We start from the raw sequence: 72,089 nt of genomic DNA on the forward strand, positions 1-72,089 counted from the left end.
ACGACTGTCCACCTTATATGTTACTGAAAGGCTTAAAATTACACATAGACAGACGACTGTCACCTTATATTCTGATGATAGACGACTGCCACTCATGGAATAGACAACTGTCACCTTTTTGCTTATAATTTTTACCGTTATATTAAATGGACAGATGACTATCAGGACTTCACAATCATCTACCTCGCGGCATTTTTCTGTTTTCCAACGGATATAATTTTTGAAATTCAAATATTTGGAAACTCAAATAAGTTTAATATATGGAAACAAGTCTGAGTATCCATTGAGGAACAAGCAAGAAGATTTTATACATCTATAAATACCCCTAAAGACACATTGATTTAATCACCAAGATCATTAAGAACTCACAATCTGCTGTCATACTCTCTCTCATTCTGAATTTCTAAAAGTGCTTCATATTGCTATTATCCTTGCTCGAAATTAAGAAGAAGTTTTTGCTGAATCTCACTGTGTTTGATCATTGAGTTGCTGGTTCTTTCACTGAAAGATATCCACGGTGATAAGTTTCTAAGAGCTTCATTCTGAAATTTATATTCTGAATTTACTGAAGTGCATAAGTGTTTTAAGTTTGTACTAATCAGCTCTTTGAGGAGCAAATTCTTGTACGTACTGTTTTTCTATCTTTGTAACAGGGCTTGTTAACGATTTGAGTATTGAATCATTGGACCAAACAAGGGGAGATTGTTTGGAGAATGCGGGCTCTAGCCTTACCTAAGGAGTGCTTGTAATTGTTTTTGTTTTGGCTGATAAAGGAACTGTAATAGTGACTCCTTTGGCGGTTTGGCCAAGGGCGAGGACGTAGGCTATGTTGAAGTCGAACCTCATAAAAATCCTTGCGTTCTTCTTTCTTTCCTCTACTCTTTATTTTTCAAGGATATAATCTACGTGATTACTTTAAATTTCAATTCTGAATGTCTAGTTGTTAAATAAATCAGAAGGTAATTTGTTTGGATAAATTAGCATTGATTGCAGAAACCGAAAGGGACTACGTTGGTTAATTATCCTTTACCTATTAATCTGAAAGTTTATTTAAAAACTGAAGTGGGAAGAAGAATAATTGTGATACAGGGCTTATACTGAGTGCAGCAAATTTTCACATATATTGTTACATAAATTGAGAGTTTGATCTTGTTGTGATTGATTGTGATTATTTCTAAGATTTACAACTTAAAAGAACTAATTCTAAATGAACAATTTTTTAAAACCAATTCACCCCCTCCCCCCTTCTCTTGGGAAGTTATTCCTAATTTCAATAACTTGAGGCATGATTGTAGGAGAAGCTTGCTTATGGGGGAAGTCTTCTTTCCTAGAGTAATTCAAAACATATCCTCTAGACGTCTAGGTAATCGTCTCTCCCTTATTGGCCTTGCCATCTATGTGTTGTCTTGTCTATCATTATGAATTTCTTCATGAAAGTCTTTGGTTATCTCATGTTCAGTGACTAATTTTGCGCTTTTCAATATATTTCTTCTCCTTCTAAATTACCTTTGGTTTCTTGATCTTCTTCATCATTAGAAGATTCTTAGTCAATTCCAACGCTCCTATAAGGTATTCCAATTAGACTTTGAGTGCTGGTGACTTCTTCATGTTTTCCATTTTGAAATGGAAACAAATTCTCATAAAATGTCACATCTCTTAACTCCCATATTCTCTTTGTTTTTAGCTCAAGGACCTTATACCCCTTTTTGCCTAAAGTGTATCCCAAAAATACACATCGCCTCAACCTTGATGCAAACTTGTCAAAGGGCTTCAACTTATTGAATACATAGCATAGGCATTTGAAGACGCACAAATTCTTGTATGATTACTTATTTTAAATAAAACTTCATACGAGGACTTGCCCCCTAATCTTGGGGTTGGGAAAAGATTGATTAAATGGACTGCCATCATGATACATTCTCCCTAATTTCATATGGAAATAGTAGACTGAAATCATAAAGCGTGGGCTATCTCAAGCAAATGCTTATGTTTCCTCTCCACAACACCATTTTGTTGCAGTGTATATAGACAAGAGGTCTAGTGAAGCATCCTATGATATGTCGCAAACTTCTTAAAATTTCCTACCAAAAACTCTGAGGTGTTGTTGGATCTAACTTTCTTGATTTGCGCACCAAAATGAGTCTTGATCCGTTTAGCGAAATTTTAAGACAAATCTGGAGCTACCACCTAGGATTTCATCATGTATATCTAAGTGCTCCTCGAACAACCATAAAAATTTGTGAGGAAATACGATGACCAATCATGTGCCTTAACACCATAAGGTCCCCATGTATCAAGGTGGACTAAAACAAAAATATCGTCATATTTACTATTTTTTATAGGGAAAATACTTTGACATTGTCTTGTTTAGTGACACCCATCAAATAGTCTTGGCTCTATTATCAAACAAAATTAAACTATCGAAAATAGACTTTATTCTTGAAATTGGTATATGCCCCAATTTCATTACAATATCTTTGTCCTTACAGCTGTTATAGTAGCATTAACTCGAACACTTCCTCCTTGATCAAAGTAGCAAAGGCCCCCCTTTAAGCTTGCCTACTCCAATCACCCTCTTGGTGATAAGGTCCTTATACAACACAACCATTAGGGAGGAAAGTAGTACAACAATTTAGATCCCTTATTAGCTTACCGATAGAAACAAAATTATAATTGAAATATGGCGAATATAAAACATTTTTTAGAGCAATATAGTAGCCCATATTGGCCTTCCCAGTCAATTTTACTTCTACACCTCCTCCCTTAGGCAATGACTTTCTGATGGGTTTTTCCAACCTCACATTTTTTCTTTACGTAGTGCGCATCTAACACTATGTGGTTAGATGTGCCACTACCCAAAACCACTCTATAGATTTTTCTCTCATTTTATCTACATCACGAATGAAGTTTACAATTGGTGCATATTACTTCTCCTTTGTTAGTAGAGCCATCAATTGATCATATTTCTCCTAACATAAGTTTGTTGAGCACACGTTATGTTGACTAGTTTGTCCCCAATTTGGTTCCTTCTCTAGAATTGATGCATAGGTTGTAGATTTCCCTTTCTTCTTGCCTTGCCAATTTGTTGGGTAACCAATGATTTCAAAGCAATTATCCTCGGTGTGACAAATTTTCTTACTAGTCTCACCTTGACTTTTTGTTTTGATCTTTTCTTTTATAACCATTGGTATTCACTCTAAATGCTACTAGTTATGTAATAGGTTTCCTAATTGTCATGTCCTTTGAGGTTAATGGGTAATAGATCTTTACATAGTATATTGAACTTGACAACTCCATAAGCATTGTTCAAACCCATGACAAATTGGTGGAGCCTTTCCTCCTCTTATTTTGTTGCTATACCACAGGTGCATTTAGTATATCATGTCTTATGTCACTTCTAAAAACCACTCAATTGTTCCCATAAACCCTTTATTTTAGCATAATACATTAAGATAGTCATATCTCCATGGCGTAAATTTTATATTTCACGCTAAATCTCTTGAATCCTAGGGCCACTTCCTTGTGAGAATCGTTTCTTAAGCTCTTTCCATATGCCTTGTGCTCTGTCATGGTAAACTATGCTACTGTGCAACTCTTTATTCAAGGAGTTTAAGACCCAAGACATTACCATCGAATTGCAAGTGATCAGAGCTTCTTCTTCTAGATCACCTTCTGGGGGTTTTGGAAGTCTTCTATCCACGTACACCATCTTATTCTTAGACATCAAGGCATTGGTTAGTTTGCTCTTCTCTAACTTCTGTAGTTTGTCAAAATCAAGATTTTGGCAAGTTCTGTCCAGAAGTTCCCTATTAGGTGAGGAGTCGAAGGTGATTGCCCATAAGTCAAAAGAAACCAACAAACGACAATGGAAGCACCCTAGTCTCTCACAAGAATTCTATTCCAAGTATCACTTCGAAAATATTAACCAAGTTATAGTGAAATTCACATGTCCTGCCCACTAAACAAGCTTCATTCACTTGATTGATTGTCTACATTGGACCATGGAGTTGATGCTTTCATGCATTTATAGTCCTTATCTAACTTCAAGTTGAGTCACTACGCTTCACATAGTAAGGCAAAGTTGTGTGTGGCTTGGTATCCACCATAGAACAAGTGCTCTTTTCATTAGCTTGTATATCCACAAACATTAACCCTTTAGCATGGCAACCTTGGGTTCTTTTGTCTATCTTTCTAATGCATTGAGTAATCTCATTGCACCCATCCTCTATGCAATGGATGCTTGTAAAGCATTGGATGTTGGCTTGATAGGGCAATCAGTTACTTAGTGAGGGCCTCAATATAAGAACCATGCACTCTTACCTTACCACCACTATGTTGAAAGCTCAAGCCAAGGATGCTTTCATTGAAGTTGATGCCCTAGTGTTGATTCCCCCACTTGGCTCTTCTTGAAAGATTTTTCATCCTTTTCGCCCAATGAGCCACTCTCCTTAGGCATAGAGGAATTCTCTCTAACATAAGTAGTTAAGTGCTCCATGACAACCTATGTCAAATAGGTCTTAAACTATTTGCTAATGAAATTTAACCCTTACCCATTGTTTCAAACCTTGAAGGAAATAGAACAATTTTCTCTAGAATGTCCCAAATATCCAATATTAAAGCAAAAGCACACAAACACGAAAAAAAAAAAAAAAAGGAATTGAGATGGTAGAGCAATCACATTATCTTTACCACATTGACCATTTAACAAGGACCCTATAACGACTTGCATATCTTATCACATAATAAAACATACTTAATAACAAAGTCAACCCGAACTCGTGGATAACGGGGACACATCTGACATTCACAGCGGAAACCTAAGTAGCAATAAATATAAATCACATTCTCATAACCATAAAATACATAACACTAGAGTCAACTACATCTCAAAATACTGTGTTTATATATAATCTCTCAAATATACAAAAATATATACATATCTAGGAACCCACAACACAAATTTCCTGTTCCTAGATCAAAATTACCCTCCTAACTAGGTAGTATCAACCTATCTTAACAGCGGCCACGGTCCGCTGGTCTCTCTGAGTTTCCTCAAAATTGTTTAAATTTGAGGGGTGAGACATTTCTCAATAAAGGAAAATAAACTAAATACAGCTATGTGGCAACATGAATATTTAGTGCTATAAAACATACAGTACATCTCATATGTTGGAAAACATTCATCATAACATACTGAATAATCATATACTTTCATAATTTCTAATAAGTCATACTAATCATGAAATGTCTGATATAACTGATAATACTGTAATTTACTCAGAATGTATAACTAGTTGATATCATGTATTACCCCTCATGACGGGTCGTGCATCCCGAAGGCTGGACCCAACAATGGCTGGCCGACCACTGCAGAGTCAAAAATGTTTGTAAGTACAAGGGTCCGCCATACCCTGGTCCGGACTGCCAAGTGGAAGTCTACAACTCTGCACTAAAAGCCACATCGACTATTCATCTCCCACCTCCTCTACTTGTAGGGGTGGTTAGCACAAGTCTAAACATAATAATCTGATCTGTATAACTATGGTACCGTGCTCCTAAACCTGAAACTGAACTAAACTGAACTATCATTCAGGTTCAGATAACATATAAGACATGATAATATATTTGTCTAATATAAATAGATTGATAGCATTTTCTGTAATAACATACATACATACATGCATACATACATACATACGACCTTGCGCCGATTTCTTTCATATTTGTGGCCTTGTGTCGAACATCTCATAAATACGGCTTTGCGCCAAAATCATACATATAACACGGCCTTGCGCCGACTATCAATCACGACTTTGCGTCAAATATTTCATACATATCATTTTGAATAAATAATTCATTTATCATATATTTTAAAATCATAATATACTGTATTATTTCATAATCTCTGAAAAACATATTTTATTCATAAAATTGTCATATCATAATACTTTCTACGTAAAATAATATTCATACCACACAATATTGTATAAAACCATACATTCTATTCTAAAATCTTATTTTCTGGCATTTCATACTTTTATATACATTTCAACATAATAGCAGTATTTTTCCAAATATGCATTTTCTCAATAATATACAAAAAATAATACATGCTTTCCTAAACATAATTCTTTTAATTAATAATAATTTTCGTGGAAAGATAACTGTTTTAGTTTATTCCCTTACCTGATTTCTGAGACGAAACTCCCTAAAATTCACTGGTCCTGCACTCACAGGGTTTCCCGTTCAACACCTGAAAAACGACAACTATTAAAACTAAACTTCAGTATTTTTCCGTGAATAACATTTCTTATAACTATGGAAAGACCAAATTCTGAATAAATAATCTTACCTTGAATCAGAGATGAATTTCAAACTAGCCCCACTGATAATCCTCTCCGGTAGGTTTGTAGAGAACTTTCCCAAGAGCGTCGTGGTGACTTCAGATCATCGAACCGGCAAGAATCCGGCCCGAAATCTTAGAAAGAAGGGAGGAAGGACGAAATGAGGAGAGAGAGACAGGAGTTCACTCGAAATTTTCGACCAAAATGAGAGTTAGGCCTATTTATACACTAGCTTTCGTTGACGAGCCATGCAACCTCGTGGATGAGGTCAAGAAGGTAATTCGTCGACCAACATTACTCTTCGTTGACGAAATTCAGAACTGCGATATATATTCCCTCGGTATCTTCTTGTTGACGAAGCACACCCTCATCGACAAGCCCAAAATGTAATGTCATCGACGAACGCAAAGCGTTCGTCAACAAAGTCTACTGCCACCCTCTTTTCTATTTTCATTTTCCTCTCTCTTTATTATTTAAATACCATTATTGTTCGGGTCATTACATTCCCCCCTCCTTATAAAATTTCGTCCTTGAAATTTACTATTCATATAACTCATCATCCTTTAAGAAAAGTGGTCTACTTATTTTATTACTTACCCTCACTTATGACGGAGGAATACCGTGGTTACATTCCAAGTCCTGAGAGATTACATAAGTAAAATAAAAATTCCTCCAAAACTAAAATATTACTTATTAACTAAATTATTACATGTACCTGCAAAAGAAACATTATACAATCACTTACATTTTCTTGATCAAGACTGGACCTCTTGGAACAACTGCGGGTATTTCTATCTAATCTATTCCTCGAACTCCCAAGAAGCCTCTTCTATTACATGATTCCTCCATAGAACATTTACCAAATGAATCTTCTTATTACGTAGTTCCTGTTCTCTTCTATCCAGAATTTGCACTGGTACCTCCTCATATACTAATGAATCATTGATCTCTAATTCACCATAACTGATAATATGAAAAAGGTCTAAGAAGTATTTCCTCAACATGAAATACGTTGTGTATCCTGAATAACGCAGGTGGTAAAGCTAACCTGTAGGCAACCGGCCCTACTTTCTCTAGAATCTCAAATGGACCGCTAAACCTATAGCTAAGTTTACGCTTCCTTCCAAATCTCATAACCTCTTTTAACGGAGCTATCTTCAAAAATACATGATTACCAATATCAAATTCTAATTTCCTGCGATGATTATTGGCATAACTCTTCTGTCGGCTCTAAACTGCACTAATTCTATCTCTAATGAGCCAAACCTTATCATATGCTTACTGTACTAATTCTGGTCTCACAACTCGCCGCTCATCCATCTCGTCCCAATATAAAGGAGAACGGCATCTCCTATTGTATAGAGCCTCAAATGATGTCATACCAATGCTAGCCTAATAACTGTTATTATACGTAAACTCCACTAGCGGCATGAACTGAGTCCAACTACCCCCAAAATCTCATACGCACGCCCGGAGCATATCTTCCAATATATGTATCATCCTCTTAGTCTGCCCGTCTGACAAAGGATGAAATGTCGTGTTAAAAGATAACTGAAACCCCAAAGCCTCCTGCAAGCTTTTCCAGAAACGTGACGCGAAACGCGAATCTCGATCTGACACAATAGACACTGGCACCCCGTGAGAACGAACTATCTTCTGAATGTAAATCTCCGCCAAACGGTTGAGGGAGTAGCTGATCTTGATAGGAAAGAAATAGGCGGTCTTCATCAATCAATCTACAATCGCCTAAATCGCATTCTGGTCATGCGATATCGACGGCAGCCATGAGACAAAATCCATAGATATATGATCTCACTTCCACTCTAGAATAAATAGAGGCTGTAATTGACCTGTTGGCCTCTAGTGCTCAACTTTTACCTGCTGACACGTCAGATACTGCGCTACATACTCGATAATTTCCTCCTTCATACCACTCCACCAGTAAAACTCTCGTAGACCCCTGTACATTTTCATACTGCCGGGATGAACTATGTATAAAGATCTGTGAGACTCCTCTAAAATGATCTTCCTGGTGTCAGCATCAGCAGGAACACACAATTTAGAACGAAACCACAAAGCTCCGTCATATGTAACACAAAATTCCTCTCCCTGACTAGTCTGCACTCTGTCCATCACCTCTACTAATTCTGGATCTTCCTTTTGAGTGACTTTAATCCTTTCCTGCATAGTAGATTGCACTACTAAACTGGTGATACACACTAGAAGATCACTCTCTACTAACTCTATGCCGAGACTCTCTAGATCCATCATGATCAGAGACTAGATCTCTATAGCTGCTACCATTGGTCTCACAAACATCATGCTCAACGCATCAACTACCACATTTGCTTTTCCTGAGTGATAACTGATGGTACAATCAAAATCTTTAATAAGTTCCAACCACCTTTTCTGCCTCATGTTCAATTCTTTCTAAGTGAAGAAATACTTCAAACTCTTATGGTTAGAGAAAATTTCACATCGCTCATCATACAGATGATGCCTCAAAATCTTCAATGTGTGTATCACTGTAGCCAATTCAAGATCATGGATAGAGTAATTTTTTCATATTCTTTCAACTGCCTAAAAGCATACGCTACCACTCTACCATACTACATTAATACACAGTCAAGTCCTTTTAAGGACACATCACTGTAAATGACATAACCCTTACCCCCTGACGAGATGATCAGTACTAGTGTTGTGACTAGTCTCTATTTCAATTCCTGAAAACTCTGCTTACAGCTATCGTCTCATTCAAATATGTCATTCTTCCTAGTCAGTCGTGTCAGAAGCCTTGATAAAGCTGAGAACCCCTTAACAAAACGACGGTAGTAACCAGCTAACCCCAAGAAAATCCTAATCTCTTAGATGTTCCTCGATCTAACTCAATTCACTACCGCATCAATCTTACTAGGATCCACAAAAATTCCGTCTCCTAAGATAACATGCCCCAAAAACACAATTTCTCGAGCCAAAAGTCACATTTACTTAACTTGACCTACAACTTCTTCACCATGAGCATCTACAAAACCTACTTCAAATGTATCTCATGCTCCTCATAGCTTCTTGAATAGACTAGTACATCATCAATAAAAATAATAACAAACTGATCTAAATATGGTTGAAAATCTTATTAATCAAATTCATAAATATAGTAGGAGCGTTCGTCAAACCAAACGGCATAACAAGGAACTCGTAATATCCATATCTAGTCCTGAAAGCCGTCTTTAATACATCGCTTTTACATTTACCTGATGTTAGCCTGATTTGAGGTTGATCTTAGAATACACCTGTGTACCCTGGAGCTGCTCAAATAAATCATCTATACGGGATAGAGGATACTTGTTCTTGATTGTTACTTTATTAATCTCCTTGTAATCTATGCACATTCTTATAGACCCGTCCTTCTTCTTCACAAATAGTATTGGAGCTCCCCACAGAGATACACTAGGTCGTATGAAACCATTATCAAGTAAATTTTACAATTGATCTTTCAATTCTACCAACCCTACTAGCGTCATTCGATACAGTGCTTTAAAAATCGACGTTATACCTGGAAGTAGATCAATAGGAAAATCTACCTCACGATCAGGTGGCAGACTTGGTAATTCATCTAGAAACATATCTGTAAATTCTTTCACTACTAGCTTGTTAATAGGTTCAATTCATTCTCTGACATTTCTTTCACGGAAGCTACAAATCCCTGAAAACCACTCAGGAGCAGTCTCCTCACTTGAACAGTTGAGACCATCTGAGGTAGAGATTACAGTCGTGACCCTGTAAATCTGAATTCTGATTTCCCTGAAAATATGAATATCACTTCTCTCCCACAGCGATCTATACTGGCAAAATTAGCTACTAGTCAATCCATATCGAATATGACATCAAACTCATGCATATCTAACACTATTAAATCAACAGATAAAATTCACCCCTGAACATCAACTGGACAGCCACGAGGTACCCTACTACACCTCATTGTTGACCTAGTCGGTATAGTCACTAACAGTTCAACATTTAATGTTTGTGTGTCTGCCCCACATAATTTAACACATCCCGAAGACACGAACGAGTGTGTGACACCTGAATCAAATAATGCAATGACTTTAAATAAAAACATACTAACCATACCTATCACCACATCATCGGCTACCTCAACATCACCTGGTGTCAGAGCAAAAATCCTAACTTGAGCCATATTTCTCTGTTGGCATCCACGTGGCACCTAATAGCCTCCTTGAGCAGGTCTAGGAGTAGGAGCAGCATCAATCTGAGTTTGACAATCTCTCATCACACGTCTTGGCTCCCCACACTGGTAGCAAATACCTCACTCGACACGACACTCCCCCGGGTGTCTCTTCCCACAAGTCGGGCAAACTGGAAGTAACTGCATACCCTGAAAATCACGATTTCCTATCTCCTGCCTCCGGTCTCTGTAGTAGCCACCTCTCTTTCATGAATCACGACCAACTCCCTGTTGGGAACCAGAAGGTGTGGACCTCTTCTTATGTCTTTGCTCCTCAGCCTCTAATCGCTCTCCAACCTATGCTATAGTGGCCCTATCTACCAGCTCAGCAAAATCATGCAACTTCAGTATCGACACCTGCTTATATATTTATCTCCTCATACCTCTTTCAAACCGTCGTACCTTTTCGCCTCATCTGTAATAGTGTACAGGGCGAAGCGAGATAGTTCAATGAATCTCGCCGTATACTGCTACACTGTCTGCTGTCCCTACTTCAGATTCAGAAACTCCTCTATCTTAACTTCTCTGTATGAGAATGGAAAATACATATCGAAAAATATTTCCTTAAATCGCTCCCATGTGATCTCAAAGGTACTGTCATCTGCTGCTCTAAGAGTTTCACTGTCGTCCACCATCTCTCGGCCTCTCCAGTCAATCTATAAGTAACAAACAGCACCCTCTGCTCCTCCGTACACTGCAGCACTGCAAACACTTTCTCAATCTCCTGCACCTAGTTTTCAGCGACTGCAGAATCAGTTCCTCCTGAAAAAATCAGAGGATTCATCTTAATGAATTTCTCAATCGAGCTGTCGTGGCCTACCGACGGACCACCATGTTCTCTAAAACTCCCAGCGATATCAACCATAACTTGTTATGCCACGCTGCGCAATATGGCATCTGAATCACCACCTGTAGTGCCTGAGGGTCCAGCTCCCTCATTTCCACTAGCATGGGCACTACTGCCACCAGGGTCCATCTTGAAAAATAAATAACTTAACTTAGAATCACTTCACTATACATTCCATCCAACCAGTATAATATATTTCTAATTAATTCATCTCTCCTAATCTTAATTTAAGGTTTAATCTTACAACCTAGATACCCAACCCGATGATAGTTTAACATGACTTTCTTCAAATCGTCATCCTAGAAAAATCACACAAACCACTACGAAAGTCATACATCTACACTATAAAATTAGATCTCAAATTCATTTATCATATACTCTAGTATTATCATTACTACTGCATTCTAGAGTCTACAGAACCTAACATCTCAGGCTTTGATACCAAACTGTAACGACCTGCATATCTTATCACATAATAAAACATATTTAATAACAAAGTCAACCCGAACCTGTGGGTAACGGGGACACATCTGATATTCATAGCGGAAACCTAAGTAGCAGTAAATATAAATCACATTCTCATAACCATAAAATACATAACACCTGAGTCAACTACATTTCAAAATACTGTATTTATATACAATCTCTCAAATATACAAAAATATATACATATCTAGGAACTCACAACACAAATTTCCTGTTCTTAATCAAAACTTACCCTCCTAAGGAGGTAGTATCAACCTATCTCAACGGTGGCCACGGTTCGTCGGTCTCTCTGGGTCTCTTAAAATTGTTTAAGTTTGAGGGGCGAGACACTTCTCTGTAAGGGAAAATAAACTAAATACAGTAGTATGACAACATGAATATTTAGTGCTATAATACATATACAATACATTTCATATGCTGAAAAACATTCATCATAACATACTGAATAATCATATACTTTCATAATTTCTAATAATTCATACTGATCATGAAATGTCTGATATATAACTGATAATACTGTAATTTACCCAAGATATATAACTAACTGATGTCATGTAGTACCCCCTACGACGGGTTGTGCAACCCGAACACGGGACCCGACAATGGCTGGTCGACCACTGCGGAGTCAAAAATGTCTGTAAGTACGATGGGTTCGCTACACCCTAGTCCGAACTGTCAGGTGGATGTTTACAACTCTACACTGAAAGTTACATCGACTATTCATCTCCCACCCCGTCTACTTGCAGGGGCGGTTAGCATAAGTCTGAACATAATAATCTGATCTATATAACTATGGTACCATGCTCCTGAAACTGAACTGAACAATCATCCAGATTCTAATAACATATAATACATGATAATATACTTATCTAACATAAATAGATTGATAGCATTTTCTGTAATAACATACATATATACATACATACATACGGCCTTACGCCGATTTCTTTCATATCTGCGGCCTTGCGCCAAACATCTCATAAATACAGCCTTGCGCCGAAATCATATATATAACACGACATTGCGCCGGCTATCAATCACGGCTTTACGCCGAATATTTCATACATATTATTCTGAATAAATAATTCACTTATCATGTATTTTAAAATCATAATGTACTGTATTATTTCATAATCTTTTTAAAACATATTTTATTCATAAAATTGTCATATCATAATACTTTTCACGTAAAATAATATTCATGCCACACAATACTGTATAAAACCATACATTCTACTCTAAAATCTTATTTTCTGACATTTCATACTTATATATACATTTCAACATAATAGCAATATTTTCTCAAATATGCATTTTTTTAATAATATACAAAAATAATACATGCTTTCCTAAACATAATTCTTCTAATTAATAATAATTTTCATGGAAAGGTAACTATTTTAGTTTATTCTCTTACCTGATTTCTGAGAAGAAACCCCCTAAAATTCACTGGTCCTGCACTCGCAGGATTTCCCGTTCAACACCCTGAAAACGACAACTCTTAGAACTATACTTCAATATTTTTCCGTGAATAACATTTCTTACAACTATAGAAAAAGCAAATTCTGAATAAATAGACTTATCTTGAATCATGGATGAATTTCAAACTAACCCAACTGACGATCCTCTCTGGTAGGTTTGTAGAAAACTTTCCCAGGAACGTCGTGGTTACTTCAGATCATCGAACCGACGAGAATCTGACCTAAGATCTTAGAGAGAAGAGAGGAGGGACAAAATGAGAAAAGAGAGAGAGAGAGGTGTTCTCGCGAAATTTTCGGCCAAAAATGAGAGTTAGGCTTATTTATACACTGACCTTCATCGACGAGGTCAATAAGGTAATTCGTCGACGAATGTTACTCCTTGTCAACGAAATTCAGAGTTGCGATATATATTCCCTCGGTATCTTCTCGCCAACGAAGCAAACCCTTGTCGATGAGCCAAAAATGCAACATCATCGACGAACGCGAAGCATTTGTTGACAAAGTTTGCTACCGCCCTCTTTTTCTATTTCTATTTTCCTCTCTCTTTATTATTTAAATACCAATATTCTTCGAGTCATTACAGACCTACTAACTCTAAATTATTCAATATATGGTTTTATAGACCTTTAGTGGCTTGGAATAGGAAAGGGAAAGATACCCGTATCCTAACACACGTCTCCCCTTTTGTCATCATCAACCAATACTGGATTGAATAAGGCAAAACTTGACTAGTAAAGAGGTAAATTTAAATTTTTATATAGAAATTAATTACGAAAATGGAGATAATTACAATGTGAAATGCGCAATCTTTTCATTCCTTTTTTCCATTTTTTATTTTTAATTTTTTTGAATGTTCAATTTTTTTCCCCATCTCTTTAGATGTTTGAATTGGCTCTGCTAGCCCATGCTCCTTTCACTAAGGAATGATTCAAAGAAACAAGGTTGTATATGTGTGTTTGAAATAGGGAGAAAATAACAAAACATTGTTTTTATATTTTACATTTTTTAATTAACAAGGCCAAATTGCAATGATTCTATCACGCCCTGAACCCGGAAATGGGACCCGAGGTTGAAAATATAATCTAACATGTCCCTGTATCATACAAATCATCACAGATACAGTACAAAGGATGAGGGTCCAACCCCGTGGGGTTCTTAGGCACCTAAACACATCCAATCATAATCATATACGCAGCGGAAAAAGTCATTTTATATCAACATATGCAGTACCATACCAAAGTCTATACAAGAGCAGAACATGGCTCTAACAAAACGTACAAACTGGATGCCCAAATACAACTCAAAATGGCAACCCAACAAAACTACAGTCCTAGCACTTACCCAAGTGCTAACGCAATACACCGGCCACTACACTCCCTACACCAGGATGCTAGTTCCGATTACCCGAAGATTCTGTAAAAATGTACGTACAGTAAGGGTGAGACACCTCTCGGTATGGAAGAACACATGTTATATCGGTGTGTGGCATTTGAGTGTTATCATGATACAACATACACGCAGTTAAATGCATTCCAATACTAATTTACACAGTGCATACACGCACACATACGGCGGCCATTTATGCGCAGCCCAATCACAATACATACACATGATCAGTAATCCTCAGAGTCGTCAAACTCTTCGGCCCGAAGCCGGCCCGCGACATACGTCGTTGGATCGTAGCCAACCCGCAAACGCGGCGCCACCGGCACATGGCTAGTCCCCGACTCCTATAGCATCGTACCGGCGCTAAACTGGTGGATCCACATCCTTCAGTCTGATCTGTCGGAATAGGCTCACGCCCTCGGATATAGAGCCGGACATTCTTGCCTACATGGCAGGCAATAACACCCCCTCGGATATAGAGCCGGACACTCTCAGTACCTGGAACAATTTCAGAACCGCGTTCCTACTAGCATTTCAACATATCACACACACATGCATGCTCATATAACCAAACAAACCACACTCATTTGGTTATCTAAATTATGGTTTTCCAAACAAATACAGTTTAAACAAGTCAAGGCACAGTCATCTCAATCACGCAGTATAAATCACACATATACTCGATTTTCAACAAAACTCGGGATTCAACCCGTCGCCCCTTTTTTTCCAAAACTATAATAATGAAAAACTCATAATTTTTCTCGTTAGATCCCTCCAAATGAGTAGTCAAAACACACACAGGACCGTGAACCACAGTTTCACCGAGTCTGATTTCAAAAATAACCAATACAAATATAGTTCCCCTCACCTTAACACCGTAAGCAAATCTCGAACTCTAAGGTCCTTAAACAGCGAACCGAATTCCAAAACCTACAAATCACAGTATAGAATATGTTCGCAAGACAGTTACCTACAAATCTACCGGATCAAAATTGAAAACCGAACCTTACCTCAATTTTACGCCGAAACTCGAAAATCTCCGAAACGAGATTCTGATCTGTAGAAGTTGCAGAGAATCCTTCCACGATCCTCTTGGTAGCTTCCGTTTTCCGATTCCGTCAACGATCGGAGAAAAATTCTAGAGAGGAGTAGGGAGAGATTTAGAGAGAGAGAGAGATATTTGAGATTTCTTAATGAGGAAGCAAAGGAAATTTCCTTTTATAGCCCTTTGACCCGATAATTTTCAATTTTGCCTCTCTCTTAATATTTAAACCCATTTTTCATATTTTGGGTTCTTACAATCTCCCTTCCTTACAAAAATTTCGTCCTCGAAATTTGTCATCTCTCATTCCCAGATTCATACATACAATCAAATACATAGACAAAACTCAAGAGCGAACTGGCGATCATCACAGAGCAGTCACATCATACACATACACAGACACAACTCAAGAACGAACTGGCGATCGCCACAGCGCAGTCCCATCATACACATATACATAGACATAACTCAAGAGCGAACTAGCGATCACCACAGCGCAGTCTCATCATACACATGCACATACATACCCTCACTTATAGCGGAGGAATACCATGGTTACATATACAACAGTCTCAAGAGTTCACAATACTCACACTCCCGACAACTAACCACCTATCCCAACCCACAGTAGGATCATGTATAAGTGCTCAAAATAACTGTGGATACTTCCGGCGTATTTCCGTTTCCAGTTCCCAAGAAGCTTCCTCAACCTCGTGGTTTTGCCACAATACCTTCACAAATGATATCTTTCTGGTACGAAACTTCTGAACTTTACGGTCCAGAACCTGAACAGGTATCTTCTCATACGCTAAAGTATCCCCAATTTTCAACTCATCATAACTAATCACATGTGAAGGATCAAACACGTACCTCCTCAACATGGAGACGTAAAACACATCATGAACTCTCGAAAGTGCTGGAGGTAATGTAACTCTGTAGACTACCGAACCCACTCGCTCAAGTACCTCGAATGGTCTAATATACCTCGGGCTCAGCTTGCCCTTTCTCCCAAATCTCATCACCCCTTTCATCGAAGCAATACGTAGATATACCTTATCTCCCACTTCGAACTCCAACTTATGGCGGCGAACATCTGCATAACTCTTCTACCGACTCTGAGCTGATCTAATTCTCTCTCGGATCAAACCCACCTTTTAAGACGTCTGCTACACAAGTTCATGTCCTAATACCTGACGTTCACCAACTCCATCCCAACATAAGGGAGATCAACACCTCCGACCATACAAAGCCTCGAACGATGTCATCCCGATACTAGACTGGAAGCTATTATTATAAGCGAACTCTACAAGTGGTATAAACTCTATCTAGTTACCACCGAAGTCTAACACACAAGCTCGCAACATATCTTCCAATATCTGTATCGTCATCTCCGACTGTCCATCAGTCTGGGGGCGAAACACTGTACTGAAAGTAGCTTCGTCTCCAATGCCTCCTGCAAACTCGTCCAGAATCGAGAAGTAAACCTCGGATCTCGATCTGACACAATGGACACCGGTACCCCGTGCATTCTCACAAGTTCATGCACATACAAATCTGCCAGTCTACTCAAAGGATAGCTAACCTTCATCGGTATAAAATGAGCAGATTTCGTTAATCTATCAACGATCACCCAGATAGCATTATACCCGTGAAGCGTTGGCGGCAATCCAGTCATAAAATTCATGAAAATATGCTCCCATTTCCACACCGGAATAGGCAAAGGCTGCAACGGCCCTACCGGCCTCTGATGTTCAGCTTTCACCTGCTGACACGTCAAACACTGTTCCACAAACTGAGCAATCTACCTCTTTATACTAGACCACCAGAAGGTTTGGCGTAAGTCTCGATACATCTTTGTACTACCAGAATGTACCGTATACATAGAACGTTGCGCCTCTAGAATCATCCTTTTGATCTCATCATCATTCGGAACACATAGTCTTGTCCCAAACCTCAACACACCTCCATCGGAGATGTTAAACTCTGTAACTAGTCCCTGCTGTACATTTTCCTTAACCTCTGCTAACTCTGCATCACTAGCCTGTGTGGTTTTTATACGCTCAAACAAAGTCGGTTAGACCACCAAAGCAGCAAGATAATCACCAATCACCAATTCTATACCTAAGCTTTCCAAATCCTGTCTGATGTAACACTGAGTTACAATAGCAGATAGAACCGTAGGCCCCGACTTCCGACTCAACGCATCAGCCACCACATTAGCCTTCCCTAGGTGATAACTAATCGTGCAATCGTAGTATTTAATCAACTCTAGTCACCGCCTCTACGTCATGTTCAACTCCTTCTGTATGAAGAAATACCTGAGACTCTTATAGTCTGTGAAGATCTCACACTGCACCCCATACAGATAATGTCGTCAGATCTTCAGTGCATACACAACAGCAGTCAATTCCAGATCATGCGTAGGATAATTCTTCTCATATTTCTTCAGTTGCCGAGAAGCATACGCCACAACCTTACTCTGCTGTATAAGCACACATCCTAAGCCCTTCAGAGACGCGTCGCTATAAATCACAAATCCACCATTCCCCGAAGGAATGGTCGACACTGGAGCAGTAACCAGCCGGTGCTTCAATTCCTAAAAGTACTGCTCGCAATCATTGGTCCACTCAAACTAGACTCCCTTCCTGGTAAATCGACTCAAAGGTTCAGACAGTTTAGAGAAACCCTCTACGAACCGACGATAGTATCCCGCCAATCCTAGAAAACTCTGAACCTCCTGCACATTCTTCGGCCTTTCCCAGTCGACCACAGCTTTAATCTTACTAGGATCAACTGATATTCCATCCCTAGTAACCACATGACTTAAGAACGCAATCTAACTCAACCAGAATTCACATTTCTTCAACTTAGCATACAGCTTCTTCTCTCGCAGAATCTGTAACACTAACCTCAAATGTTCCACGTGTTCTTCCGTACTCCTCGAGTATACTAGAATGTCATCAATGAATACCACCACGAACCGATCTAGGTACTAATGGAAAACTCTGTTCATCAAATCCATGAACACCGCCGGAGCATTCGTCAACCCAAAAGGCATGACTAAAAACTCGTAGTGGTCATATCTGGTTCGGAAAGCCGTCTTCGCTACAGCCTCCGCTCTAACCCTCACCTGATGATATCCTGACCGCAAATCAATCTTCGAAAAGACCCGCGTCCCCTGAAACTGGTCAAAGAGATCATCTATACAAGGTAAAGGATAACGATTTTTCAGTTACCTTGTTAATCTCACGATAATCAATGCACATCCGCATCGACCCGTCCTTCTTCTTCACAAACAGTACTAGAGCTCCCCAGGGCGAAATACTAGGTCGAATGAATGCCCTATCCAGTAATTCCTACAGCTGCTCCTTCAACTCCCGAAGTTCTGCTGGAACCATCCGGTACGGAGCTTTAGAGATTGGTGCCTTACCAGACATCAACTCTATCGCAAACTCCACCTCACGATCCGGAGGTAAACCGGGTAAATCATCTAGGAACACATCCAGGAATTCACTGACTACCCAAATATCCTCGAGTCTCAACTCATCCCACGGTGGTTCCTCCACACAAGCTAAGTACCCCTGACATTCATCCAAGAGTAGCCTCCTCGCCTGTAGTGCCGACAGAATCTGTGGCGCTGAACGCACACACGATCCCATGAACTCGTACTCCTGCTTCCCAGGAGGTCTAAAAACTACCACCTTTCTACGACAGTCAATCATGGCATAACTGGAGAACAACCAATCCATCCCCAAAATGATATCGAACCCCGACATGTCGTATACCATAAGATTCACCGATAATAGCTTTCCCTAAATTTCCACTAGGCAGTCTATCAACATATTCCTACAGAAAGATACACTCCCAGATGGCGTAGTAACAGCTAATACCTCATTCATGTCTCGAGTCTTAATCTCACACCGTCCCACAAAATTTACAGATACAAAAGAATGGGTTGCACCTGAATCAAACAAAACAGAAGCTTTATTCGAAAGCAATAATAAGGTACTTGTCACCATGTTACCTGCATGCTCAGCGTCCACTGGAGTAAGAGAGTATACTCTGGCCGGAGCTGTATTCGTTTTAACGGTTCCTCGAGGCATCTGATTACTTCCTCAGTCCCCACTAATTGCAGGCACATCTCGCCTCGGTGCTCGACAATCATGAGACATGTGGCCTGACTGACCACAGTTGTAGCAACTACCCCCAAATGACCGGCACTCTTCCTCGTGCCACCTGTGACATCTGGTACAACAACCACCGGTCTGGCTCATCTGAGAGTCCTAGCGCTCGTTATTCTGACGGTAACCCGAGCCCTTACTCCTTTTCTTCCACGATCCCTGACGAGATCCTATCTGAGAACCAGAAGGTACCGTCCTCTTCCTCGATTCCTGATCCACCTCGTCCTCTCGAATACCAGTCTCGATCACCGTGGCTTTATCCACCAACACCAAGAACTCGCGGATCTGAAGCATACCCACTAGTCTACTGATATCCTTCCTCAAACCCTTCTCGAACCTCCGAGTCTTCTCATACTCGCTCGAGATCATACATGGTGCAAAGCGGGACAGCTCTGTATCGAGCTGCATACCCCTGCACCGTCAAACTCCCCTGAGTCAGCGTAAAAACTCATCTGCCTTTACATCTCGTACGAAAGTCGGGAAGTATCTATCAAAGAACACCACCTTGAATCGGCTTCATGTCATCTCCTCAAGACCAGCTCTCTGCTTCTCCAACAAATTCACCGCAGTCCACCATCGACCCGCTTCCCCAGACAGCTGGAAGGTAGCATAAAAAACTCGCTGCCTATTCGTGCAATGCAGGACCTCCAAGATCCTCTTAGTCTTTTCCATCCAGTCCTCTGCTGTCGTCGGGTTAGGTCCTCCAGAGAACGTCAAAGGATGCATGCGTGTGAATCTCTCAATGGTGCACCCCACAGCAGTAAGAGAGCGCTCGCATCTCCTCACACTTCGCCCGATCTCCCATAACACCTGCCTCGTCAAACCTCGAGGCACAGAAGGAGATTCATCACTCGCAGTCTCCTCGGAGCCACTTCCCAGGTCATTATCCTTGGGGTCCATTCTATAACACAATAGGAATCAATCAGTATCTCTACAACACATACAGTTAACACAATAATCTACACTAATCGTGTTAACTACTTTCTATCAGGTCTAGGTCTGTCCTATCACACCGACATGAAAGTCATCAATGATCTGCCCTACTTTTACTGGAATCGTCATCCCAGGAAAAAAACACGGAATACCGTCAACAATTCCTGATCTAGCAACCGAACAACCCTCAACCAACTCTACCCATATCCACATCCTATACTCTGGTATGAACTCATAATTAAACCTAACCAAGTCTACAAGATTTAGTAACCTAGTTAGCTCTAATACCAAGTTGTCACGTCCCGAACTTGGAAATGGTACCCCAAGTGTGAAAATATAATCTAACATGTCCCTGTATCATACAAATCATCACAGATACAGTACAAAAGATGAGGGTCCGACCCCATGGGGTTCCCAGACACCCTAAACACATCCAATCATAATCATATACGCAGCGGAAAAAGTCATTCTATATCAACATATGTAGTACCATACTAGAGTCTATATAAGAGCAAAACATGACTCTAACAAAACGTACAAACTGGGTGCCTAAATACAACTCAAAATGGCAACCCAACAAAACTACAGTCCTAACACTTACCCAAGCGCTAACGCAGTATACCGACCACTACGCTAGTTCCGGTTACCCGAAGGACCTATAAAAATGTACGTACAGTAAGGATGAGACATCTCACAGTAGGGGTGAGACACCTCTCAGTAAAGAAGAACACATGTTATATCGGTGTGTGGCATTTGAGTGTTATCATGATACAATATACACGCAATTAAATGCATTCTAGTACTAATTTACACAGTGCATACACGCACATATACGGAGGCCATTTATATGTAACCCCGTCACAATACATACACATGATCAGTAATCCTCAGTGTCGTCACACTCTTCGACCCGAAGCCGGCCTGCGACATACGGCGTTAGCCTGTAGCCAACCCGCGAACACGGCTCCATCGGCACATGGCTAGTCCCCGACTCCCATGGCATCGTACCGGCGCTAAACTGGTGGATCCACATCCTTCGGCCTGATCTTCCAGAATAGGCTCACGCCCTCGGATATAGAGTCAGACACTCTTACCTACATGGCAGGCAATAACACGCCCTCGGATATAGAGCCGGACACTCTTAGTACCTCGAACAATTTTGCAATCGCGTTCCTACTAGCATTTCAACATATCACACACACATGCATGCTCATATAACCAAACAAACCACACTCATTTGGTTATCTAAATCATGGTTTTCCAAACAGATACAGTTTAAACAAGTCAAGGCACGGTCATCCCAATCACGCAGTATAATCATACATATACTCGGTTTTTAACAAAACCCGGGATTTAGCCCGTCGCCCCCTTTTTCCCAAAATTGTAATAATGAAAATCTCATAGTTTTTCCCGTTAGATCCCCCCAAATGAGTAGCCAAAACACACACAAGACCGTGGACCACAGTTCCACCGAACCCGATTTCAAAAATAACCAATATAAACATAATTCCCCTTACCTTAACTCCGTAAGAAAATCTCAAACTTCAAGGTCCCTAAACAGTAAACCGAGTTCCAAAACCTACAAATCACAGTACAGAATATGTTCACAAGACAGTTACCTACAAATCTACCGGATCAGAATTGAAAATTGAGCCTTACCTCGATTTTACGCCGAAACCCGAAAATCTCCGAAACGAGATTCCGATCCATAGAAGTTGTAGAGAATCCTTCCACGATTCTCTTGGTAGCTTCTGTTTTCCAATTCCGTCAACAATCAGCGAAGAATTCTAGAGAGAAGAAGTAAGGAGAGGTTTAGAGAGAGAGAGAGAGAGAGAGAGAGAGAGAGAGAGAGAGAGATATTTGAGATTTCTTAATAAGAAAGCAAAGGAAATTTCCTTTTATAGCCCTTTGACCCGGCAATTTTCAAGTTTGCCCCTCTCTTAATATTTAAACCCATTTTTCATATTTTGGGTTCTTACAGTTTCAATCACTCTTTTTGTGTTTCTTACAATTGCCAAAATGTTATGGTTTTCACACTTTCATTTTAAAGACCAAGGGGAATAAAGAAACATACTAAAAAGACCAAAAGTATATGTCGTAACATGACAAAGGACTACTGCACATTGGAGTCTTGAACCACCTAGACTCGAATGGTGTTCTCGAAATGATATATATATAAGAAATGTATCAATTATAAATCAACGAAGAACTATCATGTTCTCATCCTTGGGTGGAGTTAGATCACCCAACTAATTATTAGTTAACTAGTCTTATGTATCAAATACAAATCAACAAAGAACTAACATGTTCTCATCCTTGGTGGAGTTGCATCACCCAACTAATTAACAGTTAACTAGCCTTTTATGCACACCTAGGGCCAATAATAATAATAATAATAATAATCATCATCATCTACACATTTGTTCTACAAACTATACCATATTAACTTCATAATGCTTCAAACATCAATCAAAAATGGACTTTGACACTATTATTCATTTTAGGTTACCTTTCTTTCATATATTGATCTGCCTATAATTGTATCACAGTCAAATACATAGTGCTTCTCTTACCTCAAGAATCTCAAAAGGAAACTATACTCCACTTTCAAGCTCTATCATTACATTGATTAAATTAGGATTTTTCAAGATGAAATAACATGCAATACATGACCCAATGCATGAATAATGCAAAGAAATTCATCAATAAAATAAAAGAACAAAATCCACCAAACACATATATTAAGAGAAATAACTAGCAAAAAAGGGAATAGAAACCTTTTGTTCTTGATTGTTCCCAACTTCATTCTATTGTGTTTTACCAAATTAAACCCTAGAAAGCCACCCAGAAAAGACAATGGAAAACTTCTAGACGTTTTATGTAGTTTCTCTTAACTATTTTTTATTTAGGTATTTTTATGATGAAATTGAAATAAAAATGATTAAAATAATAATAACAGCACTTATAATAATCAACCAAAACTATAAATAATAATAGTAAACAAGAAAGATAAATTTTTCTATCATTTTTTAAAGATTTTTTAAAAGATAATAATAATAATAATAATAATAATAATAATAATAATAAAAAAACAAAAATCACTCAATAAATAGCAAAAATAGTTATTTATATTTTTAGATTTTTAGGATTGTTATTAATTTAAAACTAATTAAAAACATAAAAACGGAAATAGCCTTAATTAATAATCATAACTAGAAATCAAGTTAACCCCAACCCCAATCTTGGCCCAACACATGCAAGGAGCGGGAAGGTCAGACTTGAGCCCTTCCTCTTCTTCAAACTCATTGACGTCCCACACAAACCCTAGCCACCACCTTGGCCAATGCTCTCGCCATCACTGCCTGCCAGAGTTGACCACTCGACGTCACCAATCGTCTATCATTGGCAACCTAGTGACCACGTGGGCCACTGCTACAATGCCACTAGAGTTGCTGTGGTGACATCTGCCCACCACTAGGCTCCCCCACCCTCCCCAAAAAATAAAAATAAAAAAAAAATCTATCTTAAAAGGTTTTGAAATCCAGTTGTGTGGTTGTTGCTCCAATGTTTTAGGCTCCAGACATCATTCCTTGTTTCTCACTACTTGGTCTAAAAAACTGTCTTTCTAAGACATGCTGTCTCACTACTTTCTCTGTAATAACTGGAAAAATAAATTAATTAATTAAAACTATTAATCAATTGATTAGTTAAATATTATTAAATTAATGTATTAAATAAATAAATAAAATAGTATGAAAAAAAAGTTTATATATATATATATATATATCTTTCTTCCAGATTTTTTTTACTATTATTTATTTATTTAATTAATTAATTAATTAATAATTACTCTAAACTTTATATATATAAGATTTAATAATATAATAATATATATTAAATATAATAGGATGGATTGGATTTCAATTTGAAATCCAATTCCATCTTTTTCAGCCGCCTCTCTGCATCTCTCTCAATCTCCCACTCTCCGTCACTCTCCTTCGTCTCCGTCTCTCTTTTTCCTTATTTCTTAGCGGATATTCAATCGATCGAAAAATCGAAGCTACCGCTGGATTTCTACCTCCGCCACCAACATTTCTACTTGAACAGATTTATTGTGAGAGCGGCGTAGGCACCACTCTTGGGAAAATATATATTTCCTCTAAATCCTTAATTTCTCCTTAAATCTGCCGTTAAATCAACAATCAGACACCACCACGAGGTACTAGTCGTAATCGTCATCATTTTGGCGTGAGTAACTTTTCGATTTGGATTTTCTAAATCCCACTTCAAAGCGAAAGTAAGATTTGAGAAATTATGTGAATTGGTTATATTTGAGAGTATAATTATTTATTTTGAATTTATGACCCTATGAAATATTAAAATAGTATTTTATTTAGAATTGATTTAATGAAACTAGGATTTCAATTTCAGGATCCGGATGAGCGTCGCAGGCATCTTTTTGGGGTCCCTGTTGGCGTAATTCAAGAAATCAAGTAAGAGAAAAAATATATATTAAATCATAACTTTTATAAATTTAATGAAAAATAAATTGTATTATATATACATGTATATGTTTCAGTATGAGTTTAAAATACCAACCGTTTAAATCATACTTTTTTGAATTTAGAACTATTTATTAGATACATATATGCGAAAATAAACTGATGAAAGTGGAAAATATTTTCAAGATAATTATGTAAGAAATAAAAGGTATTTTCAGTATAAAAATGTTAAATGTTGGTTGACTTATTTTACAGGCAATGTATGAATTTTATTACTAAATTATGTGGCATGAGTAAATGCAAGTTCTGTGCAAATATATGTTAAATGTATGAGATGCAGGCTAAGTAAGTAAAGCATTAAGAATAAAATATGATATGCAGCATGCTGCTTGTATATGTCAATGCAATCATGTAAATATATGACAGTTAAAAAATGTTGGATAAAACAGTTGAAAGATGTTAGGTAAAACAGTTGAAAGATGCTGAGTAAAACAACTGAAAGATGCTGAGTATCTAATGAAATGAAATGAAAATGGAAATGAATAAAACGAAAATAAAATATTAAATGTGAACAATGTAAAATGGAAAAACATCACTTAAAGTGAAATGAAATGAAATGTTAAAGTTATGAACATGAACATAGGTGAATAGTTGAATAATGACAGAAAGAATAATATAATATAATATAATATTAGAAGTATCTATGCTCGTAAAACATGTTACGATTGGGTGGGACGTACTCTTCGCTTGAAAGATTGCTGAGAAAGACGAGTGCATGAGTAACTTCAAATGTAGCAATAGTTGTATAACGTATTAAAGTAGAGGGAACCTACTTGTATGGACGGGTAGATTTCTTTATCCTTAGGGCCTTCGCTGGTAAACCTTTATTTGAACTGTGTGAGTACGAGATCTTTCTAATACTTAAGGGCTTACTGAGTAAGGTGAGTGTCCTGGTATGCTTTAGTTGTGACATTCGGGTTGTCAAATGTATCAAAGCATAGGGGTGCTACTTGTATGGACGAGTAATCACTCCTATCCTTGGATAATCTTGTGGATTAAATCTTTTGTATGTGATTGATCAAGTTTAGAGAATAATTTCAAAAATGATGTTAACGATTTTCAAATGTTAATTATTATGTTGTTATATAAACTCATGTTAGCCACACACTATTTTAATATATTATTTTTTCCCTTACTGAGATGTGTCTCATCCGAATATGAGTTTATCTTTTTCAAGATTTCCTCAAGATCAAGCTTAGAGAGTTCGAGGTTTTATAACATTTTTTAGAAAATAAAAAGAAAAAAGAGTATATTCTTATGTTAATTTTGAGATGTATAAATTTATGTTTTATGTTCTATATTTTAAGTTTTCTGAAATATGGATGGTTGAGACTACTGGTACTTAGAGATTATGTTTTGGAGACATGTATATATGTGATTACAAGTGGTGAATAGCTAATTTGAATTATGGATAGTAATAGTAAACTCTGATATTATATTTGTGGAAATTATATTTATGTTTTCCACTATGTACATGATATTAGTATGTGGATTATCAAAAAAATAAACGGATTAGTAGTACTCCGGGCTAACGTAGGGGATCGGGGCGTTACATTCTCTCTCTAGAACAAGTTCCCTACTTATCCTTAAGCAAATGTCACTGGGGCTTTAGAATGATGAGGATGATGAGAAAGAAGAAGAAACACCATGGAAAATCAAGTAGCCAAGTGTGTGTTTTTCTTTTTTAATATAAACTCATAGAAATAAATTAGTCCTAAAGAGGAAGATGAAAAGATGCCAACTGCTTACTGCCAGAACCACTGTGAATCCAATCTTATTAAAACCAAAAGGAAGAGATGAAAAGATCATACCTTGAGTCTTTTCTCCCAAGCTCAATCAAGAATATCCCAATAAAAATCCAGAGGGACCTCCTCCAGAGTGCTATGCTCAAAGCTTAAGCCTCCTCTCCTAGAGCTTTTCCAATGTGTAGTCTCCTCCTACATTTCACCCCCTCCCTTCCATGGACCTTGGACGCTAGGGCCTTTTGTCCTAATAACCATCTTTCCCAAAAATTCCCTTAAGATGCAAGGAGTTTCCTTACTTGTCCAAAAGAGACATTTGCCCATAACCCTCACCCTGTTCCCAACAAGAAAACCCTAGTTAGATTTGAGATAACCTCCTATTCCAATAAAGGGTTCTTAATAAGCGAAATCAAAACTCAAAATAAACCCAAAACCAAAATATGGTTGCAAGAGTCTAAGAGGACCCTCAATTTGCTACTCTTAATTTACTTTTCAGCCATTATTTGCTTAATTAATTAGGAATTGCCTAAATGTTGATCAAATTGGCCAACAGCCAAAATTGGATGCCAATAGTATAAACAAAATCAAGAGAATGGAAAACCTCAAACAAGAATAAGGCTTAATGGAAATTTTTCTAAGAGGAAAACCACCATCAAAAACTAAAAGTTTGTGGTGACTCTTGTCATTTTTAGGACCCCAAAATTCAAAAGTAACAAAAAAAGTTAAGCATAGAGGTAATACAAAATTCTAAGCAAATAAATAAATAAAAGAAGAGACAAATTGAAGTTTTATGTTATACCAAAAATCTAATAAAACATAAAAAAAAAATAGGGGGGAAGGAAAGAAAAATGAAGACCCTAAATGAAAGGAAAGGGAATTTTTCAAGCAAACATACCACAAGAGTGCAAAACAAGCTTGGTGGAAGGAACAAACTTGTGAATTCTAAAGGGGACCCAATAAAAAAGTCTGAAAGGAAGGTTTCTTACTGTCCAAAGTTGACCCAGAGAAAATGAAGTGTTAACAATATCCCTCTCTGCAATATCTTTAATAAAAAAGATTCAACAAGATTAGGAGTACAAAATGGTGCAGGTACGTTAACTATATACACTTGAAAGGGCGAGGAAGGAAAGTCAACAAGGGCAAAAAAGAAAAAGGGCAAATGACTACATACCACCTTGCATTAAATAAAGGAAAAGGGGCCTAGGATGATCACCTGCCATGTCTATACGAAATGAAAGAAATTTAAAAAAAAGAAAAGAAAAGTATAGGGCATAGATGATGACGTACCGTCTCTACACAGATAAAAAGTTATGGGCATAGTGACTTGATTATTGCCTGCATTCAACCCAGAAAGAAAAAGAACATAATGGCTAGGAAAACACTCAACATCTCAGCATCGAAAGAAAATATAAAAGGGGATGCAATGGCCAGGTGGACTATTTACTATCTTTGCCTGCTAATGTAATACAATGAGTGGCATAATGCTAAAAGAAATGACAATGTAACTCCAATAACTCGTATCGATAATTCCCTATAATCTACAAATTGCATACTGGTTAGGATAACTCCCTATAATCTACAAAATGCTATATGTTCAATGTAGTATCAAACAAAATGACACAATGACTACAACAACTGCCGACTATTTGCATGTTATGTGATCGTAGATACCTTATTTTACCCTGCTGAAATATGTGAAAAATTGCAATTTTTGAGCTCGTCTTGTGAAGAATATGTTAGATCATTGACATATTAAGGTATTTATGCATTGTTAATGATAACTCACATATTTTTTTATGTTATGATCATTCAAAATTTTTGTAATTTTTGCAAGAAAGTTGTTTACAGCAAATGAGATTATTCTTAAATGGGTGTTAACAAGCTGTGGCATAGCATGAGTTGACTTATGTCAAGCCAATCTATGCGCACAAGTAGGGTGATCACTCATGAGAATACCAGAGTAAACTCATAGACAGACATTACTAAAATTGATATTCTATCCAATCATGTTCCTATCATTCTGCATGGTAATTTTAGAGTATTCTTCTTACGCTTAATTCATACAGGGTTATTATACATGGGTACACATTTATGTATGATTTTTGAGCTTTAAAAATATTATCTATATATATTTAATCGTGAAAATTATACAGTGCCAAACTCAGAGTAGCAGCACACTACTGCCCTTGGCTGGCAATTTTATTTTTAAATTAACAAGCTGTTTGAAAATTCTTGAAGCCAAACTTTACATTGCTATTGCCTAATATTCTAGATTGAACGCATGTTTCTTAAATCAAGAGAACATAAATTTATTAACTTTTTTAACAGTTCTACATTGACGAAAAAATAAAAATCAGACAGAAAAGTTGGATTCTCTTTCATGTCTAATCGCTAAATCCAGACAACTCCATTATATAACAATTTTTTTTTTGACCAGTGACAAATGCAGTAATGAGAGAGAGAGAGAGAGAGAGAGAGAGAGAGAGAGCATATTCCCAATAGGAAGTTTAAGCCTAATGGCAATGAATTCAGAAATTATGTTGTATCCCACATTGCTTAGGCTGATAGGCTTAAATTGGTGAAGAGTCCTAGCTTCTAGGAATTTTGGAATCAGAATTATGAGGGTGTAATAAAATTCCCTTAACCCAAAATGGGCATTTTTTAGCAATTAACTAACATACCTGGAGTCCTGGATCCAAGGATTAAAGAGGATCCATGCAATTGAGGACTTCCAAACTTTTCTAGAGAAGGGATACAGCAGACAGACGGTTGTTCTCTTCAGTGGAGATGCGTAAGGGAAGGGTTCCAATTGGCATGAAATTTCTTCTTCTGAGGTGGAAGAATTTTGCATTTGCATCTGCTTCCAAGATCCATTTGATTCTACATCTTTTTGTTTCCACGGTCGGCCCCTCCCTGCAAACTTATTCATCAAGGTCAATTTCCAACCGAGCTTCAAGGACCAGTGCCTCATTTGTCGTCCAGGCTTGTTATAGTAGCAGTCTAATTCATGATTTATTTTGTAAAGAACACTTTCCTAAGTGTTCATTATTCCATTTCATCAGGGCAGCTTGGTTTGCCTGCACTTCCTGTAAAAGATGTTGGCTCTAGACCCCCTGCAAAGTGTCTTTCTAAGCCTCATGCACAGCCTCGAGGGCTCAAAGGATCTCAGGTCCACATCATTTGAAATTTAAAAGGTGTTGGGAAACCATTAAGAATCTACTGCCGTCCCCAGTCGTGTTAAGTAGAAGATGGCCGTGGTGGAATTCAATGGCGAGGAGATACAACATAGGTAGCTTGGGGAATCAAGGATCTCCATGCAAGATAGACAACAAGAAGACCTTTTGTCATGGCAGCACTCTAGAAGAAGCCCACTAATCATGGGGCATCTTGTAGCATCACTGGAAAACACTGGGCCATTAGAAGTACTTTTTTAGTTTTATGAATAGCTAATATTGTACTTTATCAGAATGAAAAAGCCAACATTGCACTAGATAATGATTTATTCTTCTGTGAGATTTTAAGTATACAGTTTCTGTCTGTACAAAAAAAAAAAATTTTATGATGTTTTTATTCTTTTTGTTTCACTTGTTCCCCAATCATCATTATCATTCATACAAAATCCTCAGCAACCAAAAAGATAGATGTTTGCGCATGCATACCTGTACACAGAAAAATTTAAACACATATAATGCACAAAGAGCTTGAACATGCATGGAGCGGTTGGTTATTTGGAGTAACATTTTTCTGTAGGGCTTCTTGTGATCTAAACTTTAAGGTACGAGGGCTGCCATACAAGTCAATAACCACAACAGTATCAGCTTCTTTGTTGCCAAGTTCCCAGGAGTTGGAAATTTGATTGGAGCAGCAAACAACGCCACCTAATTCGACAAATTAGACTGTCAGAATCCACTCCCATCATTTTGCTTTATCCACTAAATGAAATAAATGAACATTACAAAAAAATACATTCCACATTTTACCAGTCAACTGTAGCCCTTCCCCAAACAATTGAGACAGCGTTGTACCCTGTAATCCGTGAAAACCATCAGATGAATATACAAATACTCTCTCTCTCCAACCCCACCCTAAGAGAAAAAAAATATAGAAAAATGAAAAGTTGATCTGCATGAAAGTCAAGTAGTGCATTGCAATCCTCCCTAGGTGAGACCACAGGAGCTTCTACTTGAGGGAACTAATACAATGAGGGGACTAGACAAACATGCCCGTGCCCTGCATAGTGCATATGGATCCTCACCTTGAGGAATCAGCCAGCAAAGTGCTCCCACAAGTAAGTGAACCATACCATGTAGGACAATAAGTCAGACCATGGGTAGACCCTTGTTGGAGACTAATTCAGAAGAATTGTGTCAAGGGATTGTTGGATTTAGTTAATAGTTTACTGTATTTAGTTTAACAAGTATAGGACTATGTGTATTTGGGCACTTGTTTGTAATATTTGTGTGTTTTAGGAGTTTTTCTGTAGTTTCATGTATCTTTGGGGGTATATGTGTAACTTATTGTATTATAGGCTTTCTTATAAATAGTGTGTGAGAGCCATGTAAGAGGTGGTCTTTTATGGGTTTGAATTCAAGTAAACAAGTGATTCTCCCCTTGTATCTCCTTTCTTTTCTTCCTTCTTCCTTTTTCTTCTCTCGTATAATTCTCTCAAGTCTTTCTATGTTTCTAATTTTTTTTTTTATAGCAAAAGAAATTCATTAGATAGCAAAAAGTTGTACAATCAGAAGAAGAGACATCTCCTTATCAAAGTCTGGAAACCCCGAGGAAAACAAAAAAGGAAAACCAAAAAATGTAAAAAACAGCCAAAAAATCAGCACATCCTAAGAAGTCAACAGAGCAAGCCAATCCCGCTTAATATCTGAGAAACTTATCCCCTTGAAAAAACCATTGCCCCCACACCACAGAGAAGCCAGAAAATGAATGTTCTCCCACACCAACAAAAATGCTAATTTCTTCCCTAAAAAATATATGCGAGTTACGTTCCTTTCATAAGCCCCAAAATACTGCAAATAAAGCACTAATCCATAGCATTTTTCCTCCTTCATCCTCCCAAACCCAACAAAAGATATTGTCAAAAACTCCTCCACTGTCCCTGGACAAACCCAACTTTCTCAAAATAACTGAATAACTAGTTCCAAACATTCCATGAAAAATTACAATGCAAGAAAAGATGTGGAGCAGATTCTGAGCAGTTAAAACAAGCAAGCAAATATCTGGAGAGAGCTTTTAAAGGCATCCTAATCTACAGCAAGTTATCAGTATTTATTCTATTAAGCACAACCAACCAAATAAAAGCTTTGATTTTAGAGGGGGTTTGGCCTTCCAAATAGTTTTACAAAGAGGGAAGGAAAAGTTAGTGCTTACCAATAATTCACAAAAAGATTAGCAAAAATAGACCCCTGTGGGGTCCAAGAACCACGATCGGCTATCAGCTTCCAAAGATACCTGACAATTATTCAGCAAGACCAATAACGAAGGTAACTCATTTATTTCCCTATCATTCAAAGATCTCCTAAAATGAAAATTCCAAGAAAGTAAAGGACCAATCAGATCAACAAGAAAAAAAGAAATGAAGTCATTTTGTCCTCAGCTCAATTGGAATAGGCGAGGAAAAGAGGTGGACAACACAATATTCCCCAACCAAAGGTCTTTCTAAAAGCGAATATTACACCCCTTACCCAACACAAATTTCGTATAGGGAATAAAGAGAAGGTAAATCTGAGAAATAGCTTTCCACAGACTTTCCAAAGAGCATCTAGAACCCAAACTGGTATCCCACCCATTCACATCAAGTCCAAACTTGCTTTTAATAACTTAATGTCACAAATAAAAATCCCCTAAAGGAAACTGCGAAAGCCATTTGGCGAAGCATGTTTTTAGGCATCAAATTTTCAAGGCCCAAACCTTCCTCCTATTTAGACCTACAAACTACCTCCCAACTCACCAAGTGATCTCCAAAACCCCCTACCCCAGACCAAAGAAAATCTTTCATAATCCTCTCGATCTTACTAGCAACATGCACTGGAATTTTAAAAATAGAAAGAAAAATACAACACAGTACTAGAAATACAAGCTTGAATTAGAGTAATCTTACCTCCCAAGGAAAAAAGAGCTCCCTTCCACCCACCTTGACTCTTGGACACTTACCCAACTACCGAGTCTCAAAAGCTAACTAACCTAGGATTACCCCCAAAAGGAACTCCTACATAAGACAATGGCCAATCCAACTCAATGCACCCCCTCCGAAGATAACTCTCTAACATGTTATGGAGGCACATTAATTGCCGCGATACCACTCTTCTCCATATTAATCTTAAGCCCTGAAATCCTTCCAAAAACATGGAGAAGCCCCGCAATATTCAAAAAAGAAAGCCTGTGATCCTCCAAGAAAAAATGGTATCATCAACAAACTAAAGGTGCGAGACCGTAATCTCCACCCTCCCCACTTTTAAACCTTTCACTAAAACTCTATCCATCGCCCTATCAACCATCCTACTCAAAACATCCGCTACTTAAACAAACAAAATGGAGAAAGAGAATCATCTTGTCTTATCCCCCTCATGGCCCTAAACCAAGATTTAAGTTCACCATTTACTATCACCGAGTAAAACACATTAGACATACAACCTTGCATCCATCTTCGCCATCTCTCTCCTAATACCTTCTCATAAAAATCTTATCCAGAAAGCTCCAATTCACTCTGTCATAAGCCTTCTCGAAATCCAACTTGAAGATGGAGCGCTTCTTCTTCCTCCTTCTAAATGGCATCCACAACAGCTTCTTCTTCTTCTTCTTCTTCTTCTTCTCAGGACATTCTGAAAATTCCTCTCACTTCTCTTCTCCATCTCTGATCATCTTCCCCCTCCATTCTATCCCCTGTTCTGCTTCCAGTTTCATATGAATCTTATCTTTCAATCTTCTCTCATTTAATTCTCTTCCTCCTATTTTTCTCTTCTTCTCTTCTTCTTTCTAATTTTATCCCTTAGTTTTCTTGTTCTCTATCTACTTACTTATTTTCTCTCTTTAATCTCTTGTATTTCTCTCTCTTTCTATTCCTGATATTCTGCATTTCTAGAATTCTACAATTCTCTCTAGCTCTTACATCTTTGTTTCCTTCCATTCATCACTCTCTCTCTCAATCTCCCGACTCGAAACCATCAACGAACTTAAATACCAATCCCAGATTTCAACCCCTTCAGCCACCCTCTATGCTCCAAAACAACAGTCGTGCCCCTCAAGTTCAAACCCTGATTTCCAAGCATCATCTCATTTGACCTCCCTCCGCCATTAAAGAGAAACCCTTGATTAGCCCCACCCTCAAAATTCACCACCGTCCCACCACTCTTGTGGTCTGATGTGCCAGCAAAAGGCAACCGAGTTGTTGGCTTTCCAAAATCCCTAAAATTGTGTTTGGGAGCACAGATTTCAAAGTTTGGATTTGGGTTTGCACATATTTGAAAGAAATGCAATACAATTTTATACTACGTTTTATACAAATCCAAATCCCAAATCTGAATTCCATGGTCCCAAACATAAGGTAACTTCCTGTGTTTTTTTTTTTTCCAATCACGCCACCACTACCACTGAACTTGCTACTCTTATCTACCTTCGTGCCAAATCTCATTGCTGGAAAGTCACTGTTGCCAACTCACATATTTGCAATGGGCATGTGGGCATTTTTCTCCCTGTTCTAAAACTTCCAAAACCCTAAAATATTGCTTCCAACCATTGCATTTTGAATTTTTCCTACAAAAAGAAAAAAAAAATCAGCAATTTTGTGAAGTTATTTGATGGAAAGGTTGATTATTGAGTTCGATACACATTTCGAGGGCTTTATCACTACAACCAAAATCAGATTTTGCTACATTATAAACAAGGTTCCCCACATGACTCAAGCACCAGCTTTCAAAGAGTCCAAGTTCATTGCTTCTAACTTATGATCAACATTTCAAATTTCGAGGCCAAACGTTTTCCAGCTAGGGGAGATTGGACATATGATAAATCGGACCATGGGTAGAGCCTTGTTGGATAATAATTCGGAAGAATTGGATTAAGGGATTGTTGGGTTTAGTCAATAGTTTGTCGTGTGTTTCGTTAAATTAGTATAGGATTATAAGTTTTGGGGAACTTGTTTGTAACATTTGTGTATTTTAGGGGAATATGTATAATCTATTGTAAAAGCTATGTACGAAGTTTTTTAATGAATTTGAATTGAAGTAACATGATTCCACCCCTTGTATCTCCTTCCTTCTATTCCTTCTTCCTTCTTCTCCCCCAAATTCCCAATAACTAGTTCCCTACTACTCTGCATTTCAAATGCCCAATCGAAATCTACTAGTTCTATTAATTTCTTAATTATCAAGTTTAATCTAACCTCCAATATTCCTCCTTACATGGCTGAAATTGCATGTCATATATTTTATCTTATTTCTTCTTATTCTAAAACCTCTAGACTCTAAAGTTGTCCATAGTTCTAACTTAAATTTTGTTCCACTCCTACTTTCATCAATTAAAACAATATCATCTGCAAACAGCATACACGCATACACCATGGGATCTCGTTTTGGATATTCCTAGTGAGTTCATCAATCACCAAGGAGAAAAGATAAGGGATAAAAGTAGGAACTTGATGTACATCTATTGTGATTAAAAATTCTCTAGAATCTGCTCCTGCAGGCCTAACGCTAGTCATTGCTATATCATACATATCCTTAATGGCATCAATATACCTACTGCATACTCCCTTCTTTCTAAAACCCACCATAGAACTTTCCTAAGTACTCTATTATACACTCTCTAGACTAAGAAAAACCATATGCAAGTCCCTCTTTGTTTCCCTAAACTTTTCAATAATATTCCTATAAGAAAAAAAGTTTCGATTGTTGATCTCCATGCATAAAACCAAATTGATTTTTTGATACCCTCGTTTCAAATCTTGTTCTTTATTCAATTACCTTTTCCCACAGTTTCATCGTATGACCCATAAGTCTAATTCCGCAATAGTAATTACAATTTTGAATATCACCATTGTTTTTGTATATAGGTATTAACATGTTTTTCCTCCATTACTCCAGTATTTTCTTGGTTTTTGTAATAGTGTTGAATGGATTAGTTAACCATATATCTTCATTATCCCCTAGACATTTCCAAAATTCAATTGTAATGTTATCTAGTTCACATATCTCCCACTATTCATTTTTTTTTTAAAGCCTTCTTAACTTCAATGACTCTAAATTGAAAATTTTTCCTCATTTTGTCTCTTCTAAGTTTAAACTTTCAATTTGGCTTCCATTAAGCAGCTTATTAAACTATCTTCGCTACCGCTCTTTTATGTCTTGTTTTTAACAAAGATATTATCGTTCTCGTCCTTTATTGCATTACCTAAATCTTTGCACTTTCTTTCTCTCGCTCTAGAAAATTTATATATCTCTTTCCCTTTCTTTTGTATTAGGTCTAGCATATATAAATTATCATAAGCTCTATGTTTAGCTTCATTAATGGCCTTTTTTTTTTGCATATTTTCTTCTCTTTATACTTTTCAAGGTTTTTTATGTTTCTACAATTTGCTATTTTTATATAGAATTCTTTTTGTCTTTACAATTTTTTGGACATCTTAATTCCTCCCCCCCCCCCCCCCCCCCTCCAACCAAGTTTTTTTACTACCTCAAGAACCTTCCTCCGGATTCACCTAAAATATTTTTTGCTATCATTTTAATAGAGCTAGCCATCCTATTCCACAAAGTGTTTGCATCTACCTAATCCCCTATTGCCCAATCACCCTTTTATTGTTTTATCTTTAAATTTTACTATATTTTCTCCCTTCAGGCTCCACCATGTACTCCTCTTGCATTGATTTATGTTGCCCTTTCTCTTCCATTTTTTAATACATATATCTAATACCAGAACTCTACGTTATGTAATCAAACTTTCACTTGAGATAACATTACAATCCTTACATGATAAATGATCTCCCCTCCTAGTTGAGAAAAAATCTATTTGGATTTTATTTTGTCCACTCTTGAAGGTTATTAAGTGTTCTTATCTTTTTTTTGAAGCAGGTATTCATCATAACAAGATCGTATGACATGGAAAAATCTCAAATCATATCACAGGGCTCATTTTATGTCCAAATCCATAGTCTCCATGTATCCTCTCATAACTTGCATTGTCCTTCCCAATATGCCCATTCAAATAAACTCCTATGAATGTTTTTTCAAACCTTGATACCCCTTGTGAAATACCATTCATATCCTCCAAAAATTGTCTTCAAAGGTTTTCTTCTAAGCCTAGTTAGGGGGAGTACATGCACTAATGACATTTACTATCTCTTGGCCTAGATCTATCATTTAATATATTATTTATGTGATATAAAAATAACAAAATAACAAAACCTTGAAATAACAAAATAAAAAAACATTGATTAAGGTTGATTAGGCTCATGAGCAGTTTTGCAAAATTCAAACTCTAGTCAATGAGATAATGAGTAGCTCAAGTTCCACTTGAACTCAAAACATAGCAGAGGAAAGTCATGCTACCGGGAAAGTCAAGCTTGAGTAGCTTGCAAGTCAGCTTACATCACTTACATCTCAAGGGCAGAAAACAGAGCAATTTGAGCTCGAGAAACTTGCAAGTTTGCTCGAGTCACGCCCCAAGGAGTAAGACCAGACAATAGACTGGAAGTGTCAATGATATTTATTTACGTTCTACATGAATTACAGTTGTCAAGCTAAATTTTATCATGATTATACTTATGCCTGAATAGAAATTGAGGGAACAAAAAGGATAAGAACACTTACCTGTTTCCATCACAGGTAGGACAAAGACACGGGTTTATGACAAGAGGATCAAACAAAGGTGACCATTCTATGGTAGAAGCCCCTTTGCATAATTTACATATGTAAAACCCTTTTCCTCTGCAAACCCCACATGGCAGTGCAACCTTTTTCTGCACAAGAATTCAAAACCAATCTCAGAAAAATTACAAACAGGAAAAGAATGGGGGAGGGGGATGTTATTACCCGTTTAGCCTCAGCAACCGCCTTAACAGTTCGAATAGTGAACGAGGAAGCTAGAGAGAGAGTGAACATTCCTCCAAAAAAAACAGCAGCAGTGGTACCCAGTACACGCAGTGGCCGTGGGGCACCTCTTCCACTGTCCATGTTCTTGCAGCTTCTGCCACAGACATTTGTACAGAAAGTATCAATATGTGTATGGCAATGCAATGGAAGAGAGAGAGAGAGAGAGCTGTTTGAAGCTAATGCTCCCCAGTTAACATGCCTTAAAACAACCTGTTAGAGTACCATTTTACCTAAAAGCTTAAGCTGTTAGGTTGTGGGCCAACAATGTACATCAAGCTTTAACACTCCCCTGCACGTGCAGCTCAATAGCACGTGGAGAGATAAACACACAATAAATAACAACAATGATAGGGAACACAATAATTTTTTAAATGCACACAATAAACGCGGGCAACAAAACAAGAACCCAGGACCTCCTGGTAACCAGCTCTGATACCATCTTAGAGTACCACTTTACCTAAAAGCTTAAGCTGTTAGGTTGTGAGCCAACAATGTATTGATGGCTTTAACACAACCCAATTTTTTTTAATTGCTTTAACACAACCCAATTGTTTTGTAAAGGCTGCTTGTAAACCCAAATGGTTTTTTGCACAAGGATGTTGATGTTGATGTTGATGTTAAAAGTCTAAACTCTCTTTTAAAAGTTGAAGACTTGAAATTTGCTCTTCCCAGACAATTAAATTAACATTTCAAGTTTGTTGATGAACACATTTGCATAGACCATGCAATTTTTTTTAATAGCTGTAACGTCCCACTTGTTTTTTGGTCAATAAGAGAGTCCAACATTAGTCATGATATTAATTTTTTTTAATAGCTGCACTTGTTTTCTTATTTTCGAAATTTGAAGACTTGAACTTTACTCTTCCCAGCAAAATCATTGCAGAATCAATGCTTCTCTCTTTTTTCATCATTTGTTTATTTAATTACTATCTATTATTCATTATTGTACAAATTGATCAGTGGACAAAAACAACAAACACACAACTCCTTTGAATTATGCAGTTTTATGCCCTCCCCAGACCCTCGATGGTGTGGGATTCTAGTACACTAAGCATTGCATTTTTATTTATTTTAAGAACTCCAAGGATAGTAAGAAACTATGAACATTACAATAAAATTGCTTAATGGACAAGGAATCTATAGCAAAATAAAAATAATTTTGACGAAGAAACCACGACACAATATTTTCACCATTTGGGATTTTTTATGAAAAGTTACCCTCAATTCTTGTGTAGTTGCAATGTAATGCATAGATTCTTAATTTGTGGAATGCTCACTTACTTCTTATCACCATAGCAATGTCCCCCAAGTCCAAAAAAAGGCCAAAATTAATGGCAAGAAAATATGAAAGCTATTGAAAAGACAATTTTACCCTTACCTATAAAAATTCTGCAACAAAAGTGTGTTGACAAAAAATGCCCACAATTCTTGAAATAGTAAAAATTTAACTCCATAATTTTTAGAATGTTTTTTCTTTCCCCATTGATGACAACATTTTTTAGATAATTTACTTTTCCTACACGCATAAATGTTTAGCATTACTTTAGTTTCCCATGGTCAAACTGTTGGAGTTCTATGACATCATAGTATGTAGTTCGTCGTACAAATCTTTGACACTCACAAATAAGACAGTAAATGGATCAGATTAGGATAGGATCATAGTACATCCTAATGCAATTTGTTAAGCAAAATTTTCAATTTGATGGGATTCATTAATCTAGATGATATTTTGTTATTAATCCAAAATTCATATTTGTTTGGATAATTATATCCAATCCACCTACCCCAATTTGAATAGTCTACTTAACAATGCTAAAAGTACAACAACAACAACAACAAACCAAGCCCTAAGTCTCACTAGGTGGGTTAGTTGCATAAATCCTTCTTTGCCAATTTACACGATCATAGGCAATTTTCTCCGTCAAATTCAGGGCTATTAAATCCTTATTCACTATCTCATTCCAAGTTATTTTAGGCCTACCACTACCCCTCACAGTAACTATCTCACACCTCCCCATTGGTGCACCGTCTGGCCTACGTGGCACATGCCCAAACCATTTGAGTTGCCCCTCCCTCAACTAATCTTCTACAAAAGCTATGTGTAACTTACAACAAATAGCTTCATTCCTTAATTTATCTTTTCATGTTATATCACTCATCCACCCTAACATTCTCATCTCGGAAACTTTTGCTTTTTCGATATATTGTTTCTTAGTTGCCCAACATTCTAACCCACAAGCATAGCTGGTCTTACAATCATCCAATAGAACTTCCCTTTTAATTTTAAGGGTATTCTACAATCACAACTCACACCCAAAGCACTTCTCCATTTTACACAACCTGCTTTAATTCTATGTATTACATCTTTTTTAATTTTTCCTTCATCTTGCATGATAGATCCAAGAAATCAAAATCTACTGGTGCTATTGATTTCTTGACCATCAAGTTTAATCTTTTCTCCAATATTCCTTCTACTATGGCTGAAATTACATTTCATATATTTTGTCTTATTTCAACTTATCATAAAACCTCTAAATTCTAAAGTCTCTTTATAATTCTAACTTAGATTCTACTCCACCCCTAATTTCATCAATCAAGAAAACATCATCTTAAAAGAACACATGCCATGAAACCTCATTTGGGATAATCTTAGTAAATTCATTCATCACTAGATCAAAAAGATAAGGGCTCAAAGCAAATCCTTGATATACACCTATTGTGATTAAAAATTCACTAGTCTCCATCTATAATCCTAACACTAATTATTTCTCTATCATATATATCTTTAATGAGGTCATTATACTTACTACATATGCCTTTTTAAAAAAAAAAGCTCACCACAGAACTTTCTTGGTACCCTATTATATGTTTTCACTAAGTCAATAAGAACCATATGCAAGTCCCTCTTCTTTTCCCTAAACTTTTCCATTAATCTTCTTTAAAGATATAGAGCTTCTGTAGTACATCTCTCAGGCATAAAACTAAACTAATTTTCTAAGACCTTTGTTTCTAACCTTAATCGTTGGTCAACTACCCTTTCCGACAGTTTCATTAGACGACTCATGAGTTTAATTCCATGACAGTTATTACAACTTTGAATATCAAGTTTACTCTTGTATATAGGTATTAAAGTATTTTTCTCCATTCGTCTGACATTTTCTTAGTTTTTATCTTTTTGTTAAATAAATTAGTTAATCATATAATTTTGTTATCGCCTAGACATTTCCAAACTTGAATTGAAACGTTATTCGGTCATATAGCTTTTCCATTTTTCATCTTTTTTAAAATAAACTTAATTTCATTAAGTCCAATTTTGCAAATCTCATATTTTTAACCTTTTCCTCAATTGTCAATTTTAAGTTTAAGCCTTCTACTTGGTTTTCATATAATAGTTTTTACTAAAGTAACTTTGCCATCCTTCTTTCATGTCTTCTTCCTTAACCAAGGCAATATCATCCTCATTTTTAACATTTTACATTGCCTAAGTCCTAGTTGTCTTTCTCTAGCTCTAGCAAGTTTTAATGTCTCCTTCCCCCCTTCTTTTGTATCTAATCTAGCATATAAATTATTATATGATCTACGTTTACCTTCACTAAGCCTTTTTTGCATCTTTTCTCGCCTCTTTATACTTAACAATGCTAATAGAGATGACCATAATTGTTACATTTTATTACTTTAAAAGGTCTCTTATCTTTAAATTTCATTAAGCTTCTTAGCACCAACAAAAATAAAAACATAATTTTTTATGTACATGACATATTTACTTAATACAACACTTTATATCATTACTTACATACCAAAATCAGATTGAATTATTATCACAGCAACAGCAGCAGCAAAAACAACAACAACAACCACTGCCACTGTGACCAATCCTTTAGTCCCATGAAGTGGCGTCGGCTACATGAATATTTTTCCTCCATTTTGCAGTTGGCGTGATCTAGGATAATATTCTCAAAGAAGTTTTGAATGCTGTAAAATTTTTAGTATCTCACTCCTAGTTTTTCTAGGTCTACCCCTCTCATTCCTTCAACCTCTAATAAGTTGTACAACTAAAACACCCCTCCTCACTGGAGCAATATTTGATCAATGTTGCAAGTGCACAAACCATCTTACCAACCCTCCTAATCTTATTTTCCACAGGCGCTACACCTGATTCGCCATGAATGCGTTCATTTTTTATTTTTATCTTTTAGAGTTGTACCACTTATCCACCTTAACAGTCTTTATGCAACCTCCACCTTTTGAGCCATAACTTTCCTTCTAATTTTAAAGATATTCAACAATTACACAACAGGGTTGAAGTACTTCGCCATTTTACCAAAGTTTTTAACTCCATTTATCCCATCTTCTTCAACTTTTTGTTCAGCTTGAATAATAGATGGAAGGGACCAAAAACTATGGGTAATAAGAATTTCTAGACCATAAGTTTAATATTTTCTCCATTGTTCCTACAAGAACAACTAAAAAATTTGCATTTCAAGTATTCTATCTCACTTCCACTTGTCTTGAAGTTTGTAGATTTTATTGATTATCTCTATAATTACAAATTAAATCCTACCCCTTTCCCTCCCCCTCTGCTGCTTCATTATTCAAGATAATATGATCTCCAAATAACATATAGACCTTATTTGATAGCAATAAAGGACAGGCAGAGTGAAATACGCTGAACAGTCTAGACAATGCTGACAGTACTGACTATTGAGTGATTGTCACCCCCCACATGTTTCCTAGAATTCGGTAAAAGCTTTAAGTAAAATCAAGATGTGCTGGTAGGAGGAACACTCCATTTTAAAGGGTTTGTTGGTGAAAGGAAGACTCTTTTCAAAAGGAAGGTTGAAAGAAAAAGGGCAAAATTCTTGTTTTAAAATAAGGTTGAAAAGTAAAAAAAAGGAAACTTATTCCAAAAAGAGAAGAACATTTGGTCCTTTCAAGGCACAATATTCACAGATTTAAGACCTCTTTAAATCCAGTTCTTCGGGTGATTGCTCAAGTTCAATGCAAGTTGTTAGAAGTTCAAAAACGAACTACCATTCCTTTCTTTTGTTTTTTATTGCAAATGAAAATTTTATTCATTGGAAGAGAATTTACACAAAGGAGAATGAGACATCTCCCTAGAAAAGGCCTGGAGTTATCCAGTAAAAAGAGCTAAAAAATACAAAACAAAAAAATAAATAAATCAGCATTCCAAAATGTTCCTCCAATCTCTATGTAACTCATGGAAACTAATTCCTCTGAAAAAACCCAAACCAGAGCACCACAGTGAGGCCAAATACTGAATTTTTTCCCAAACCAGCACCCCATTCAATTTCTTCCCATTGAATATCCTTGCCTTACACTCCAACCAAAACACCCAAAAATCTGCAGATATTCCATACTTCCATAGGACTTTCTTGTCCTTTCTCCTACCAAAGCCTTTGAAAGAAATAGCTAACAATTCACCAACCGAAGAAGGGCAAACCCAGCTCTCTACAGAAATACCAAAAAGCATATTAAAAATCCTCCAAGAAAATTCAGTGCAAAAGAAGATGACAAGTCATCTCTGAATTTTGTAACAGAGCACATATACATCAGGAGAGAGAACCTTCAAAGGTCTCCTAATTTGCAGCAAGTTGTTAGTATTAATTTTATTGAGCACAACCAACCAAGTGAAAGACTTAATTTTTGGAGGAGCCTTAGCCTTCTAGATGAAATGATAGAGTGGGAAAGATGAATTGGAGTGAATCAAGAATTCAAAAAAATATTTACAAGAAAACACTCCCGACTGATCCAAAGACCAGGATCGAACATCCTTCCCAGATGAAAGATACCATCTCATCCAAAGACCAGGATCGAACATCCTTCCCAGATGAAAGATACCATCTCCCTATCATTAAGAGGTCTCCTAAAATGGAGATTCAAGAAAACCAATGGACTATTGAAATCCCCAACAAAGAAAGATATAGCTCTATTTTGCTCAGAGCTTAATCAAAAAAGATGACGGAATGAACTGATTTAAGGATGTATTACCCAGCCAAGGGTTTTTCCAAGAATGGATCCAAGAGCCCCTCCCCACCTCAAGTTTAGTGTGAGGAATGAAAGAAGGATAAATCTGAGAGATGGACCTCTACCAACTACCCAAAGAACATCTTAAACTAACATTGGTATCCCACCAATTCTCATCCGATCCAAACTTACTTCTTACCCTAAGCCAAAGGGACAATTCTTCTAGAGGGGAACACCATAGCCATCTAGCTGAAAGATTCATGCATTTAGACACCAACTTCCCTAGACCCAACCCTCTCTCCTTTCTTGACCTACATATCTCACCCCAGCTGACTAAGTGATAACTATGGTTCCCCCTACCACACCACAAAAAGTCTCCAACGATTTTCTCGAGCTTGCTAGCAATTCCCATTGAAATTCTAAAAATCAGTGTTTTAAAAGGCAAAGGCGTAAGGCGAGGCGTTTTACCCTCCGTGAGGCGAGGCGTAAGCCTCAAGGCATTGAGGCGTAAGCCTTTTGGGACTGTATTTTTTTAAATAATTAATAAATAAAAATATATATATAATATTAAAATGAGAAAAATGTTAGAATAATCGAGAAAATCTTTTATGTATTTACTATTTCCAAACAAAATCTTTTTTTTTTTTTGCCCCCTGAATCAGCTTCAGACATTTCAGCAGGTGCAGCAAGATTTAATTTAAACAATTAAAATATGAAACAAAAACCTGAGAGACAAATAAAGAACTCAGACACGTGAGACTTCAAAAGAGAGAGAGCAGATGCTGAGAGAGAGAGAGAGAGAGAGCAGAGGCTTCGAGAGAAAGCGAGAGAGCAGATGCGAGAGGCTTCGAGAGAGAGCAGAGGCTTCATCGAGCTTCGTCCAGGCTTCGAAAGAGAGAAGAGAGGGTTCGCCGAGCTTCGTTGAGTCTTTGAAAGAGAGAGCAGAGGCTTCGTTGAGCTTCGTCCAGGCTTCGAAGAGAGAGCGAAGGCTTCGTCAGGCTTCGGCGACAGAGCAAAGGAGAAGAAGCTTCGCGGGAGACCGAAAGGCGTACGCATGGCTTATGAGTGGTAAAAAAGTGTGGTTTTTTGGCTGAGGCGTACGCTTTGTTGGCTGAGGCGAACGCTTTCTTGGATTTACGCCTTTACACATACGCCTTGAGGTGTTTTTGTCCCAAAACGCACCGAGGCGCACCTCAAAAACGCCTTTCGAAACACTGCTAAAAATGGACAAGAAATATAACAGAATGCTAGAAATACAAGCCTGGATCAAGGTTATTCTACCTCCTAAGAGAAAAGAGTCCCCTTCCAACTATCTAACCTCTTAGTCATCCTTTCCACTACTAGATTCCAAAAATCCACTGCTCTAGGGTTACCCCCACCCCAAAGGAAACCCTAAGTAGGTCATGGGTCAATCAGAATTCCCACACCCCACTTAAGTGGCCCTTTACTTCACTCGCTCCATGGTACATTCAAAGCTGCTAATCGACACTACCACATATCAATTTTAAGGCCCAACACCCTCTCAAAGATTTGAAGAATGACCAAGATTCTCCAAAAGGCAGGGCTATGATCGTCAAGGAAGAAATGGTGCCATCAGCAAACTAAAGATGAGAAACCACCACTTCCTCTCTCTCCACCTCTAGACCTTTAGCCAACCTCTCTCCACAGCCATATCCTTCATCCTGCTTAAGACATCAGTTACAAGGACAAATAGAAATGGAATAACCCGTCACCCACTCTAATTCCCCTAGAAGATCTAAACAAAGATTCCGACTCACCATTAACAATCACCAAGAACCACACATTAGACAAGCAGCCCCCAATCCACTGACGCTAACGCTTGCCAAAGCCCTTCCTCTCAAGGACTTTATCCAAGAAGCTCCAACTCACCGTATCATAGACTTTCTCGAAAACACAAAACCCATTTTCTTATTCCTACAAACATCCTCCACCACCTCATTAGCCACAAGTTTAGAGTCCACTATTTGCCTCTCCACCCCCCCACCCCCCCAAACGCACTCTGGTAGTAGAAATGATATCAACGAGCACCTCACTCATCCTATTATCTAATACTTAAGTGATAATTTTATAAGCACTAGAAACTAGGCTAATAGGTCTATAATCCTTAACTTTAATAGATCTAGACTTTTTAGGCACAAAGGTAGTACAAGAGGAGTTGATGCTTTTGCTTGAGACCCTATTCTCAAAGAATTCAATAAAAACTTTCAATAAATCGCCTTTAACAACCTCCCAACAATCTTGAAAACATGCTATGATAAACCCATCTAGGCCTAAGGCCTTACCCCTCCGTACCAAAAACCACCCTCTTCACTTCCCTTTATTCAAAGGGCCTCACTAACCAACTCTTCTGATCCACAGAAATAGGAGTCGATCCAACCCCTCTAACATTGGTCTACAATAATCCTCCTTTGAATACAAATTCTGAAAGAAGTTGGTAAAAGCAAATGTAGTTTGACCTTGCTTACTAGTGACAAACCCTCCCCCCACATTTGACTCCCTAACCAAATTTTCACTCCTCTTGCCATTAGCTATAACCTATGAAAGAAAGAAGAATTACAATCACCTTCTTTAACTTATTTGAGTTTAGCATTTTGCTTTCAACTCCTCAAATCTTGAAAGATCACCTCTTCCAACTCATTCTTCTAAGAACTCTTCTAATCTCCTTGTTGTTCAAGAGAATAGACTCCTCCTCCTTCCTATCCAGAAGGTCCAACTCTCCCAAGAGTCTATATTTTCTAATTCTAACATTCAAAAAGACCCCCTTATTCCAAACTTTTAGCTTCTCCTTCAAACTTTTCAATTTTTTCATGAATCTAAAGCCTTCCCAACCCCTTTCCATATTCTCCCCCCAAGACTCTCCAACCAATGGCTTAAAAGTCACATGATCCAGCCACATGTTCTCAAACCTAAAAGGAGTGGGACCCTACGCCATCCTACTAGATTCAACAAGATAGGAAAGTGATCAAAAGTGGTACTAGGGAGAGTACAATGAGTGAGATTCTGAAACTCATTCTCCCATTCCATGCAATAAAGAAATCTATCCAATCCACTAGCAACAACTCTAACACCCCCTATGGACCAAGTAAAGGAAACATTACCCAGTGGGCGGTCTCTCATACCACAATCCCTAATTAACAAGTTAAATTTCTGCATAATTGCGGATACCCTCCCCTACCCCTTCAAAAAAAATATATATATTCTTCTTCATGGGAAATCTTACCACATTAAAATCCCCTCCCACTATCCACCTAGGAGCATAAAATCCATAAACAGAGTATATTTCATCCAAAAAAAGCATTCCTAAGATTTGGTCTAGAAGGCCCATATACTGACGAAACCCACCACTAACGCCTCCCTGTCACTTCAAATAATTTAGCACACATAAGAATTTATCACAAATAAGAACAATGAGAAGTATAAATACACACACACCATAATTTTTCTATCAATGGTGGTTTAAAACAAATGTAAACTTGTTACCCTTACCAAATAACTTAGTTACTCGAACTAAAGGATCCAAAATACACTAAAACTCTTTCTAAGAAGGGCTAAAAGCTTAAAACATGCAAGTACACTAATATGCACAAGGTTGTGCGTGTTTCAAAAAATTCACGGCCATTACACCCGCTTCCTGTTATGTAACATCCACTACTCCCGCTTCCCGTTACACCTGTTACTGTTGCATTACGCTAACCGCTACCACAATTTAAAACCATGATTAGGATCAAACCTTTTCGTTGAAAGGAAAGTCTCTAGAACACATTCTTGCTCTCCTGCTCCTACCTAACTTTTGAAGAGCCATGGTCTAAGCATCTCCAGTTACCCTTGTTGGTTTTGGAGGCCTCATCTGTAGGTGACAAGAATTCCAAAAGGGCAGTAAGGCCCTCCATCCAGTTTTCGAATCATCCTCAGGAATACAAACATCAAGGAGTCACTTTCTACTATACTTCTCCATGCAAACAAACTTGTCCCTGCCATTTTCAAAAACCTTTAGCCTTACCCTATTTCCCTCCTTTGTGAATCTAACGTCGTGACGATTAGCAGCAATCCCATCATTGGCCTCATAGAGCACATCCAAAATCTTTAAGACCCACCTGAGTTCCGCCCTATCCAACACGATGTAAGATATGTGTCTTCCTGCATATCTTGTGATACAATAGGTAACTGAGTCCAATCGTATATGACAGAGATCACTTTCTCTCTAAGTTTTGAATGTAGCAAAATCCCCCATCCCTATGCCAAGTTCAAACAAGATGGAGGTGACATTTTAGAAAGTAGAAAGAACATTGGGTTAAGGGATAAAAATAGAGACCGCAAGTCTGCAAATGTATAGGAGCTCGCAATCTCTCTGGTTCAAAGAGATGGGAATCAAGTCCGAGGGAGGGTGGCAGCTGGCAAGACTGAAAAAATTGAGGGTTGGGTGGGTTCTCGTGAGCAACGGAAAAACTTAGGGTTGACTGGATTCCCCAATGGTCAAGCAGGAGAACTCGTAAGAGAATATTGTCGAAGGAGAAACAACTTCGATCCAGTCGACTAGATTTTGACTTCGCAAGAGACCTCGAAGAAAGAAGAACATTTGAGAAGAGTCAACTCTTGTTCAGTCAATTGGGTATCGTCTTCGATAATAAAGAGCTAGAAGAAGGATGAATAGCGACAAACAATTATCTTCGAGGAGTTAATAGTTGGCTAAGGCTTGTCTTCGAGAGCAAGAGTTGCGCCTCTCCAATGATACTAGAGTTGAAGAGAACTAGGTAGAGGAAGGAGAGAGTGTTGGGGAGATGTTCGCCATGCTCGAAGACTCAAGGTAGTGAGGTACAATATAGCCTCGAGGAGAGCATCACACTCTTAGTCCCAAATCCCTATTCTTCTGACCTACTTTGTCATGATATTTTGCAATAAGAATCCTCAGTAACTAGAAGAATTAGAAAGCCAAACTTGGCAAGTGATGAAAATAGCAAACACATGTCTCCTCAATAAGTAATGGATGGCATTCCCTTTTACATTTTCAATAATGATGCTAAATATCTTCAGTAGCAAAATTTACCAATGTCACTAATTTGCAAATCTTCTAGGATTTGCAAGTAACTAGGCATAAGCTTCAAACATGTTTTTTTTTCTTCAAAAAATAGTTGTTTTGATCTAACGGTCAACCTTGTATTACAGTTAATCAATATGTGAGAATGAGGTTTGCCAATAAGGAGGAATAGGCTTGGAACTAATGCATTCATTGTAATTGGCTTAAACATGTTTAAAAAGTGAACTTCTACAGATGATAAAATCAGCTGTTGTTGTATTGCTAGACAGCAAAATGACAAGTAGACTGTAAACTCTAGGCTTATTCTACTTTTATGATTGTTAATGAAGGCAATATACCAAAATATTCTATAAAGTAGAGCAAAGCAAGAACACCCCCCCCCCCCCCCAAAGTCCTTGAGAAAAATATGTCGTCACAAAAATGCAACTGCTTTTCATGTGCCTTCATTTTATGACTGATAGATAGCAGTTATAATTGTTGAACATACGAGTGCACACTAGTAATTTATCTAATCAACCACTTTTCTTTTCAAGAATTCTTTAGGGAATTTATTTCACTACCATGCTCAAATATTATGAAATAGTTTGTAATTATTACATTTCCATGGGATTTAACATCATTCACACATGATATAAGTGGCCTAATCTATGTTTGATGCACTTGTCTCATTGCTAAAAAACCATATGTAAATATAATTAAACCAAACCATGGGCAAGAAATGAAAATTGGAAGGGGGGAAATTGAGAAATAGGAAGATAGCTAAACCAAAACATTGGTTGCAGATTTGTTCATAACCCATACTGGTCCATGACAAAAATCAATAAATCAATCATTTTTGTCATTTAAGGTTTCAAATCAAACCTGCTAGAGAGAGGAGCTGGGGTTGAGACTGGTTCAAAAAAATAATAGAAGATGATAAGAATAAGGAGAGTAGGCCTGCGAGCTGAGGTCTGTCCCTTGAGAACCACCCCTAACCACTCGCTGCACAGCTAGCGTCAGGGGCAGCGTTGGCTGCACTGCAGGCAGCATATTGGCATCGGCGAGTAGCGACCGGCGACCGGCCACCAGGGAGTTGGAGCCCATTTTCTAATTTTTGCCCCATATTTGGGGGCTTGAAGTTCAGATTTTAAATTTGAATTTACGTAATTTTAGAAGAAATTAATACAATTTTATATTACATTATCCAAATGTACACAAATATAAATCCTAATTCATCTATTTTGCGGTTAGAATGACTTAATTACTTTTCCTGGAAAAAATTTTCTTACGGACCCATGATTTCACAAATAGCTAAATCATACAAGAATACTTTCTTTTTCCCCTCACATTCTCGGAATCAAATAGGCGAACGAAAGTAAAGTATGAGATATATCTATCCAAAGTCGTATATCTTCCACACACACACACACACACAGATACAGAGAGAGAGCATACCTGGGATCAGAACAAGGAAACGACGGCCTTCTACAAGAAAGCTTACTCCTCGAAGATGCACCGGTGGCCGGAATGTTGGGGAGGGAAGAAGAAGAAGAAGAAGAAACAGTGGATAGAGAGCAGAGACGAAGAGAGAGGCGAGAAGGAAATGAGTATGGGAAAAATTGGGGCGAACATTTAGTTTGTTTGTTTGTTTTTTTTTTTTTTTTTCTTTATTTTTACTTTTGTTTTTTAATAAAAATTATTTAAAAATAGTTCGAAATTAATGCATCTCAAACAACGCTTCGATATGTATTAAACAAAAAAACGTCAAATGAACCAGTATATTTTAATGGAAGGAACTAGCCTAATCGGGTGGCATGTGGGTAATTAACATTAGATGAACCAGTATTTTTTTGCGAAGTAAAACTCGTCTTCTTCCTTCCTCTCTGCAAACATAAGAACCCAAGAGGAAGCGTATGAGGGCGACAGTGAAGGCTTTGAGTGGCAGCCAAATGACCTTTTGCAGGTGACCGTTTTGCCATGCAGGTATAAGTCAAACGTTATGCTACAAAGGTACAAGTTGAACATTGGAAGATCATTATTTAAATAACGAAAATGAGGTCTCCCCACATTCAAGTTTGCTTAAATCCCTAAAACCTTATAATTTAAATTTTCAGTTGAGATTTTGAATAGTTTGAAGTAGATATTGTTGTCTTGTATGTTAAATTGGCTTGTATTGAACTTAATGTGTTGATTTGAAACATTATTATGGAACTCTCAAATTGAGGTTAGAGTTTTTTTCATGCCTAAATGATGAATGTGTAAATTTTATTATCAGTTTGCATGAATATTAAATTTAGTTTAAATTTTAAAGTCATAAGGTTTGAATGGGAAATTTTTTATGTTAGGATTTTTATTATATTTCATGATTATTTGAAAATGTCTAAATTTTTCATGTATAAATTGATGTATGAATGATGAGTGTGTAAATTTTATTATTAATTTGCATGAATATTAAATTTAATTTTAATTTTGAAGTCACAAGGTTTGAAAGGGAAGTATTTTATGTTAGGGATTTTATTATATTTCATGATTATTTGAATGTTTAATTAGTAAATATATAAATTTTTTAAGTTAAGAGTTGCATTTAATCTTATGTTTATTTGAATATACAAATGATGAATGTGAAATTGTTATCATCAATTTGTATGATTAGTAAAATTAGTTTCAATTTTTAAGTCATATGCTTTGTGTTAGAAATTTTTAATGTTAGCATATTTATATAATTTCATAATTATTTGAAGTTTGATCAATTAATGTGTAAATTTGTTAGGTTGTGGTTTTATTTAATCTTATGTTAATTTGAATATATAAATAACGAATGTATAAATTTTATTTTAATGTGCATAATTATTAAATTTACTTTAATTTTAAAATCATTTGAAGTACTAAGTCATTTACAATTCAGAGAATCTTACTAAATCACTATGATACAAAAGGAGTCTTTTAAAAACCAAGGTTTGAACCAATTTTCGAAGTCAAAATCTTCCAAAACCAATTTTCGTGCCATCCCATGCCATAGTCTCATCCCATCTTGTAAAATTTATTATTTAGAATACAAAAAATAAAATAAAAAATAGAGGTTTATATATTTATAAATCGAAGGAAAAGTAATCTGATATTATTCTTCATGTCGCTATAGTGCAATTTAAATTATTTAAAAAAATGAAGTTTAAAAAGGGACTACGATGTTAATTTATATATTAAATCTATAAAAAAAATGTTAATATACTATTTAGATTTATTGTAAGACTGAAGCTATTTGATATACTATAATTAATTAAATAATAAATTTATTTTAGTAAAACCATTAATTTTATTATTCTAAAATTATTTAACTTCTGACCAATATATTAATTTTTAAAATATTATTTTGATAAAAATCATCATGAAATTTATCGTAATATATCCAATTAGGCAAATTTATTGAGAAAATGGAGAAATTTTATTTAAGTCCAACTTTTAAATGCTCATCATATTGCTGCCAATAATTTTTTATGTCAAAATCTATTTTAGAATTTTGACTTTACAATATATTTTCTGTTGAACATTTTTTTAAGGTAAAAAATGTATTTACCTTCTTTTCGATTTGAATGTTATATGTTCTTGATATTGTTTATCACTTTAACACAAGTTTTAGTCAATAAAAATTATCAAGTCAAATTTCTTTAATAGTCAATTCACACTATGCTACTTATACAAACTTAAATATCACTAAACAAAATTAAGCTCATATTTTTTAAGTTTAAGATTTAAGATAAAAAGCATTATTTTTTTGTAGATAAATTAAAACCTTCGTGTTATAACTCGAAACTCTTTACTTTGAATCTCAAAAGAGATTGAAAAGAGGTATAGGGTGAGAGATGGCTATGTCGCCTGCGATCTAATTTACATAGACCAGAAGGTGATTAGCTGTAGTTGTAACCTAGATATAGTAGGTCACTTATCAAATTTACAACACTCATTTTTTTATGTTACAAGGACTAAAAAAAATAAGAGTTTAAAATTATCATAATTGGGATAGTTCTTAACTTATTTAGTCCATTAAAAAATTCATTATAGTATAATGATTAATCTTTATGTGAGTAAAAAATTATTTAGGATTTATTTGGATTGAAAATTTTGTCAGTGAAAAAGGAAATAAAAATAAGAAGAAAACTTATTTTTCATTATACAAGGGAGCCTTTTATGAACCAAGGTTTGAACCAATTTTCGATGTCAAAATCTTCCAAAGCCAAGGTTCGAACCAAAGACAACTTCTATCAAAACACCCAAATTAAAAAACAATAGAGATACTATCAAAAGCCAAAAAAAACAAGGGAACAAAATGGAAGCACCGACAAAGAATACTATCTTGATTAATTTATTTCATCGCTTATGTTTTATTCAACTGCCAAAACACATTATACATGTCACAAAAATGTGTTGTTTTTTTGTCTCACATTGGTATAAAAAGTTGTTTTAAATTTTTTGTATTCTTTGTCCCACATTGGAAAGAAGTGTTTTTTAGACTTGAGATTGAAGCTATATAAAGAGATCAACTCTCCATTTGTGAAAAACACCTCAAAGTTGTACTTTGTCAAAAAGTAGTGGATTGATTGTCGGCGCTCGATGACGTAGGTAATTCTATACCGAACCTCGTTAATTTCTTATCTTGTTCTTTTTACTATTTTATTAATAGTTTCTGCATTGCTTTAGTTTCTTATATATTCAATAGCAATAGTTGTAGTACTGATGTTTGGCACAAGTGGGGTGCCTGATACAACAATTGGTATCAAAGTTAGGTTGAATAGTGTCGATACGAAGGTGTTCCTCTATTAAGATCCTTGATTCCACATTTGATGCCTATGAAAGACCTTGTCTAAGTGAGTGCTTTGAGACCATTGCGGTTCAGTCACTCCCTGGATGTCGGCCTGGTCAAAGTGGAATTTCATAGGATAAAACAGAGTAGACACAATTGGTACGTACTATTCATCCTAGGCCTTTTGCTTTGTTGGTTGTTATTGAATATGTAGAAGATAGAAGAAACTAGTGCAGCAGTAGAAGAAACTCTATCCACACGAACTCCAATCCCTTCGGCTTCGACATCATCATCGAAGACAATAGCTAATGCTTGGTTTGAGGTGCAGAAATTTGATGGTACCAATAATTTGGGTATGTGGCAATGTGAGGTGATGGACATCTTGTATCAGCAAGAACTAGATATTGCTTTAGATGATAAACCAATAGATATGGGTGACAGAGATTGGGAAAAGATCAATCGTCGGCCATATGGTACGATTTGTCTGTGTCTCGCCAAAAATCAGAAATATTGTGTTATGAGGAAGACATTTGCAAAGAAATTGTGGAAGACATTATAAGATACATTTATGACCAAGAGTTTGGAAAATCAGCTCTATTTGAAAAAGAAATTGTTTCACTTCCAATATCAACCAGATATTTCGATTAATAACCACATAAATGCTTTCAATAAAATTTTGGTCGATTTGTTAAATTTGGATGAAAAGGTGAAATATAAGGATAAAGTCATATTCTTACTGAATTCTCTCCCCGATGAGTATGAACATTTGACCACCACTTTATTGTATGAGAAAGATAAAGTTACTTATGATGTTGTTTGTACTGCATTGATTAGTACTGAATGCAAAAAGAAGGATTAGAGGGTCCATAAGGAAACAGTAGAAGCACTAACAATAAGGGGATGTTCTCAAAGTCGTATACCTGGAAGGAAGAGTAAATCTCATGGGAGGAGTAAATCTCGTAGGAGACCTGCTAAAGATGAATGCGTCTTTTGTTGTGAGAGAGGGCATTGGAAGAAAGATTGCCCTAAATTACAGCAGAAGAATAAAGGCAAAGCACATTCTAATGCCAATATAGCCAATGATGATGGAAGTGAGTTAGATTTTTCTCTTGTTGGAACATCTTCATCACGTTATTTTGGTGAGTGGATTTTGGATTCTAGTTGATCCTATCACATGTGTCCCAATAGGGAATGATTTTTTAATTTTGAAGAATTAGATGGTGGGGATGTTTTTATAGGAAATGATAATACTTGTAAAACGACTGGAATAAGATCAATACAGTTGAAATGTCAAGATGGAACTATTAAGACCTTGATTAATGTTAGGTATGTTCCAAGCCTAAAGAAGAATCTGATTTCATTGGATGCCTTAGAATCTAAAAGGTTCACTATCACTTTGAAAGATGGAACCTTAAAGATTGAATCAGGTGCGCTAGTGGTGATGAAAGGAATAAGGAAAAATAACTTGTATTATTTACAAGGTAGTACAGTTATTGGCTTAGCAGTTGTTGTTTCTGAGAAAGATGCAGATTCATAAACAACGAAGTTATGACATATGTGATTAGCATATGCAAAAGAAAAATCTTTACAACAATTAGTTAAGCGAGGTTTGTTAAAGGGTGCAAAGGTGTGTAACTTGAATTTTGTGAGCATTGCATTCTGGGAAAACAGATTAGAGTGAAATTTAGCACTACAATCCACCAGAATGAAGGTATTTTATACTACATCCATACTATATGGGGGCCCAAAAAAATGGCTTCGTTGGGTGGTATGCATTATTTTGTCACTTTTGATGATGATTTTTCCAGAAGAGTTTGGGTGTATTCTATGAAGCATAAAAATGAAGTGTGTGGTATTTTCCTTAAGTGGAAAAAATTAGTTGAAACTCAAACTGGCAGAAAGATTAAACGAATCAATTCAAATAATGGTGGTGAATACACAAGTGACCCATTTATGAAGGTATGTTAGGATGAAGGTATTTCTTGACACTTCACAGTTTGAGATACACCACAGCAGAATAGGATCGCAGAGCGCATGAATCAGACTTTGGTGGAGAAAGTTCAATGTATGTTGTCTAATGCTAGGTTAGACAAAAGGTTTTGGGCTGAGGTTGTTAGATATACATGTCATCTCATCAATCGTCTTCCATCATCTGCAATAGGGGGAAAAACACCCTATAAGGTATGGTCTGGAAAGCCTGCTAGTGATTATGATTCTTTACATGTATTTGGTACTATGACTTATTATCATGTTAAAGAATCTAAGTTGGATCCAAGAGCTAAGAAAGTTATATTCTTGGGGATAAGTACATGAGTAAAGGATACCGTCTTTGGTGTCTAGAGACAAAAAAAAAATGATTTTAAGTAAGGATGTGGCTTTTGATGAACTTGCGATGATGAAGAAAACAATACGCAAGAAGTCACAAGTTGAAGAGAAGACTAGTGGTACTCGACAACAGGCGGAGGTTGAGACAATTTTGGGAAACCCAATAGGAAATGAGACATTATAATGAGGTATTTTCTCCAGTTGTTAAACATTCTTCCATTCAAATTTTGTTGGCTTTGGTAGCACAATTTGATCTTGAACTAGTTAAGCTCGATGTAAAAACTGCATTTTTACATGGTGATTTGGAAGAGAAAATCTATATGAATCAGCCAGATGGATTTCAGGTTGCTGGAAAAGAAAATTGGGTATGTAAACTAGATAAATCGTTGTATGGTTTAAAGCAGTCTTCAAGACAGTGGTACAAACGCTTTCATCAGTTTATGATGGGTTAGAAGTACATCAGAAATAAACATGATTATTGTGTTTATTTTCGCAGACTACAAAATGGATCTTTTATATATTTACTCTTGTATGTTGATGATATGTTGATAGCTTCAAAGAATAGGGAAGAAATCAACAAGTTGAAAAGTTAGTTAAATCAAGAGTTTGAGATGAAAGATCTTGGTGAAGCAAAGAAGATACTTGGCATGGAGATTCGCAAAGACAGAATGAGAGGAAGAGTTAGTTTGTCTTAGAAACAGTATTTGAAGAAGGTAGTACAGAGTTTTGGCATGTCTGAGCAGTCAAAACAGTAAACACTCCTCTTTTTCCTCATTTCAAACTTAGTGCGGCTTTATCTCCTAAATCAGATGAGGAACGTAAGTATATGTCACAGGTTCCTTATGCAAGTGTTGTTGGTAGTCTGATGTATGCAATGGTTTGTACTAGACCTGGTATTTCACAAGCTGTTAGCATGGTGAGCAGGTATATGCATGATCCAGGTAAAGGACATTGGCAAGTTGTGAAATGGATTTTGAGATATATTATGAATGCGATTGATGTTGGTACAGAATTTGAGAAAAATAATACTATTGATCAACGTGTTGTTGGATATGTGGATTCTGATTTTGCAGGTGATTTGGATAAACGTCGATCAACTAATGGATATGTTTTTACATTTGCTAATGGTCTAGTGAGTTAGAGGTTTACCTTACAATCTACCATTGTATTGTCTACAACAGAAGCAGAGTACATGGCAGCTTTAGAGGCTGTTAAGGAAGCTATTTGGTTGCAGTGTTTACTTGAAAATTTGGGAGTTGTTTAGAAACACATTGTTGTGTTCTATGATAGTCTGAGTGCTATTTATTTGGCAAAGAATCAAGTCTATCATGCACGAACGAAGCACATCGACGTTTAGTTTCATTTTATACGAGATATTATTGATGGAGGCAAGATACTTCTTCAGAAGATTGCTACAATTGAAAATCACGCAAATATGTTGACCAAGATTGTGACAATAATCAAGTTCAAACATTATTTGGACTTGATCAATATCCTGCAAGTTTGAATATTTTTGGGAGGCGCCAATGATGTGGAACTCTAGAAAATGTTGGTGACTGAAAAATTTGTTGAATTTATCGTCAAGGTGGAGATTTGTTGTCTTTTTGTCCCACATTGGTAGAATAGTTCCACATTGGTATAAAAAGTTGTTTTGAATTTTTTGTATTATTTTTCCCACATTGAGAGAAGTGTTTTTTGGACTTGAGGTTGAAGCTATATAAAGAGTTCAACTCTCCATTTGTAAAAAACACCTCAGAGTTGTACTTTGTCAAGAAGTAGTGGATTGATCGTCGGCGCCCGAGGATGTAGGTAATTCTATACCAAACCTCGTTAATTTCTTGTCTTGTTCTTTTTACTGTTTTATTATTAGTTTCTGCATTGCTTTAGTTTCTTATATACTCAATAGCAATAGTTGTAGTATTGGTGTTTGGCACAAGTGGGGTGCCTAGAACAACAACATTCACACCCCCTCGCGAATCACATAAACACATTTTATACTACATTAATGCATACACCCATGTAATTCTAAATACAACATTCACAATCCATTACACAAATATAGACTTTGATTCAAAAGTCCAAAGTGATTTCATAAACAATGAGGAGAAGGAACAAATGAACATATATCATTTGACCAAAAAACATAGGCTTAAAGGAATTTTTCAAAACAAGAATTATTAGAAAATAGTTTACCTATACATTTCAAGTGGCATGCATAAATTCACCCAGTTTGAAATAAAGTGAAAAAGGTAAAGGGGAAGTTCAACAAATTATGCTTCTTAGTGTTAAAATATTTCTTTTTGGGTCTAGGAGTAGATCATCATAAGTAATTAAGATAAAGAAAGAGTTTGTTCAAGTTAAATAACTATATCCCTAAGGTTCAATCTAAACCCAATTTCCTTGTATACTATATTTCTCACTGTATAACAAGTCATCTACAATTTAGAGAACCTCAGTCAACCACCATAATAGTAGGGTTTTTTTTTTTTTTTTTTTATCAAAAAGGTAAGGACAAAAAATAGGGAAGAATCTGTATAAAATAAGAAGTAATAATTAATAAAATGCCACAACTCAAAAGCAAATTGAAAATTCAATTGAAATCATTAAATTGGAGCAATATATACTTGTAAAATATTTAAATTATGAAATCATTAAATAATCATAAAGACCCTAGATAATCTATTAGATTATTAGTCTATACAATCGTATTATAAAATGCTGCAAAGATAGGAAAAATCCTAGAAATAATAAATCAAAGGTTGTAAAAAAAATCCAAAAATACCAAACATTTCCATCCAAGGCCTTGAAGCTTATTCGCACCATTGACCAGTCAGTCAAAGAGAAGTGTTGTAAATACAATTCTCATAACAATGGGTAGTAAGCTATGTTGAAGTGAGTAGAATTTGTTTCATTAGCTAAATTATTATATCATCATAAATGAGCTCAAGAACAGGAAACAATATAGGAGAGAAATATGAAGAACAAATAACAATGAAAAATTGCATGATACTAACATATGCATCCGAAATGGTAGAAGTTGAAGGGATAGCCAAACCCTTTCACATAGGTAACAACATTGTGTCAGTTAAATAGTAATTGACAATTTAATCGGCGAAGTTGGCTGATTTTTATTTCTATTTGATAATGACTATGAACTTAATGGCTCAATTTAAAGTGCTTAACTTTGTGCGGACTTGAGCTACAATACTAGAGCAGTTGATGATAATAACACTAATTTGAGGTAAATTTTTTTTGAAGTTTTACCCTTATATGGGTGAAAAAATTGTCCTATGATGATATTGTAGATGAGTACTGTTGTAGAATGTTAAGGGAAAAAAATAGTGTGTTTAAGGTGGAATTTATAAGCTTTTAAGGAATAAAGTAGAGTATCATGTACGTATATACTGTGAATATGTTTATATTGATATGTAATAGAATTGATTATAATGAAGCAAATTCTAAAAGTTAGGGTTCTACGTTTCTCATAGCTATTTTTCATTTCCAGAGTACTGCTCCAAATGGCAGGAAGCTCAAGTAGTATTGTAGAGACCCAAACCTAGGAAATAAAAGAAAAATAAATAAAATAAAAGGAAAATAAATAAAGGAAAAGAAAAATAAGAAAAAGGAAAGAAAAAGGGTTTGGCCAGGACCAAACCGTCAACGGTTTCGTAGGACTCAGAAAACCCATCGACAATTTTCCTGCAGGGCAAACTACTGAGAGCATTTAAGTGCCAAACCGTTGACGATTTCATCCAGCACAAAAAAAAAACCATCTAAGGTTTTTTGCGGGGGCTAAGAACCTATAAATAGGTTTAAGTTCACTTTTTTAAGAAAATTCATTTCCTCTCTCTTTCAGCTCCGAAATTCTCTCTCTCTCTCTCTCTCTCTCTCTCTCTCTCTCTCTCCTCACATGATTTTCTCTCATTTCTTCGCTCACCCGAAGCCACTCTTGTTCTCCGATCATCTTTCTCTCCTCTCTCAGGTTGCCGGATCAGTTTTGGCGGCGGTTTTGTAAAGCTATGATTTTCATCTCCCATTCGTTTTTTGCAGAACTTCAAGAAACAGATAAGGGGAATAAATTATACCAACTTTTTGTTAAGTTTAAACCGGATAATTTCGAGTAAATGAGCTGTATATATATATAGTATGATTTTCTAAATGGTTTAGGCATTTGAAAATGATGGATTTTGAATATAAATCATATTTGGGAAAAATCGTATGGCATGAAAATAACTCTTCATAATTAACTAGTTGTAGATACTGTTTGGGTTGTGATTATTGTTCAGTTGTGAAAACTGTCTGCTTGTGAATACTGTGGTGAATTAATGGATGTGTTTAGATGAATGAATGAGGTGTGGTAAATGTGCTGATATGTCATGATGTGTATTGTGGTTCATGTAAATTGTGATATAACGTTGGCAGTGACATGAGAAGGTCGTTATATCGTATCTGCTATAAATCACCATATTATGTTGGCAGTGACATGAGGATGTCGTTATATGGTCATTTATATAAAGGGGGTAAAACGTTGATAGTGGAGTGAGGAGTTCGTTTTATCAATTTACTATGAACAGGGCTGTGAGTGCATGTGTTGTGATTGTGGAAGTGTGTGGAGTACACGTGTGGTATCCTGTGTGGATGTGAAGTTTGTATTGTTTCCTGTGTGGATGTGTTGTGGTGTTGTATATGCAAATTCTAAGATATGTTAGTGTTGAATGTGTGTGAGCTTATGCACATGGTTTTAAATGCTTAAATAATTAGGGCGAAGTAAAACTCTTCACCCGAGAGTTTACTAAGTAAGGTGAGTGCCTTGATAAGTATCAGTTATAGCTGCACCCGAATTAAATCGGGTAAGGTTACAAATGGTATCAGAGCAAATGGGCATTACATGTATGGGCGTATAATCTTCCCAACCCTCAAAATCCTTCGTTGATAAATAATGGTTGCATATGTGTGAGTACAGACTGCTTGTGTTTTGTTAGTTGCAGATGATTATAAATGTTTATGCATGGGTGAATGTGGTCAACGTGTGTCTTTTTAGTCGATGTGATTAACAACTATATTTTATATTTACTAAAACTCTTCTGCCACACACTGTTATAGTTTATTCCTTCCTTACTAAGAAGTGTCTCACCCTGGCGATTTATTAAATTTTTCAAGTCCTTCAGGTGATCGAACTTAGAAAGCTCCAGGGCAGGGTTAAGAATTTTGGTAATTTGTGAGTGGTTGCAAAAACTAATATATGTACAGTTTATGTTTTAAATGTCGGTTATGTAATATGAAGTGTATGGATAGATGGATACACTTTTTGGGATGTATAGATAATACTCTTGTATTTTATTTGAGATAGTCATTTATTATTTTCCGCTGCATGATTGATATTATGGTATCAGAGACAGATGAATGATCACATAATACCCTGGACCCCACTTGGATGGTCAGGGGGGCGTTACAAGTGTTCTGTTGACTGTATTGTTATATATAGGGGGAATGATCATAGGAGTGGATGGAGTTGATTATAGTACCTAGGCAATTAGAGCAATTTGAATTGGAAAGAAGGAAAAATTAAGCAAATTATATGACAAGATATACAAATATTTGCATATTGATCTAAATTAGTATGCGTTACGGGTTACTGCGAGACATCGTGTTAGGGGCAAAATGATACAATATTCTTTTGTCCATTCCTATACAAAATGATTACAGTTTATGCATTGCCTTAGACCCACAGAGCTCTTAGACTAATATTTACACTATGAAATTTTATATCAAAACGATTCCTCAAACAACTATTCTAGAAGTTGGTGTTGTTGATGATGGGCGAATAAGGGTGAACAAAAATGACTGAAAATCGAAAATTGAAAAATGCACCGAAATCGAACAAAAATCACAAGCGATTTGATTTTTTTTTTTAGTTTAAAATTTGGAAAATTTTTATTTCAATTTCGATTATGATTTTCGGTAATAACCACATCGAAAAACTAAAAACCTAAATTAAATATAAATTACATATATAAGTTAATAAACTATGTATGTGTTAGAATATCATTGGACTTTCTCCTAGCCTTAGTAAGGGAGAAACATTGGAATTCATATTGCATGCTTGTAACATTGCATGCTTGTATACTCACTTGCATGCTTGAAATAAGTAAGGTACATAGAAAGAAGATGAGAGATAAAGAGAAAATAGATATCTTGTACAAGGTCAATTCCAATATTTTGTACAAGACCGATTTCAAATCATCTTGTAATTCTGTTCGTGATAGTGAAGTTTTTTATCCCATCCACCCGTGGAATAGGCATAGCCGAACCACGTAAATTTCTTCCTCATGTCTATTTATTTATTTTCCTATTTATGTTTCTGCATCTTTTATAACACAACTATAATTTTGGATTCTTAATTCTTTTTCTTTTATTTGAAAATTATAATTATATAGATCAAATGGATATGTACAACTACTCTGGGCATACCCAAGAGAGGACCCTAAAGCATACACACAATCAGATAAAAGCATAGACAACTCAAAGGCTACATAGGCCATCAACAAAGATTCCCAAATACATTAAAACTTGAGCATTCCCAAGGGCGCAAGCACTTGATTAACTACAACTCAATTACACAGGAAAGGAAATTTGTCATACACTACTCGATAGGTGTGTGTTTGGATCATTTTTATGATAGCATCCATCTAGGTGATAACACCCTCAAATATCCTCTTGTTTCTAAAGTGCCATAACCAATAAACCGTGATGACCAAACAAGCTTTCCTAGCCACTGCTTGAACCACTATGCCTTTGCATTGCTTCAGAAGCCATTTAAGGCTAGCTTTAATAAAGATCATCGCCCTTGTCAAGCCCAACCAACACTTAATGTTGTTCCATACAACAGAAGATATCCTGCAGTTAAAAAATAGATGTTCAATTGTGTAATAACTCAGATAATTATTGGAATCAAATAATAAAGAAAAGCGAAGAGGAAAAGAATTTTAAAAGGGGTATAGTATGGGCTCCGCGTTCGTCGATGAATCATCTGATTGGGCTCGTCGACGTGGACATGTGTCTCGTTGACGAGAATTTACCAAGAGGCTATTTTTCAGGGTCTGAAATTCGTCAACAAGGGCACCATATTCGTCGACGAACTACCTCATGGACTCGTCGACGAGGTGACGTGACTCGTCAATGAGGCCACGTGGACAACATTTTTATATATAGCCTAAATCAGATTTTCCTACGAAAATCCATTTTCCCTAGTTTCTTTCTCTCTCTAAAACACACTCTCTCCCTTCTCTTTAGATTTTTGGCTCTGATTCTTCTCAGTTCGACGATCAGAAGCTACCACGATGATCCTGGGGAGATTCTCTACAACCTAACTAGAGCAGAAATTCAATTTAAGCAGTTTGGGAATCATCCCAAAATTAAGGTACATAAATTTTTAGGTATTTTCAGTATTACTAGTATTATTTGAGGTCAAATTTTGTATACTATAAGAATATACTGGTGTTTTGTGGAATAAATTTGGGGTGTCATATTTTCAGGAATATGATATTTTAGGCCCCTATACTCATGTGTGGAGGACCCCCAACAAGTACCTGTTCGGGAACCCAGGTAAATTATGGGTTAAGAGAATTATGAATAGGGAATTTTAGGAATTATGGGTATATTGATTTACTGGAGAATGCGTGTATATAAATGCAGGTTTTTGAGGTTGGTACACCGAGGGTGTAAGAGTGGAGTGTTGAGCGGAGGTCAGCATCTTAATCAGATAGGTAAAGGAAATATGTTATGCTAGAGATTTTAGAAGGTATATCAGAAGGCAAGACCGGCTCTTCCTTTAGGAAGCTGAGGTGCTCGCCCCCAAAATTTTTTAATATAATAATATTATTTTGAAGCTCTAATTTTTTTTAATTAAATAATGTTAACATTATTTATTATACTCTCTTCACATACATTGACTTCCCAACTAATAAATAAATGAAATTGTATTTTAAAATGTAAAATAAATGCAATTTAATTCTTTTTTTCAAGTCTCATTGACTTCCCAACTAACAACTTTTATTATATTTTTAACTGTATATTACTCTCATCTCTCTCTTAGCCTCTCTAAAAAAATCTTTCCATCTCTCACACTCTATCACTCTCATCTCTCGATCTCTCTATGATTTTTGCTCCAGCTCTTGTGTTCATCATCTTCGGGCCTTCGACTCTCTGTGATTTTCATCAACCCTAATTTTGATTTCAATGTGTGTGCATTATTTTTCTATTATTTTCATTCTAAATTTTTTTTTTCTATATTTTGGAAGTTTTGAGGTTAGAGCGTTGTATTTGGCAAGACTCTGATATCTTTAAAGTCTCGCTCGCCGATCAATTTGCAATAATAATAATAATTAGGTTATATTGTTTCAATATATTATTTCTATAGATTTATTAAATTTTATTTTATTTGTTTACATAATTTGTCAATTTATAGTTAGTGTTAATTTTGAAAATTAATTATTTCAACGAATCTAGATATGAAAAACAAAGAAAGAAAAAAAAATATTAAACAAAATATTAAGGGTCCCGATTAAATCTCGCCTAGGGCCCCATATTGTGAAGAGCCAGCCCTATCAGAAAATTGTGCATATATATATATATATCAGCTTATTATTTAGTTTTTCCAGAATATTATTATTATTATTATTACTACAGTAGCTACAGATTTTAGAGCATGGGAATCTAATGGCTTAATTGCCAGTATTTTTCACAACAAAAACAAAATAAAGATTGAAAATGAAAAGAGGGGGATAAAGGATACTTATCTTGGTTAGGTCTTCGATGGTATTAAAAACTGTATAATCATGGTATTGTATCATCTGTATTTCTGAATTGAACTGTAATCTATAAGTCATGTTACTAAAAACTGTATAATCATGGTATTGAAAACTGTATAATCATGGTATTCTGTAATTATTATAAAACATAACCACTGACTGTATATTCTGTAAAACATATCCTGAAAATACTATAAAACATGTTTCTTTACTATACCCATATTCCCAAGCCACACAAAAAGTTTAAACATATTATACATAAATGAGAAACTGTATAAATTTCTATCATGAATAATCATCTGATAAAAACGTACAGTTTATACTGAAACATAGTAAAATTGCCTTACATAGCATAGTAAAATTGCCTTGCATAACATATTTCCCTTACCCGAAACCTGCTAAAATCCCCTATTGAGACGAGTCCTACACCCGCAGGGTTCTCCACTCAACACCCTGAAAATCATATCTCCTAGAACAAAATGTCACTATTTCTACGTCTACAACATTTTTTACAACTGCTAGAAAGCCAAATTCGAATAAAAGGCCTTACCCTGGATTTGGGATAAATTCCAACTTCATCCCACCGACGATCCGCTCCAGCAGACTTGCAGAGAACTCCGCCAGGAGTGTCGTGGTGGCATCAGATCGTCGATCTGGCGACTGATGGGGCCGAAATCGAAGAGAGAAGGGGGAAGGGTCGTAGGAGAGAGAGAGAAGAGGGTTTGCGGCTGAATTTCTGCGATTAAAATCAGTTTAGGGCTATTTATACTACGGGATTTGTCGACGAGCCACGTCATCTCATCGACGAGTCCTTAAGTAATTTCGTCGACGAACCTTACCCTTCATCGACGAAATTCAGAGTAGCCCAAATTCTTCTCTCGGTATTTTCTCCTCGATGAGTCGGGACCTCGTCGACGAGGTCTTAAAGAACCCTCATCGATGAAACCCCATTGTTCGTCGACGAGGCTTGGAAATTTCTTGAAATAATTATTATCTCCAAAGGGTGATGTCGTTGATGAAGTCTATTGCCTCATTTTGTTCCTGTTTCCATTTTCCTCCCTCTTTATTATTAAAATACTATTATTCTTTAGGTCACTACATAGTTAACCAACAACCATGCTCCCGAACGCTAGGTCGCTAGTTTTGGCTACTTGAAGGACCTGAAAAACATTTGTATAATCAGGGTGAGACACCTCTTAGTAAGGAAAAAAATAGGTTATTTCGATATATGGCATACAAGTGTTATTTCGACATAAAACATAGCACGATACAGTTCCAATATTTTCACAATCCAGTTCCAGTACATACGATACCAAACATATGGTCAGTGTCGTCACACTCAAGCACCCGATACCCTGCAATAATCGAAACTCCATAGCAATATCATTGCTAATACGATGTCCACTCACACCCATCGGTGACCAACCAGAACAAATAGGCGATATTTCACATCCTCGGATATAGAGCCGGACACTCTCACACATGGTATTTAGCTGAGACATGGCGTTTGCCCATGATAATTAGTCGAGACGTGGCAAGTTTCACAAAACTTGGAACAATTTTGGAACTCATGTTCCTATACCCCTTAGCTTATGGTAATTAGCCGTCACAACTATTTTACAAAACCTGGAACATTTTATATACAACAGTTCATTCCACACTTATTTAAGTATACAACAGTCATATCATTTTCAATTCGAGAATACAATTTAATACAAATACAGGTACGATCATCTTATTACTACAATTTTATACAACATACGATTTTCCAAAAAAAATAGAGATGATACTCGAAACCCACAATTTTCTCCAAAACTGTAAACCGAAAATCTCGTATTTTCACCTGACATATTTTTTCAAATAAGTAACCAAAACATACATACAATCGTAAACTACATGTTTACCGATTCTGATTTCAAAAATAATTGATATAAACATAATCCTCTTACCTTTCCTCGAATACCAAAACACGAACTCTACGGCTCCAAAACTACGAACCGAGGTACCAAAACCTAAACAACGAAGAATAATACTTCCTTACAATACTATTCTCTACAGATCTACTAAAACGAAAACAAATTTAGTCCCTTATCTCGATTTTGGGTCAAAACCAAAAAATCATCGAAATGAAATTCCAATCTGCCATAAACAGAGAGATTCTCTTCCTAATTCACGTAGTAACGTCGGATCGTTGATTCCGGTAACAGACAACCCGAAATCCTAGAGAGAGAGAATGTTCGAGTTCTATAAAGAGAGAGAGAGAGAGAGAGAGAGAGAGAGAGAGAGAGAGAGAGAGAGAGAGAGAGAGAGAGAGAGAGATAAAAAGAGTTTTGGTTTTATTCTCAATTAAGCAAGCTAAAAGATATTTATAACTTGGTTGACTCGGCCAGACTCGTCGACGAGACGATGTCCTCGTCAACGAGCCGCAGAAGGAAATTCGTCATCATCACGGTGAACGCGTTGACGAGCATGAGATTTCAAAGATTTCCCAAAATCTCTCGGTATCTCCTCATCGACGAGCTACTGAATCTCGTCGCCGAGCTGCACAAAAGACCTCATCGACGAGAAAAGAAGCTTGAGCCCTGTAGATTTTTACCTTTTTTAAGTTTCCTTCTCTTTTATTATTTATTTAATACATCTATCTTGGGTCAGGTTCTTACAATAGGCACCTCTACCATAAGAGAGCCTACGACCATGGTTATTGTGATCAGTTTGGTTCTTGAAGGTAGTGTAGCTGGTGGAGAACTCTATATTAGCAGTTAAACCATCATGTTGATGAGATAAACGAGCTTCATGGGTAAGTAAGTGATTGTAGACCTGAGCAGGACTAAGAGCATCAACTTGAGTGGTGATAGAGGTGACTATAGAATTATAATCGGAGCCCAGCCCAGCCAGAAGAAAAGTTACAAAATCGGAGGATGATAGAGTTTTACCAACTGCTAAGAGTGTATCATAAAGTAACTTTGCCTTTTGGAAATAATTGGCAACAGAATTGGACCCCTTTTGAGAGTAGCTAGATGATATTGCACATGCATCACTTAAGCTTGAGACTTGGCAGCAAAGAGATCTTCAAGGGTGGTCTAAATCTGACAGGATGTAGTTTCCTCTAGGACATGAGCGATAAAGTTTTTGGAGAGAGATGAAATAAGAACACTCATAATAACTTGATCATGTTGTCTCCCATTGAGGAAATCAGGGTTGGGCTTTGTAGATCTTTCAACAAATAGTTGGGGGGCATCTGTGGTGCCATCAATAACAACAACAACAAAACCAAGCCTTAGTCCCACTAAGTGGGGTCAGCTATATGAATCTTTGTCCGCCAATTATGCGATCATGGACCATTTATTTTGATAGATTCAAGGATATTAAATCCTTACTCACTATCTCCTTTCAAGTTATTTTAGGTCTACTCCTACCGCTTCTACTGCCCCCCCCCCCCAACAGTAATTAAGTCACTCTTCCTCACAGGTGTGCTATAAGGCCTACGTTGCAAGTGTCCATACCATTTGAGTCGTCCCTCCCTTATATTATCTTCTATAGGAGCTACACCTAACTTACCATAAATATGTTCATTCATTAATTTATCTTTCAATGTTATACCACTTATCCATCTAAGCATTCTCATCTCGGAAACTTTTACTTTTTGGATATTATGTTTCTTCTCGCCTAACATTTCGATCCATATAGCATAGCTGGTCTTATAGCTATCCTATAAAAATTCCCTTTCAATTTTAAGGGTATTCTACAATCACATAGCACACTTGAAGCACTTCTCCACTTTACCCAACCTGCTTTAACTCTATGCATTACATAATCTTCAATTTCTTCTTCAACTTGCATAATAGATCCAAGGTATCAAAATCTACAAGTGATATTTATTTCTTCATCATCAATTTTAACTTTGTCTCCAATATTCCTCCTATCATTACTAAAATTACATTTCATATATTCTGTTTTATTTCTACTTATCCTAAATCCTCTAGATTCCAAAGCTTCTCTTCATAATTCTAACTCAACCTCTACTCTTTCCCTAGTTTCGTCAATTAATACAATATCATCTGCAAACAACATACACCATGGAACCTCCTTTTGAATACTCTTAGTCAATTGGTCCATCATTAAAGCAAAAAGATAAGGACTCAAAGCATATCCTTGATGTACACCTATGGTACTTGGAAATTCTCTAGTTTCTCCATCTATAGTCCTTATACTAGTCGTTAGTCCATCGTACATATCCTTAATGACATCGGTATACCTACAACATACACCCTTTTTTTCTAAAACCCACCATAGAACTTCCTTAGATATCCTATCATATGTTTTCTCAAGGTCAATAAATATCATATGCAAGTCTCTCTTCTTTTCCCTAAACTTTTTCATTAATCTTCTTAAAAGATAAATAGCTTATGTGGTAGATTTCCCAGGCATAAAACCAAATTGATTTTCTGAGACATTCGTTTCTAACCTTAATTTTTGTTCAACTACCCTTTCCCATAGTTTCATCGTATGACTCATAAGTTTAATTCCACGATAGTTATTACAATTTTGAATATCTCATTTATTTTTTGTATATAGGTATTAAAGTGCTTTTCCTCCATTCATCTGACATTTTTTTAGTTTTTACAATTGTATTAAATAAATTAGTTAACCATATAATTCCGTTATCACCCAAGCATTTCCAAACTTCAATTGGGATGTTATCTGGTCCCATAGCTTTCCCATTATTCATCTTTTTTAGTGCCAACTTAACTTCGTTAACTCTAATTTTGTGAATAAATATTATATTTTTAGTCTTTTCCTCATTTGATAATTCTAAGTTTAAGCCTTCTATTTGGTTTTCATTAAACAACTTACTAAAGTAACTTTGCCATCTTTCTTTAATATCTTCGTCCTTAACCAAGACAATATCATCCTCACTTTTTATACATTTTATATTTCCTAAGTCCTTACTCTTCCTTTCTCTAGTTTTAGTAAGTTTAAATATATCTTTTTCTCCTTCTTTTGTACCTAATCTATCATATAAACTATTAAATGATCAATAAAGCCAAATAAGTTTTGCCCTCTGAGATAAGGCATGATCTGAGCCTTCCACAAGAGGTAATTATCATTATTGAGTTTGACAATAACTAGATAAGAGGAGAACGAGAGAGGGAAAATGAAAGGCAGAGACGAGGAAGGTTGGGATGGAGAAGACTACGAGCTGTCCGCCATGAGAGGTTAGACGCGAGTCTTGCTGCGCTTTGATACCATGTTAAAATCAGAGTAATGCAAAGAAATAAAAGACAATCTTTTGTATTTTCTCCTTGATTTAGAGCTATACATGACAATAGACTTTATACACACAGAAGAGCATATTCTTGCAAAATAGAAAATGCAAGATGTGCGGAGAGAGAGACAGGTGTGTGAGAAAGCTGTTGGAGATTATTTGTAACGACCCAAAGAATAATGGTATTTAAATAATAAAGAGGGAGAGAAATGGAAACAATAATAGAAAGAGGCAGTCGACGGAGCGTTCATCGACAACACTGCATTTTGAATATAATAACCTAGGGGATTTTCTTATGATCTTGTTGACGAACACAGGGGATTCATCGATGAGGGTACAAGAGGGTCTTGTCGACGAGGGCAAGTTTCGTCGACGAGAAGATATCGAGAGAGGATTTTTGGAAGTATGAAATTCGTCGACGAGGGTGCAGGTTCGTCGACAAACTTTCTACAGGACTCATCGACGAGATGACGTGGCTCGTCGACGAAAGCCGCAGTATAAATAGTTCTAAACTCATTTTAATCACAGAAATTCGGCCGCAGTCTCTCTTTCTTTCTCTCTCCTTTCCCCTACGGTTTCTTCCTCTACTTTCTTCGATTTTGGCCTCGTTAGTTGTCGAATCGATGATCTGAGGCCACCACGACGCTCATGGCAGAATTCTCTTCAAGTCTGTTGGGGCGGATCGTCGGTGGGATTGAGTCGAATTTCTCCCCAGAATCAGGGTAAGGTCTTTTATTCAGTTTTTGATCATCTGGCAGTTGTAGGAAATGATGTAGGCCAAGAAATATTGATATTTTGTTTTGAAAAATGTGATTTTCAGAGTGTGGAATAGGAAACCCTGCGGGTGTAGGATCAGTATACGATAGGGGCTTTTCAACAGTTTGGTAAGGGAAACATGTTATGTTAGGAAAACCTAGTATGATTTCAGTACGAAGTTTATGTTTTTACCAGATTAATATTTAAAGCAAAAATTTATGCAATTTATTATTAATGTTAAAGTATTTTAAATTATTGTGTGACATGAGAGTATGAATACAGTATAGAAACATGTTTTTACATCATTTTCAGGAATATGTTTTACGGAATATACAAACAGTGAAAATGCATTTACAGTATCTTTCAGAATACCATAATTTTACAGTTTTACAGCACCATAACAGGTAGATTTACAGTTTATCTTAGAAAAATACAATTGATATAGTTATAGATTACTACAGCGTTATGGTTTATACAGTTATTACAGAATCATGATAAAACATTTAGTTGTATATAGAAACGTATTAGATAGTATCAGACCCTGATGGATCAGGCAGCAGAACACGGTACTGTAGCTGTAGATATACAGATATTCAGTTCAAAGTGCAACCACTTAACTTAGATAGTAAGTGGTATGAGGTCGATCGTGCCTAGTTGTGGACAGACTTCCCATCAGATATGGGTTGAGGAGGGCCGATCTGACCGAGAAGTAGAGTGGTTTACCCTGGTCGGCCAGCCAGGATAAATCCATCCTTCGGGCTGCACAAC

The 72,089-nt window shown here is 36.5% G+C and overlaps 1 protein-coding gene and 1 long non-coding RNA gene across 2 annotated transcripts; both read right to left on the reverse strand.

Annotated features, from left to right (window-relative positions):
• Window positions 1–14,939: 14,939 nt before the first annotated feature.
• Window positions 14,940–27,656, reverse strand: LOC131158249 (uncharacterized). The gene is made up of 4 exons (XR_009137434.1): window positions 27,320–27,656; window positions 22,606–22,733; window positions 22,464–22,525; window positions 14,940–15,288 (listed from the first exon to the last, which is right to left on the reverse strand). It is a non-coding gene; the product is annotated as an uncharacterized LOC131158249 (long non-coding RNA).
• Window positions 27,657–30,779: 3,123 nt separating this feature from the next.
• On the reverse strand, window positions 30,780–50,971 carry LOC131158248 (uncharacterized). The gene is made up of 6 exons (XM_058112987.1): window positions 50,822–50,971; window positions 38,287–38,440; window positions 38,065–38,213; window positions 32,633–32,713; window positions 31,231–31,276; window positions 30,780–31,128 (listed from the first exon to the last, which is right to left on the reverse strand). The coding sequence occupies exons 2-5, from the start codon at window positions 38,425–38,427 to the stop codon at window positions 31,234–31,236; spliced, it is 414 nt and encodes a 137-aa protein (XP_057968970.1). The 5' UTR covers window positions 38,428–38,440; window positions 50,822–50,971; the 3' UTR covers window positions 30,780–31,128; window positions 31,231–31,233.
• Between the last annotated feature and the right edge of the window lie 21,118 nt (window positions 50,972–72,089).

This window comes from Malania oleifera, chromosome 6 (assembly GCF_029873635.1).
Source record: "Malania oleifera isolate guangnan ecotype guangnan chromosome 6, ASM2987363v1, whole genome shotgun sequence".
In the NCBI taxonomy this organism is placed as follows: Eukaryota; Viridiplantae; Streptophyta; class Magnoliopsida; order Santalales; family Ximeniaceae; genus Malania; species Malania oleifera.

Bases quoted from the DNA above. Each gene is read 5' to 3' on its own strand.
- LOC131158248 (XM_058112987.1), bottom strand. From the start codon at position 38,427: ATGGACAGTGGAAGAGGTGCCCCACGGCCACTGCGTGTACTGGGTACC. The intron at 32,714-38,064 runs GTAAGTGTTCTT...AATAATTGTCAG, and splicing joins CCTACCTGTGATGGAAACAG to GTATCTTTGGAAGCTGATAG. The intron at 31,277-32,632 runs GTAAGCACTAAC...CACGGATTACAG, and splicing joins AATCTTTTTGTGAATTATTG to GGTACAACGCTGTCTCAATT.